Source organism: Mustelus asterias, chromosome 15 (assembly GCF_964213995.1).
Source record: "Mustelus asterias chromosome 15, sMusAst1.hap1.1, whole genome shotgun sequence".
NCBI classification, from domain to species: domain Eukaryota; kingdom Metazoa; phylum Chordata; class Chondrichthyes; order Carcharhiniformes; family Triakidae; genus Mustelus; species Mustelus asterias.
Window position 1 is genome coordinate 63425793 of NC_135815.1, and position 72089 is coordinate 63497881.

Here is a 72089-nt window from a genome sequence, read left to right on the forward strand (position 1 = left end):
TCAAGGATAGGGGAGGGAATCTATGGGTGGAGCCAGAGGAAATGGGCAAGATATTAAATAAGTACTTTGCATCAGTATTCACCAAAGAGAAGGACTTGGTGGATGATGAATCTGGGAAAGGATGTGTAGATAGTTTGAGTCATGTTGAGATCAAAAAGGAGGTATTGGGGTTCTTGAGAAACATTAAGGTGGACAAGCTCCAGGGCCTGATGGGATATACCCCAAAATACTGAGAGAGGCAAGGGAGGAAATTGCTGGGGCCTTAAGAGAAATCTTTGTATCCTCACTTGCTACAGGAGAGGTCCCAGACAATTGGAGAATAGCCAATGTTGTTTCTTTGTTTAAGAAGGGTAGCAAGAATAATCCAGATAATTACAGGCCGGTGAGCCTTACATCAGTAATAGGGAAATTATTGGAGAGGATTCTTCGAGACAGGATTTACTCCCAATTGGAAATAAGTGGATGTATTAGCGAGAGGCAACATGGTTTTGTGAAGGGGCGGTCATGTCCCACTAACGTGATCGAGTTTTTCGAGGAAGTGACAAAGACGATTGATGAGGGTAGGGCAGTGGATGTTGTCTATGTGGACTTCAGTAAGGCCTTTGACAAGATCCCTCATGGCAGACTGGTGCAGAAGGTGAAGAAGTCGCATGGGATCAGAGGTGAGCTGGCAAGGTGGATTAAGAACTGGCTCGGTCATAGAAAATAGAGGGTAGCAGTGGAAGGGTGTGTTTCTGAATGGAGGGCTGTGACAAGTGGCGTTCCTCAGGGATCAGTGCTGGGACCTTTGCTGTTTGTAATATATATAAATGATTTGGAGAAAAATGTAACTGGATTGATTAGTAAGTTTGCAGACACAAAGGTTGGTGGATTTGCGGATAGCGATGAGGATCATCAGAGGATACAGCAGGATATAGATCGGTTGGAGGCTTGGGTGGAGAGATGGCAGATGGAGTTTAATCCAGACAAATGTGAGGTAATGCATTTTAGAAGGTCTAATACAGATAGGAAATATACAGTAAATGGCAGAACTATTCAGAGTATTGATCGGCAGAGGAACACAGGTCACTGAAAGTGGCAACGTAGGGGGAGAAGGTAGTCAAGAAGGCATACGGTATGCTTGCCTTCATTGGCCGGGGCATTGAGTTTAAATATTGGCAAGTCATGTATAGTCATTTATTGAACTTAGTTAGGTCGCGCTTGGAATATAGTGTTCAATTCTGGTCGCCACACTACCATAAAGATGTGGAGGCTTTGGAGAGGGTACAGAAAAGATTTACTAGGATGTTGCCTGGTACCAGGATGGAGGGCATTAGCTATGAGAAGAGGTTGGAGAAACTTGGTTTGTTCTCATTGGAACGATGGAAGTTGAGGGGTGACCTGATAGAAGTCTACAAGATTATGAGGGGCATGGACAGATGGATAGTCAGGAGCTTTTTCCCAGGGTGGAAGAGTCAATTACTAGGGGGCATAGGTTTAAGGTGCGAGGGGCAAGGTTTAAAGGAGATGTACGAGGCAAGTTTTTTACACAGAGGGTGGTGGATGCCTGGAACTCGCTGCTGGGGGAGGTAGTGGAAGCAGATACGATAGTGACTCTTAAGGGGTGTCTGGACAAATACATGAATAGGATGGGAATAACGGGATATGGTCCCCGGAAGGGAGGGGGTTTTAGTTCAGTCGGGCGGCATGGTCGGTGCAGGATTGGAGGGCCGAAGGGCCTGTTCCTGTGCTGTAATTTTCTTTGTTCTTTTATGAGTCCTGCATCTTTTTATATGTTTAAGAAATTTCCAGTAAATGTAGATTATGAGAACAAAGACTTAGGAATCGAAACTGAGGATCCCTGTGAATTACCAACTTATCATAAGACAAGCATACGTTAAATGAGGAAGGAAGTATTGCAACAACGAAAAAGTGAAGGCAATCAACAGAATGCAAGAGAAATTCCAGACAGCAGTACGTTTGTTGAGGGGGATTCCACAATGGGGAATTGTTAGCTAAGATTGTTAATAATTGGTCAGATTATTTCTCAGCAACTAGCTATTGATCATTTTGAGCAAACGCAAAAAAATATTATTTTGTAACAAAAACAGAAAATGCTGGTTAAACCCAGCAGATTTAGCAGCACCTGTGGAGAGAGAAAGAAAGTTAACATTTTGAGTCCATATTGCTCTTCTAAAGAACAGACTGAATTCTTTGTGTAGCAAGCATCAGCAGGCTCAAGCTTGTTTATTATTGCTTACATTCAGTAAGGCCACTACGATTGTTCCAATACAATGACAGTGGTGGAGGGGTAATGCCACTGGACTGATAATCTGGAGGCCCAAGCTAATACTCTGGGGGACATGGATTCAAATCGCATTATGGCAGCTGGTAGAATTTAAATTCAATGAATAAATCTGGAATGTAAAGCTAGTCTCAGTAATGGTGACCATGGAACTATCATCGAATATTGTAAAAACACATCTGGTTGACCAAGGAAATCTGCACCCCTGACCTGGTCTGTCTCCAAACCCACAGCAATGCGGTTCTGAACTGACATCTAAAATTGCCTAGAAGCCACTGAGTTCAAAAGCTATTGAGAATGGGCATCAAATGCTAGCCTGACCAGTGGCACTCACATCCCAAGAAAAAAATAAAGTATCCATTAACCTCAAGATAAATTGTCTGAACTTCTGTCCACATAGCCACCTAATACATTCTCTTTCTAACCCATCTGAGCTTCTCCACATACAAATCACCAACCTGCCCATATAAAGTGCTTGAGTTTTTCTCCAGACAAGTTACCCAAACCTGTGTTGTGCCAATGCAAATCGCTAAGCTGGAACGTGCTTTCCAGGGTGCAGTCCTGGCTAAATAGTATGAAGAACCTGAGTTGCCCAAGCATTGGGAGATGGGGAGAGGTGGGCTTTCCACATTGCTAGTGTTGTCCAAAGAAAATTAAGAAACCAGAGCTGTTTAATACCAGCTCCGCTGCAGGAGTTGCTGGAAACCTGCCTGATAGATGACTCTACTCCACTTCTCTGATAGACTTACTCCCTTTGCCATATTCTCTGCTGAGACTACCAAAAGGCAGTGGGGCTATTTAGCCATAGCTGGCATTGTGGTGGTTCATGAGGAACAGGGCACAACTACATTCTGGAAGGGTGGAGGGGGGGGGGCCGCTGGCAGAGCTGGGGGGAGCGAGCAAGTCTCCTCTGACTCCTACCGACATTTTCCCAGGGTGGAAGAGTCAATTACTAGGGGGCATAGGTTTAAGGTGTGAGGGCGAAGTTTAAAGGAGATGTATGAGACAAGTTTTTTACACAGAGGGTGGCGGGTGCCTGGAAATCGCTGCTGGGGGAGGAGTGGAAGCAGATACAATAGTGACTTTTAAGGTGCGTCTTGACAAATACATGAATAGGATGGGAATAGAGGGATATGGTCCCCGGAAAGGTAGGGGGTTTTAGTTTGGGCAGCATGGTCGGTGCAGGCTTGGAGGGCCGAAGGGCCTGTTCCTGTGTTGTAATTTTCTTTGTTCTTTGTTCTCTACCATTACTAAGTTGAATAAGAATAAAACCTAAAACTGATTAGTTTGGAGGACTTTATGGGCAACATGGTGGCTAGTGGTTAACACTGCTGCCTCACAGCACCATGAACCCAGGTTCAGTCCCAGCCTTGGGTCACTGTCTGTGTGGAGTCTGCATGTTCTCCCCGTCTCTCCGTGGGTTTCCTCCAACAGTCCAAGAATGTGCGAGTTGGGTTGATTGGCCATGCTAAATTGCCCCTTAGAGTCAGGGAGATTAGCAGTGTAAATATGTGGGGTTACAGGGATGTGGCCTGGGTGGGATTGTTGTTGGTGCAGGCTCAATGGGCCGAATGGCTTCCTTCTGCACTATAGGAATTCTATGATTCTATCCTTAGCTCCAATATCAGGCCAATGCTCACCGTTGCAGTGAACCCTGTTTGTAAGTACCTTGACCTTCAGGATCCCCTGTTGCCTCTTGCTGATCAAGCTCTTGCTCCTTCAGGCCTGTGAAGGGCTTTCCTCTCCTCATCTGGATGACAACCATTAATAAGACAGGCTTGCCTGCAGGCTGCATTGTGGATGCCTTTGTGGATCATAGAATCATACAGTACAGAAGGAAGCTATTTGGCTCATTGAGTCTGCACTGACCACAATCCCATCCAGACCCTAACCCCATAACCCCATCTATTTATCCTAGCTAATCCCCCTGACCCTAAGGGCAATTTAGCATGGCCAATCAACATAATTTGACACCTTTGGAGAATGGGAGGAAACCAGAGTATCCGGAGGAAACTCACACAGACATGGGGAGAAAGTGCAAACTCCACACAGACAGTGACCCGAGGCTGGAATTGAAGCTCAGTTCCTGGTGCTGTGAGTCAGCAGTGCTAACCACTGTGCCACCGTGCCATCCATGGATGTGTGAACGAATTAAAGTAATACATTCAGTGAGTATGACTTTTACAGGTTTCCCTCCATCTCAAAGATGAAAGGAAATCAGCAGACCAGTGCTAATCCCCTGGCCTTAGTCTAAACATGGCATTTTCCACTCCTTCCATCAGAAGGACCAGAGGTGGGTATGAAGAATTAAAAAAAGCATATTATCTAAATGGTGAGATTATAAGGCTCTGTCCTTGCGCATGAATAACCAAAAGATTAGTGTGCAGGTACAGCAAGTAATTTGGAAAGCTAATAGAATGTTCTTGTTTATTGCAAGGTGAATGGAATACAAAAGTAGAGAGATAATGCTTCAGTTGTACAGAACCTTGGTGAGATCATTGGTGGAAGTATTGCGTTTAGTATTGGTCTCCTTATTTAAGGAAAGATGTAAATGCTTTGGAAGCAGTTCACAGACGGTTTACTAGATGGCACAATTTTGGCTGCTTCCTTTTTCCTCCCACACTCCAAGGATGTGCAGATTAGGTGGATTGGCCATGCTAAATTGCCCCTTAGTGTCAGGGGGATTTGCAGGGTAAATACGCAGGGTTACGGGGATAGGGCCTGGATGGGATTGTTGCCGGTGCAGGCTCAATGGGCCGAATGGCTTCCTTCAGCACTGTAGGGATTCTATGATTTGCTTCACCATCCAGTATCCACCATGAAGAATCTCATATAATACTTTTTCTATCCTGACATGTCCCTTTAGGTCACCCATCACTATTAGTCTGTCTTCGTAATGTTTGAATTGCACTGTCTGTCTGTTCTTAGAATTTGTCTTTCTTTTTTGCTCTGCTCTGCGGTACATAACAACTGACCATTTTCCACATTTCACCCCTAATTTCTACCTTTACTTTGATGATTCTATTACTGTGGCACAGTGGTTGGCACTGCTGCCTCACAGCACCAGGGACAAAGGTTCGACTTGGTCTTGGGTGAAAATGGCAGATGGAGTTTAACCCTGATAAGTGTGAGGTGATTCATTTTGGTGGGACAAATTTGAATGCGGATTACAGGGTCAAAGGTAGGGTTCTGAGGAATGTAGAGGAACAGAGAGATCTTGGGGTTCATATCCACAGATCTCTGAAGGTTGCCACTCAAGTGGATAGAGCCGTGAAGAAGGCCTATAGTGTGTTAGCGTTTATTAACAAGGGGTTTGAGTTTAAGAGCCGTGGGGTTATGCTGCAACTGTACAGGACCTTGGTGAGACCACATTTGGAATATTGTGTGCAGTTCTGGTCACCTCACTATAAGAAGGATGTGGAAGCGCTGGAAAGAGTGCAAAGGAGATTTACCAGGATTCTGCCTGGTTTGGAGGGTCGGTCTTATGAGGAAAGGTTGAGGGAGCTAGGGCTTTTCTCTTTAGAGCGGAGGAGGTTGAGAGGTGACTTAATAGAGGTTTATAAGATGATGAGGGGGATAGATAGAGTGGACGTTCAGAGACTATTTCCTCAGGTGGATGTAGCTGTTACTAGGGGGCATAACTATAAGGTTCGTGGTGGAAGATATAGGAGGGATGTACGAGGTAGGTTCTTTGCTCAGAGAGTGGTTGGGGTGTGGAATGGACTGCCTGCTATGATAGTGGAGTCGGACACTTTAGGAACTTTCAAGCGGTTATTGCATAGGCACATGGAGCACACTAGAATGATAGGGAGTGGGATAGCTTGATCTTGGTTTCGGAAAAGGTTCGGCACAACATCGTGGGCCGAAGGGCCTGTACTGTGCTGTACCGTTCTATGTTCTATAACTGTCTTTGTGGAATTTGCAGGTTCTTCCCATCTTTGCGTGGGTTTTCTCCAGGTGCTCCAGTTTCCTCCCACAGACCAAAGATGTGCATGTTAGGTGCATTAGCCATGGTAAATGTGGAAAGTTACCGGGACAGGTTGCAGGGGGTGCTGTGCAGGGGGTGGGCCTGAGTATGATTCTTTTTCAGAGAGTCGGTGCAGACATGATGGGCTGAATGGCTTCCTTCTGCGCAGCGGGGATTCTATCAATGGATTCTGTCCACTGCCAGAACATTCCCACATTTAGTACAATTCCAACATCTTCCCACCCTGTCCCTTGTAGTAAAGTTTAATCCATTACCAGTTTATCTTGCTTTGCTGCCCTTCCTCTTGGTTTCCTGGAGACCTAGAATTTATATTCCTTCTCTCACCATCAGGTCAGTTACTTCACTTCATTTCTCTGTCAAACTATCAACACTTAGGGCGGGATTTTCCAGCCGTGCTCACCCCAAAGGTTGGAAAATCCCACCCGAGCTGAACAGACCTTTGCATGGTCCATGTCCCGGCCACTACGATTCCCGTGGCGGGTGGGGTGGGAAAATTCTGCCCCTAGACTTTATTTTGGGTTTGGTCATCTTTTCAGCTCTACTTCATGCTTTCTTATTTAGCTATCCTTGTTCATTGGATGGTGACCCTTGTCCATTCTTCACATGGTTCGGGCAGGATGCTGTACATCCCTTGCGGAGTGAGCCCTAAAATGGGTGTCATCTCCATTCATATAAATCATCATATGGATTTGGTGGATGGTTTACAGCCTGGTGTCCTTCCTGCCATTAACCCTCGCATTTACCTGGGTTGTGACCCAGAACCAATACTTGCTGACTGGATTGATGACATTAGATACAACAGAACTTTAAATGATTTCAGTTTTCACCTGAACTTATACCACAATCTTATCAAGTCTGGTTCTTTGCTTGAAAAATACCAAAGTTAATTCCACTCCCTCCTCCAGCCCTGCACTTTTAAAATTTGTTTTTAGAACATGACAAACACGCAACCATAGTTGCCCTGTGAGTCAGTCACATAATGTGGGCGTAGTTAGATGCAGGCCAGACCAACTGGAGGTGTTAGCTTTCAACTATATAAATTCTAAACTTTGAAATTCCATCTCTAAATCTATCTGCATCTTTTTAGCCTGCTCTTTCATTAAGGTGCTCCTTAAAATCTACTTTTTGCCGCTCCTAACATCTCCTATTGTGGCAGTGTCAATGTTTTTTCATGAATACTCATTTGATGCTCCCTTGGATATTTTATTTTATCAAGAGTGCTGTATAAATGTGCATTGTTGTTATTAAGTTCCTTCCTAAAGGACATGAGACAAGCAGCTTGGTTTTTGCATCAATGTGGAGCTTTAACGATCATTTTTGAGGAATGATCACAATGACCTCAATTCAGCTTGTCTTAGTAAGATTTGAACTCATAACCACTAGGTTACTACACATATGTTATCCTTTGCTTCAAATATTTGGAGCAAATTTCACTAAGGCTTATTTTTGAGAACAAGAGTCATGATTCATGATCTGACCATGTCTGTTTGCTTTGAGACAGGCAGTATGTAAACTTTCTCCTGCCTCCTTGTTTTAATAACTCCAGCAGCTGGATAGTTGATTGCACAACAACAGGTCCTGCAGCCATGCACCTGGTTCTCTAATAGACAACCTGCCCCTCTTAAAGGGGAGCTGCATTCTTTGGAAGAAACTGCTGCTGAGTATCTGAACTAGCACTGATAACAAATAGGTGCTGCAGACATGGAGCACTAGAGGATAGAAGGTGGCCCTAGGCACACGGATACAGCACTGATGGTCTTAATGATGGAGGTCAACAGGAGGAAAGAGGATCTTCCAAAGGAAAGGGGAGCAGAAATCCAGGTAAATCAATGCCAACAATCTAGCCCTGAGGACCTAATAGTAGTGCTGGAAGAAGTTCCGTATGATCATACATGGATTGTTGCATTCATGATCCACTGTTTTCACATATCTCCAGCTATTCAGCTGTGGCAGGCATATCAAACAAACACAATGCAACACAATCAGTGACATTCTGCCCTCTATCTTACACAAGAGGGGCTCAGCAAAGAACAGTCAGGTCTTCAACTCCTAGAACGAGTAGGACTGTTTACCAAGAAGGTGGCAGTAACAGAGCCTGTAGCATCAGAATCTCCAAGAGCATTCAGGGGTCTTCTGCCTGCATTCTGGCATGATGTGCAAGATGCACATGGTATAACTTTTTTCTTTACACCTACCGCCCGAGCCACAAATCGCCACCCCTAACATTCGTTCTGATTTCCAGCTTTTAGATTGGCACCATCATTTGATCTGGCACCCTGAGCCATCCATCTGATTCACTAATGTCCTTTAGGGAAGGAAATCTGCTGTCCTTATCTGGTCTGGCCAAACCCACAGCAATGTGGTTGATTCTTAACTTCCCTCTGAAATAGTCCCACAAGCCATTCATTTGTATTAAACCATAACAGAAAAGTTAAATTATAAAAATGGGCAGATTACCCAACATTAATCTAGGCATTGGTAACAAAAAGGCACAGCCAGCCAGGTAAATCCTGCAAAGTCCTCCAAAATGATATACAGTCATAGAGTCATAGAGGCTGACAGCATGGAAATAGGCCCTTCGGCCCAACTTGTCCATGCCACCCTTTTTTTTAAAATCCCTAAGCTAATCCCAATTGCCCGCATTTGCCCCATATCCCTCGATACCCATCATACCCATGTAACTATCTAAATGCCTCTACTACTGCCTCTGGCAGCTTGTTCCAGACACTCACCACCCTCTGTGTGAAAAAATTGCCCCTCTGGACCGTTTTGTATCTCTCTCCTGTCACCTTAAACCTATTAAGAAGTTTAACAACACCAGGTTAAAGTCCAACAGGTTTATTTGGTAGCAAAAGCCACACAAGCTTTCGGAGCTCTAAGCCCCTTCTTCAGGTGAGTGGGAATTCTGTTCACAAACAGAGCTTATAAAGACACAAACTCAATTTACATGAATAATGGTTGGAATGCGAATACTTACAACTAATCAAGTCTTTAAGAAACAAAACAATGTGAATGGAGAGAGCATCAAGACAGGCTAAAAAGATGTGTATTGTCTATGGAGACTATGCAGACGCTGCGACAACGGATGAATGAACACCGCTCGACAATCACCAGGCAAGACTGTTCTCTTCCTGTTGGGGAGCACTTCAGCGGTCACGGGCATTCGGCCTCTGATATTCGGGTAAGCGTTCTCCAAGGCGGCCTTCGCGACACACGACAGCGCAGAGTCGCTGAGCAGAAACTGATAGCCAAGTTCCGCACACACGAGGACGGCCTCAACCGGGATATTGGGTTCATGTCACACTATTTGTAACTCCCACAGTTGCGTGGACCTGCAGAGTTTCACTGGCTGTCTTGTCTGGAGACAATACACATCTTTTTAGCCTGTCTTGATGCTCTCTCCACTCACGTTGTTTTGTTTCTTAAAGACTTGATTAGTTGTAAGTATTCGCATTCCAACCATTATTCATGTAAATTGAGTCTGTGTCTTTATAAGCTCTGTTTGTGAACAGAATTCCCACTCACCTGAAGAAGGGGCTGAGAGCTCCGAAAGCTTGTGTGGCTTTTGCTACCAAATAAACCTGTTGGACTTTAACCTGGTGTTGTTAAACTTCTTACTGTGTTTACCCCAGTCCAACGCCGGCATCTCCACATCATGACCGTAAACCTATGCCCTCTAGTTTTAGACTCCCCTACCTTTGGGAAAAGATATTGACTATCTAGTTGATCTGTGCCCCTCATTATTTTATAGACCTCTATAAGATCACCCCTCAGCCTCCTACGCTCCAGAGAAAAAAGTCCCAGTCTATCCAGCTTCTCCTTATAGCTCAATCCATCAAGTCCCGGTAGCATCCTAGTAAATCTTTTCTGCACTCTTTCTAGTTTAATAATATCCTTTCTATAATAGGGTGACCAGAATTGCACACAGTATTCCAAGTGTGGCCTTACCAATGTCTTGTACAACTTCAACAAGACATTCCAACTCCTGTATTCAATGTTCTGACCGATGAAACCAAGCATGCCTTCACCGCTCTATCCACCTGTGACTTGTCTCCACATCTCCACACCTGTAACTTCACATTCAAGGAGCTATGAACATGTACCCCTAGATCTCTTTGTTCTGTAACTCTCCCCAACACCCTACCATGAACTGAGTAAGTCTTGCCCTAGTTCAATCTACCAAAATGCATCACCTCGCATTTGTCTAAATTAAACTCCATCTGCCATTCGTCAGCCCACTGACCCAATTGATCAAGATCCCGTTGCAATTAGAGATAACTTTCTTCACTGTCCACTATGCCACCAATCTTAGTGTCATCTCCAAACGTACGAACCATACCTCCTATATTCTCATCCAAATCATTAATATAAATGACAAATAACAGTGAACCCGGCACTGATCCCAGAGGCACACCGCTGGTCACAGGCCTCCAGTTTGAAAAACAACTCTCTACAAACATCCTCTGGCTTCTGTCAAGAAGCCAATTTTGTATCCATTTCTATCCCATATCATTTGTATCCATATCTAATGCTTGTGCCAAAATTGGGAGAGTTGTCTCACAGACTAGTCAAGCAACAACCTGAAATAGTCATACTCACAGAATCATACCTTTCAGCCAATGTCTTAGACACTTCAGCAACATCTCTGGTATGCTGCGTCTCACCGTCACGACAGAGCCACCAGAGGTTGCAGCACAGTGGTATACAGTCAGGAGGGAATTGCTCTGGGAGTTCACAACATTGTCTCCAGACCCCATGAATCCTCGTGACATGAGGTCAAACGTGAACAAGGAAACTTCCTGTTGATTACCACCTTCTGCTGCCCCAACACTGACAAATCAATATTCCTCAATGTTAAACTCAAATTGGAAGAAGCATTGAGAGTGGCAAGGGTTCAAAATGTTCTTGGGGGACAGGATTTCAATGTTTTTCACCAAGAGTGGTTCAGAAGCACCAATAATGATTGAGCTGGTTTAGTCCTGAAGGCAAAACTGGGCCGATGGCAGATAGTGAGAGAATGAAAAAAGGAGGTTACATGACCTTGTTCTCACCAATCAACCTGTCACAGACATATCTATCAATGACTTGATATTGTCCATGACAGGGACCACAACAGAGTATTTGGAAGAGTGGGGATTAATCTGGGCCATGAGGTTCCTAATTATGGTTGAAAACTACTCTGCTGCTGCTGTTGGCCCATAGAGCCTCACAGATGCCCAATTTTGAACTGCTAGATTTTTTTTTGTATCCATCCCATGTAGCACAATGTTGGTGCCACGCAACCTGATAGCCTGTGTCCTCTATCAGGGATCAATTGGGTCAGTGGGCTGACGAATGGCAGATGTAGATTAATTTAGATAAATGCGAGGTGATGCATTTTGGTCGATCGAACCAGAGCAGGACTTACTCAGTTAATGGTAGGGCATTGGGGAGAGTTATAGTACAAAGAGATCTAGGTTCATAGCTCCTTGAAAGTGGAGTCACAGGTGGACAGAGTGATGAAGGAGGCATTCAGCATGCTTGGTTTCATTGGTCAGAACATTGAGTACAGGAGTTGGGATGTTTTGTTGAAGTTGTACAAGACATTGGTGCGGCCTCACTTGGAATACTGTGTACAGTTCTGGTCACCCTATTACAGAAAGAACATGATTAAACTAGAAAGAGTGCAGAAAAGATTTACTAGGATGCTACTTGGGACTTGATGGTTTGAGTTATAAGGAGAGGCTGGATAGACTGGGACTTGGTTTTCTGGAGTGTAGGAGGCTTTGGAATGATCTCATAGAGGTCTATAAAATAATGAGAGGCATAGATCAGCTAGATAATCAATATCTTTTCCCAAAGGTAGGGGATTCTAAACCTAGAGGTCATAGGTTTATGGTGAGAGGGGAGAGATACAAAAGGGTCCAGAGGGGCAATTTTTTCATAGAACAAAGAAAAGTACAGCACAGGAAACAGGCTCTTCGGCCCTCCAAGCCCGCACTGCTCCTTGGTCCAACTAAACCAATCGTTTGTATCCCTCCATTCCCAGGCTGCTCATGTGACTATCCAGGTAAGTCTTTAACGATGTCAGCGTGTCTGCCTCCACCACCCTACTTGGCAGCGCATTCCAGGCCCCCACCACCCTCTGTGTAAAAAACATCCCTCTAATATCTGAGTTGTACTTCGCCCCTCTCACCTTGAGCCCGTGACCCCTCGTGATCTTCACTTCTGATCTGGGAAAAAGCTTCCCACCGTTCACCCTATCTATCCCCTTCATAATCTTGTACACCTCTATTAGATCTCCCCTCATTCTCCGTCTTTCCAGGGAGAACAACCCCAGTTTACCCAATCTCTCCTCATAGCTAAGACCCTCCATACCAGGCAACATCCTGGTAAACCTTCTCTGCACTCTCTCTAACGCCTCCACGTCCTTCTGGTAGTGCGGCGACCAGAACTGGACGCAGTACTCCAAATGTGGCCTAACCAACATTCTATACAGCTGCATCATCAGACTCCAGCTTTTATACTCTATACCCGGTCCTATAAAGGCAAGCATACCATATGCCTTCTTCACCACCTTCTCCACCTGTGTTGCCACCTTCAAGGATTTGTGGACTTGCACACCTAGTTCCCTCTGTGTTTCTATACTCTTGATGGCTCTGCCATTTATTGTATAACTCCTCCCTACATTATTTCTTCCAAAATGCATCACTTCGCATTTATCTGGAATAAATTCCATCTGCCACCTCTCCGCCCAATTTTCCAGCCTATCTATATCCTACTGTATTGCCCGCCAATGCTCATCGCTATCTGCAAGTCCAGCCATCTTCGTGTCATCCGCAAACTTGCTGATAACACCAGTTACACCTTCTTCCAAATCATTTATTTATATCACAAATAGCAGAGGTCCCAGTACAGAGCCCTGCGGAACACCACTGGTCACAGACCTCCAGCCAGAAAAAGACCCTTCGACCGCTACCCTCTGTCTCCTATGGCCAAGCCAGTTCTCCACCCATCTAGCCACTTCTCCTTGTATCCTATGAACCTTAACCTTCTTAACCAACCTGCCATGTGGGCCTTTGTCAAATGCCTTACTGAAATCCATACAGACGACATCCACGGCCCTTCCTTCGTCAACCATTTTTGTCACTTCCTCAAAAATCTCCACCAAATTTGCAAGGCACGACCTCCCTCTTACAAAACCATGCTGTCTGTCACTAATGAGATTGTTCCGTTCTAAATGCACATACATCCTGTCTCTAAGAATCCTCTCCAACAACTTCCCTACCACGGACGTCAAGCTCACCGGCCTATAATTTCCCGGGTTATCCCTGCTACCCTTCTTAAACAACGGGACCACATTCGCTATCCTCCAATCCTCAGGGACCTCACCTGTGTCCAAAGAAGCGACAAAGATTTCCGTCAGAGGCCCAGCAATTTTGTCTCTCGTCTCCCTGAGCAGTCTAGGATAGATGCCATCAGGCCCTGGGGCTTTGTCAGTTTTAATGTTCCCTAAAAAACCTAACACTTCCTCCCTTGTAATGGAGATTTTCTCTAACGGGTCAACACCTCCCTCCGAGACACTCCCGGTTAACACGCCCCTCTCCTTCGTGAATACCAATGCAAAGTATTCATTTAGGATCTCCCCTATTCCCTTGGGTTCTAAGCATAATTTCCCTCCTTTGTCCCTGAGAGGTCCGATTTTCTCCCTGACAACTCTTTTGTTCCTAATGTATGAATAGAATGCCTTAGGATTCTCCTTAATCCTGCCTGCCAAGAACATCTCGTGACCTCTTTTTGCCCTTCTAACTCTCCGTTTGAGTTCTTTCCTACTCTCTCTGTATTCCTCCAGAGCTCCATCTGTTTTCAGTTGCCTGGACTTAACGTACGCCTCCCTTTTCATTTTAATCAGATCCTCAATTTCCCTGGTTATCCACGGCTCTCGAATCCTACCTTTCCTATCTTTCCTTTTTACAGGCACATGCCTATCCTGCAGCCTTATCAATTGTTCCTTAAAAGACTCCCACATGCCAGACGTGGACTTACCCTCGAACATCCTCTCCCAATCAACGTCCACCAATTCCTGCCTAATCCGGCTATAGTTAGCATTCCCCCAATTTAGCATCCTGCCCGTAGGACAGCACTCATCCTTGTCCATTACTATCCTAAAGTTAACAGAGTTGTGGTCACTATTTACCACATGTTCCCCTACCGAAACTTTGACGACCTGACCGGGCTCATTTTCCAGAACTAGGTCCAGTATAGCCCCCTCTCTAGTCGGGCTATCTACATACTGTTCCAAAGAACCTTCCAGTATGCATTTTACAAATTCCTCCCCGTCCGGAAGCCCAGCTCTAAGCACTTTCCAGTCTATACCAGGGACATTAAAGTCCCCCACTACACCAACCCTATGCGGCACGGTAGCACAGTGGTTAGCACTGCTGCTTCACAGCTCCAGGGACCTGGGTTCGATTCCCGGCTTGGGTCACTGTCTGTGTGGAGTTTGCACATTCTCCTCGTGTCTGCGTGGGTTTCCTCCGGGTGCTCCGGTTTCCTCCCACAGTCCAAAGGTGTGCAGGTTAGGTTGATTGGTCATGCTAAAATTGCCCCTTAGTGTCCTGAGATGCGTAGGTTAGAGGGATTAGTGGGTAAATATGTCGGGATATGGGGATAGGGCCTGGGTGGGATTGTGGTCGGTGCAGACTCGATGGGCCAAATGGCCTCTTTCTGCACTGTAGGGTTTCTATGATTTCTAAGATTCTATTTTTTTCTGCACCTATCCAGAATCTCCTGACATATCCTTTCCTCCACTTCCCGTGGGCTGTTGGGTGGTCTGTAGTACACCCCCAGCATAGTGACTGCACCCTTCCTGTTTCTGAGTTCCACCCACAGTGACTCAGTACATGACTCCTCTAAGTTGTCTACCCTCTGCACCGCGGTAATATGCTCCCGAACTAATATCGCTTCTCCCCCACCTTTTTTAGCCCCTCCTCTGTCTCGCCTAAAACACTTATACCCCGGAATATTCAGCTGCCCTTCTTTTAACCAAGTCTCCGTCACCGCAACCACATCCAAATTCCGTGTAAGCATTAATGCCCTAAGTTCATCTGTTTTACCCGTTACGCTCCTCGCATTGAAGCAGATGCACTCCAGACCTCCAGGCTCACTCAGGTCATCCTCCTCCAGAATGCTCCTCTTCTTAGCTAGCCTTGCCCTGGCCCCAAGCTCAACCCCAGCCTCAGTACTTACTGACCTAGTGTTTTGTTCCCCACCCCCCTGCCACACTAGTTTAAATCCTGCTGAAACACTTTAGCAAAACTCCCAGCCAGGATATTTGCTCCCTTCCAGTTAAGGTGTAACCATCCTTTCTGTACAGTTGCTATCCTGACTTGAAGACTTCCCAGTTATCTATGAATTTAAAACCCTCCCTCTTGCACCAGTCCTTTAGCCATGCGTTCAACTGTAGAATCTCCCTGTTCTTAGCCTTACTTGCACTAGCCACTGGGAGCAGTCCAGAGATTGCTACCCTGGAGGCCTTACTTTTTAGCCTAGCACCCATCTCCCTGAATTTCTCTCGTATGACCCCCCTTGCTCTTCCTACCTCCATCATTGTCACCAATGTGTATAATTACGTCCGTTTGACTACCTTCCTTTTTTAATATGCTTCCTACCCTCTCGGAGACATCCAGTACCCCGGCATCAGGGAGACAGAGTACGATCCTGGATTCTCGTTCGCTCCCACAGAACCGCCTGTCCGTGCCTCTAACTATTGCGTCCCCCACCACTATCGCTCTCCTAAACCCCTTCTTTCCCTTCCGGACCCCTGAGCCTGTCTCCGTGCAGGCGATTTGGTCCTCTTGGCTTACCCCTGGAGGGTCATCCCCCTCCACAGAATCCAAAACAATATACCTATTTTGAAGGGGGACAACCACAGGGGATCCCTCCACAGACTGCTCACTCCCTTCCTTTATCCCATCTGTTGCCCAGCCCTTACTATTATGGGAGACTGCCACTGGGGTACTTTCTGGCACATCACCCTTCTGACTATTACCCCTCCTAATTGTGACCCACGTGTCTTCCTTCCGAGACCCTGGTGTCACTACCTGACTATAACTTCTATCTATTAATCTCTCATTTTCCCTGACTAAACTGAGGTCATCGAGCCGCAGCTCCAGCTCCCTTACACGATCCCTCAGGAGTTGCAGTTCCACGCATGTGGCACAGATATGGACTTCCGGGAGACAAGTCGTCTCCAGGAACTCCCACATCTCAGACCGACTGCAGTATACTGGCCTCCCACTCATACCTAGGGTAAGGGGCAGAGCGGGAGGGCAATAGTTATTGGGGACTCGTTAGTTAGAGGGATAGATAGGAGGTTCTGTGGCAGCAAAAGAGACTCATGGATGGTATGTTGCCTACTGGATGCCAAGGTCCGTGACGTCTCAGACCGTGTTTTCCGGATTCTGAAGGGGGAGGAGGAACAGTCACAAGTCGTGGTACACATTGGTACCAATGACATAGGTAAGAGAAGGGACGGGGATTTAAAGCAGGAATTTCTGGAGCTGGGCTGGAAGCTGAGAGCCAAGACAAAACGTGGTCATCTCTGGTACGTTGCCGGTGCCACGTGATAGCGAGTTGAGGAACAGGGAGAGAGTGCAGTTAAACATGTGGTTGCAGGGATGGTGTAGGAGGGAGGGTTTCAGATACGTGGATAATTGGAACACATTCTGGGGAAGGTGGGACCTGTACAAACAGGACGGGGTGCACTTGAACCAAAGGGGCACCAATATCCTAGGAGGGAAATTTGTTACGGCTCTTCAGGGGGGTTTAAACTAATTTGTCAGGGGAGTAGGAAAAGGAGTTGTAGTCCAGAAGTCAGTGAGGGTGGTGAGGTATTGGGGAAGGTATCAGGGTCAAGGGTGGGTACCAGTAGACAGGAAGGTGGGTTGAAGTGTGTCTACTTCAATGCAAGGAGCATCCGGAACAAGGTAGATGAACTTGGGGCATGGATTGGTACTTGGGACTACGATGTTATGGCCATTACGGAGACGTGGGTAGAACAAGGACAGGAATGGTTGTTGGACGTTCCGGGGTATAGATGTTTCAGTAAGTGTAGGGAAGCTGGTAAAAGAGGTGGAGGAGTGGCATTGTTAATCAAGGATAGTTTAACGGCTGCGGAAAGGCACTTCGAGGGGGATCTGCACACTGAGGTAATATGGGCTGAGGTTAGAAATAGGAAAGGAGCGGTCACGTTGTTAGGAGTTTACTATAGGCCCCCAAATAGTAATAGAGATGTGGAGGAAGAAATTGCTAAGCAGATTATGGATATGTGAGGGGGTCACAGGGTAGTTGTCATGGGGGACTTTAACTTTCCAAATATTGATTGGAACCTTTGTAGGTCAAATAGTTTGGATGGGGCAGTTTTTGTGCAGTGTGTGCAGGAGGGTTTCCTGACACAGTATGTGGATAGGCCGACAAGAGGTGAGGCCACATTGGATTTGGTACTGGGAAATGAACCGGGCCAAGTGTTAGATTTGGTTGTGGGAGAGCACTTTGGAGATAGTGACCACAATTCAGTGTCTTTTGTTATTGCAATGGAGAAGGATAGGGCCGTACGGCAGGGCAAGGTTTACAATTGGGGGAGAGGTAATTATGATGTGATTAGGCAAGAATTAGGGGGCATAAGTTGGGAACAGAAACTGTCAGAGAAAGGAACTAATGAAAAGTGGAACTTTTTCAAGGAATAAATACTGGATGTCCTTGATAGGTATGTCCCTGTCAGGCAGGGAGGAAATGGCCGAGTGAGGGAACCATGGTTCACGAAAGAGGTGGAATGTCTTGTGAAAAGGAAGAGGGAAGCTTATGTAGGGATGAGGAAACAAGGTTCAGATGGCTCGATTGAGGATTACAAGTTAGCAAGGAATGAGCTGAAAAAGGGGCTTAGGAGAGCTAGGAGGGGACACGAGAAGTCCTTGGCGGGTCGGATCAAGGAAAACCCCAAGGCTTTTTACTCTTATGTGAGGAATAAAAGAATGACCAGGGTGAGGTTAGGGCCGGTCAAGGACAGTAGTGGGAACTTGTGTATGGAGTCAGTAGAGGTGATGAATGAATACTTTTCTTCAGTGTTCACCAAGGAGAGGGGCCATGTTTTTGAGGAAGAGAAGGTGTTACAGGCTAATAGGCTGGAGGAAATAGATGTTCGGAGGGAGGATGTCCTGGCAGTTTTGAATAAACTGAAGGTCGATAAGTCCCCTGGGCCTGGTGAAATGTATCCTAGGATTCTTTGGGAGGCAAGGGATGAGATTGCAGAGCCTTTGGCTTTGATCTTTGGGTCCTCGCTGTCCACGGGGATGGTACCAGAGGACTGGAGAATGGCGAATGTTGTTCCTCTGTTTAAGAAAGGGAATAGAAATGACCCTGGTAATTATAGACCGGTTAGTCTTACTTCGCTGGTTGGTAAATTGATGGAAAAGGTCCTTAGAGATGGGATTTACGACCATTTAGAAAGATGCGGATTAATCCGGGATAGTCAGCACGGATTCGTGAAGGGCAAGTCGTGCCTCACAAATTTGATAGAATTTTTTGAGGAGGTAACTAAGTGTGTTGATGAAGGTAGGGCAGTTGATGTCATATACATGGATTTTAGTAAGGCGTTTGATAAGGTCCCCCATGGTCGGCTTATGATGAAAGTGAGGAGGTGTGGGATAGAGGGAAAGTTGGCCGATTGGATAGGTAACTGGCTGTCTGATCGAAGACAGAGGATGGTGGTCGATGGAAAATTTTCGGATTGGAGGCAGGTTGCTAGCGGAGTGCCGCAGGGATCAGTGCTTGGTCCTCTGCTCTTTGTGATTTTTATTAATGACTTAGAGGAGGGGGCTGAAGGGTGGATCAGTAAATTTGCTGATGACACCAAGATTGGTGGAGTAGTGGATGAGGTGGAGGGCTGTTGTAGGCTGCAAAGAGACATAGATAGGATGCAAAGCTGGGCTGAAAAATGGCAAATGGAGTTTAACCCTGATAAATGTGAGGTGATTCATTTTGGTAGGACTAATTTAAATGTGGATTACAGGGTCAAAGGTAGGGTTCTGAAGACTGTGGAGGAACAGAGAGATCTTGGGGTTCATATCCACAGATCTCTAAAGGTTGCCACTCAAGTGGATAGAGTTGTGAAGAAGGCCTATAATGTGTTAGCTTTTATTAACAGGGGGTTTGAGTTTAAGAGCCGTGGGGTTATGCTGCAACTGTACAGGACCTTGGTGAGACCACATTTGGAATATTGTGTGCAGTTCTGGTCACCTCACTATAAGAAGGATGTGGAAGCGCTGGAAAGAGTGCAGAGGAGATTTACCAGGATGCTGCCTGGTTTGGAGGGTAGGTCTTATGAGGAAAGGTTGAGGGAGCTAGGGCTGTTCTCTCTGGAACGGAGGAGGCTGAGGGGAGACTTAATAGAGGTTTATAAAATGATGAAGGGGATAGATAGAGTGAACATTCAAAGACTATTTCCTCGGGTGGATGGAGCTATTCCAAGGGGGCATAACTATAGGGTTCGTGGTGGGAGATACAGGAAGGATATCAGAGGTAGGTTCTTTACGCAGAGAGTGGTTGGGGTGTGGAATGGACTTCCTGCAGTGATAGTGGAGTCAGACACTTTAGGAACATTTAAGCGGTTATTGGATGGGCACATGGAGCACACCAGGATGATAGGGAGTGGGATAGCTTGATCTTGGTTTCAGATAAAGCTCGGCACAACATCGTGGGCCGAAGGGCCTGTTCTGTGCTGTACTGTTCTATGTTCTATACCTGCCATTTCCTTTTTAGTTTTTGGAAGATCAAACAAAAAGGGGGGGAACAGAAGAAAAACAAACAACCTTCGTCGCCTCCGCCGAAGCCCTGTGAGCCAAAGCCCTGACAGCTCACACTCTGCTCCCTGCTCACTCCACTGACCGCTAACAATGCTGCCCGCTCAAAAGTGCGGCCTGCTTTTAAACCCTCCAAAAACCTTCCCAGGCTTCTCCTGGGCCTACTTCCGGTTTTGGAAAAAAACCCTCCGATTTTTAACACAAAAATCACTGACAAATAAACAAATCAAACGCAGAAACAAACTCTCTCACCCTCAGCCTGCTCCTGTGGAACAATGAGGCTGAAACCTCCAAGGTAAGCCCTTTTTAAACCCTCCAAAAATCTTCCCAGGCTTCTCCTGGGCCTACTTCCGGTTTTGGAAAAAAAACCCTCCGATTTTTAACACAAAAATCACTGACAAATAAATAAATCAAATGCAGAAACAAACTCCCTTACCCTCAGCCTGCTCCTGTGGAACAATGAGGGTGGTGAATGTCTGGAACAAGCTGTCAGAGGTAGTAGTAGAGGCGGGTACAATTTTGTCTTTTAAAAAGCATTTAGACAGTTACATGGGTAAGATGGGTATAGAGGGATATGGGCCAAATGCAGGCAATTGGGACTAGCTTTGGGGTTAAAAAAAGGGGCAGCATGGACAAGTTGGGGCAAAGGGCCTATTTCCATGCTATAAACCTCTACGACAATATGACTCTATGTAAAGATGGAATTTAGTCTCCACAAGGGCGGTGCTGTGGTTACTTGTACCAGTACAGTTATGAACAGAGGTCTGCAAGGCTGTGAGAAAGTAATGAAGGTGTCTGGGACATTGGTTGTAAGGTATGGTTCTGTGAGGATAACCAGAACAGGCTGCTGTTTGACAGCTCTCCCACTTTTGGCACAGGACCCCAGATGTTAAGGAGGAAGACTTTGCCAGCTTGATTTGGCCAAGTATGCCTTTGTCCTTTCCTGTGCCTTGGTCACTGTTTGATGTCCCATCCATACAGTGATAGTCATACAGTGCAGAAAAGATCCTCCAGCCCATCAATCTGCGCCAACAATACCACTAAAGGTGTGCTAATCCCATTTTCCTGCACTTGTCTCATATCCTTGAATATTATGATATTTCAAGTGCTCATCCAAATATTCTTTAAACGTTGTAAGGTTTCCGGCCTCCACTACCTTCCCAGGCAGTACATTCCAAATTCCCACAACTCTCTGAGTGAAAATGTTTTTTCTCAAATCCCCTCTGAATCTCCTGCCCCTTATTCTAAAACTGTGCCCCGTTGTGATTGACACCTCAACCAAGGGGAACAGCTGCTTCCTATTCACCCTATCCATGCCGCTTAGAATCATAGAATCCCTACAGTGCAGAAGGAGGCCATTCAGCCCATCGAGTCTGCACTGATCACAATCCCACCCAGGCCCTATTCCTGTAACCCCACACATTTACCCTGCTAATCCCGATGATTTAGGGGTCAATTTAGCATGGCCAATCAACCTAACCCGCACATCTTTGGACTGTGGGAGGAAACCGGAGCACCCGGAGGAAACCCACGCAGACACAGGGAGAAAGTGCAAACTTCACACAGACAGTGAGCCGAGGCCGGAGTTGAACTTGGGATCTTGGCGCTGTGAGGTAGCAGTGCTAACCACTGTGTCAACGTGCCGCCCAGGAAGTCCTCCAAACTAATCAGTTTTAGGTTTTATTCTTATTCAACTTTTCTGTAGTGGTTTAATAAAATTGAATGACCTATAGGCCATCTGAGGGTAGTTCAGCGTCAACGACATTCCTGTAAGTCTGGAGTCACATGTAAGTCTGATAGGGGAAGGAAGCCATTAATGAACCAGATGCCTTTTTATGACAGTTCATTAGTTCCATAGTCGTCATGCTGAAACTTTATATTCCTGATTTTATTGATTTAAGTTTTCAGCTGCTGTGATAGGATTTGAACTTACAATGCCAAAACATTAGACTAGACCTCTGAAGTTCTAGCTCTGCAACAGGACCAATATAATAACTACTAACCCTTTATCCTTCTGTCAATAAAGTTGAATTTAAAGAGGTTGGGCACTTTGTTCCAATTATTCTATTTAACTTGGATACATCATTTAAGATTTTTCTTTGAAATATATGAAAAATGATGTCATGTAAAGTAAAATAGTAAATAAATATTTTAAAATAGATTTGATGTCATTAATTTAAATTAATTTGATGTCATTTTCCCATACATAGTGTAGTATTATCTTCCCTTTTTAATTGGAGTTCCTACCAAATGTCCTACAGCACTGCAGGGAGGGCAGCTCCAAGGATATTCTCAATCACTCCCAACCTTGCGAGTATCAGATACTAGAAGCTGTCTGATGTAATTCCTCTGTCTCTGCAGCTAATCTAAGTGTTTTTGTCTTTGTTTGCTAACAACTGTGTCATTCTTAAAGGAATGAAAGAGTACCATTACATCTCACTTTTTCCAGTCGTCACAGGGTGCTTGCCTTATATGGAAGGAGGAAGCTCTTTTTTCAGCTTTGAAACTGTACAGCAAAAAGCCATGATGTAGTTTCCTGTCTACACTATGAGTATTTCCACCTGCCTACAGCCCCTTTATATAGACCATGTGGTACAGTTGCACTGTTTAGTTTGTCCCTGTTTGCATGATGGATTAGTAGCTCTGTGTAATGGCACTTATCTTAAATGCAGTCTGCATGAAGTAAAGGAATGCTGGCTGGCACAATAATTTTCACAGGTAAGCATTATATTTATATTAACTTATTTTACAATTTACAGAATAGTAACTCAACAAGCTGGTAAAATTAAAGCCAGAGTACATGGTACAGGTGGTTGTCTCTGACAGATTTGCCTGCTTTCAGGTTAGGTAGTAACTTTGTAACATATAGGAAGGATGTCTGAGGTAGGTTTTTTACTCAGAGAGTGGTTGGGGTGTGGAATGGACTGCCTGCAGGGATAGTGGAGTCAGAAACTTTGGGAACATTTAAGAAGCTATTGGATAGGCACATGGAGTACTTCGGGATGATAGGGAGGAAATAGCTTGATCTGGGTTTCAGACAAAGCTCGGCACAACATCGTGGGCCGAAGGGCCTGTTCTGTGCTGTACTGTTCTATGTTCTATGTTCTATCCAGCCTTCCAGCCTCCGACACCTCTGTGCGACTGTAGTTCTGGCCTCTTGCACATTCCCTATTTTAATCCTTCCACCATTGGTGACCAGGCTTTCAGCTGTTGGAAAATAACACTGGAATTCCCTCCCTAAACCTCTCAATCTTTCGATCTTTTTCTCAAGTGCCCCTTCAAACCTCCACTTTGATAAGCTTTTAGCCATTTAATGAAGTAGCACCCTGTGTCGCATCCTGAATGATTTAATACATCAAAGGTGATCTGTAAATGTAAATGTAAATTGTTGGTGTTTCTGTTGAAATGATGTGATCCATGTTGAAATATTTAAGAAATACCCACTAGAAGTGTCAATTACAAGGGGGCACAGTTTCAAGGTGAGAGGGAGAAAGTTTAAGGAAGATGTGCCGGGGAAGTTTTTCATGCAGAGAGTGGTGGGTGCCTGGAACACACTGCCAGAGGAGGTGGAAGCAGGCACATTAGCAACATTTTAGAGGCAGCTGGATGGGTGCATGAATAGGTAGGGAATAGAGGGATACGGACCGAGTAAGGGCAAAGGTTTTTTTTTAGTTTAGTTAGAGCATAATTGGCACAGGCTTGGAGGGCCAAAGGGCCTGTACCTGTGCAGTACTTTTCTTGGTTCTTTTCTTTAGAAGCTAAATCATTCTTGAACAGAGTTGTCCTCTTATAATCTCGAAGGGATGTTTAATGATGTACATGCAGAGAGTAGTAGTTTGAATCTTGATAGCACAATACACTGTGTCTCAATATCAACTTTATTCTTATTCTCTGTCAAGTCATTGACCATCCTGACATGGAACTATATTGCTGTTCCTTTAGGGTCAAAATCCTGGAACTCCGTTCCTAACAATGCTGTAGGTGATTCTACAGCGTTGTAATCGTTCGTGAAAAAAATTCACCACCACTTTCTCAAGGACAATTAGGAATGGGTAATAAATGCTGACTTTGCCAGTGATGCTCAGATCCCATGAAAGAATACAGCAAATTTCAATGTGTCATCATTCAGATTGAGAACAGATTGATGTATCAACCTGGCTGGATTGTACATTGACAGATTCTGATTCCTTATCCTTAGATAAAACAAGAAGCACAAAAGAAAGCAGAGACTAACTGTACGTCACTGACAGTACGAATGAAGGTTTTAAGTAATTCTGCTTTGGTAAGTTATTGGGTTATGTATATAATCAGATTGCTGAGTTGACTCAGGTTAAATTCTAACTCTAAATTTACTTAATTACCATGCTATAAGTGTCTTAAGTTCTATTGGTAATAGAAACATAGAAAAACTACAGCACAAACAGGCCCTTCGGCCCACAAGTTGTGCCGAACATATCCCTACCTTTTAGGCCTACCTATAACACTCCATCCTATTAAGTCCCATGTACTCATCCAGGAGTCTCTTAAAAGTCCCTATTGAGTTTGCCTCCACCACCACTGACGGCAGCCGATTCCACTCGCCCACCACCCTCTGTGTGAAAAACTTCCCCCTAACATTTCCCCTGTACCTACCCCCCAGCACCTTAAACCTGTGTCCTCTCGTAGCAGCCATTTCCACCCTGGGAAAAAGCCTCTGAGAGCCCACCCGATCTATGCCTCTCAACATCTTATAGACCTCTATTAGGTCTTCTCTCATCCTACATCTCTCCAAGGAGAAAAGACCAAGCTCCCTCAGCCTATCCTCATAAGGCATGCCACTCAATCCAGGCAACATCCTTGTAAATCTCCTCTGCACTCTTTCAATCGTTTCTACATCCTTCCTGTCATGAGGCGACCAGAACTGAGCACAGTACTCCAAGTGGGGTCTGACGAGGGTCTTATATAGCTGCATCATTATCCCCGGACTCCTAAACTCAATCCCTTGATTGATAAAGGCCAGCACACCATACGCCTTCTTAACCACCTCCTCCACCTGTGGGGCCGATTTTAGAGATTCTTCTGATCCTCTACAGTACTAAGAGTCTTTCCCTTAATATTGTACTCCCTCATCCCATTTGACCTGCCAAAATGGACCACTACGCATTTATCTGGGTTGAAGTCCATCTGCCACTTCTCCGCCCAGTCTTGCATCCTATCTATGTCCCTCTGTAACTTCTGACATCCCTCCAGACTATCCACAACCCCACCAACCTTCGTGTTCAGAATGTTCGGAAGTAATGATCTTGACCCTAAATTTTAAAATACTAGTTAATTTTCTTCTAATGATGGCAAAGATTATGAGTCAACAAAAAGCCTGGAGGATAATATTAATCAAAATGCTTTGACAATAACTGAAGGGTCGGATTCAATCATCAGATAAAAGGAAGCAACAGAAATACAACCTTTTTGGAAGATGTTCAGAAGTAATTACCTTGACCCTAAATTTTAAAATACTAGTTAATTTTCTTCTCATCAGATTATTGGGTATCTGCTGCCTTTCTTGAAGTAAAAGGAAAATGAGAGAAAATGCCTTTGCAAAAAGTAGCACTTAAATACCAAGTGACCTGTATAAAATTGTAAAAACTGCGTTGCTGCAAATGCAATTGGTTAGAGTGTGTGTGTAAGTCTTCAGCTCCATGGACTCTGCTATGCTGATAGTTGGGAATTTAAGAGATGATGTCTGTATGTGTGCGTTTTGGCTGTTACAGGTGTGTTTGTAGTTGTGGGTGTTTAAGTGCTACTTTTGTATTTCTGTTGTGTGTAAATATATGTGTGCATGTGTAGTGATGTGTGAGTCTGTGGGGGTGTAATGGTGTTCCAGTATAGAGGATGTGTAATAGTGTGTATGAGGTCTAGTAGTGTGGATGAATGCCCCTAAAACATATGTTTGTATAGTGAGACAGATGGAGGACAGGAATGAAAGAATACAGAGGAAGATACTACTGTTAGTAAAAGTGTAGAAGTATTTCCACATTTAATCAAGATAAGTTTGTTTCTTATTTATTTTTGACAGTCTAAAACACTAACTAGAAGTGATATGGAACCAGCCAATGAGGTAGTGAAGGGGGAGCTACATGAACCAGCAGAGATTGTGAGTAACCAGCTAAATTAAATACCATTCAGATTCTCGTAGCAGCCTGAATGCTGGAAGTGTGGTTTAATCATATTTTCAGTTTTTTTGTGTAGTGAAAGTAATTTTAATATTATTACTGTTGTTACAATGGATGATTGGAAACATTCTAGATAAATTTAAACTTGTTCTAATTAGAAATTTTTAGATTTCTTTTGATAGAATCATGTTCTTATGTTTATTGTTAAATAATTTAAATTGAGGCAAGATAAGTAAAATAAATATTTGACAAGAAAGGTGGTGGAGTGATGTTGGATGGTGGTCGGGTGGCACTAAATTGTCTCAGTTGTACTGCTGGGTGTTGTAGTGTTACATCATTATCGCAATACAATTTATTTTTATCTTTAGGGAGATGCCCAGAATTACCAATTGGTATTGGCAAACAGTGATGACTTGTCACCTTCTCTGATTGGTGAGTTTGAAAACAAACTTGCACATTTTCCCGCCAGATGTATCAGACTATGGTTTTGCCTGCTGCTTTTGTGCTGCAAAAGCTAAATTATTTCTCAAGTACCAAGTCTCATCAACCTCCTCTTTTTAGTATGTAAAATCATAATGGAAAACATAAACACTTTTGAATCTAATATTAACAGATTAATGGACATATGTTTTCAAATAAGTTTGCTTAAATATATGTTTTATATATTTTAATATATTTTAATGATCATTGTAAACAATTTGAAAGGAGCCTAGAAAGGGCTGGTCAATTTATATTGATTAACAATCTATAACAGTGTGTTCCTGTTTTTGTGTAGTAAATGTAGCTGTTGATAGAATTTTGATTATGAAAAGAGAATTTTGGAAATATCCAAGTTTTCTTTTGTTCTGGTGAAAGTATGTACATTCCCCATGTTACCTTCTCCATAGTACAACTATGTTATTTTACTGTTGCTAAGGTTTTTGCTGAGCTGCTCCTTTTTGAGGGAAAATCAAATATATAAGTTCCCATGTTTTTGTTTTCAAATGGAAGGTGAACCAAATCGAACTTCAAAATGAAGATTTCTTTTTCCATTTTGAATCTTTTTATTAGGATCCAAGTTCAGCTGTTGGTTTAAAGACATTCTGAGCTATAAATGATTCGGAAATTACCAGACTGCAATGTTGGGAAATGTTCCAGTGTTCAAACTGGAATGTGTTAAATGCTATGTAGATCGCACCTCTGATTATTTCAAAATGCAGAGGATGGAGGAAATTCAAAAAGGGAAATAGTACTTTTAAGTTGTGGCAATTATTCTAACCTCACTGTGTGCTCTTGTAGGTGATGGAATGAACCAACTCCACAAACCAGTCAAACAACAAGCAAAGTGTGATATGAGGGCAGTCAACTTGGAGATAAAGCCTTCATCAGAGAAACCTTGGTGTCAGTTCCAACTTAAACACTCCCCCGGTATGTTGGTGCAAAGTGCTTATGAAAACTCTGCTAGAAATAAGAGGGGGTTTTCCTGTCATTCCAAAAATGTGCTGCAAGCTTGAAAAACATTTTTAATGCATTTCAGAATTAATTATGCAGCCTTTACTTTGCAAGTGGATTTCAGACCAACTTCAAACTACCTTTCCAATAAAAGATCATCAGCCTGAAATGTAACACCGTTGCCTGATCTACTAAGTACAGTATTTCTAGTACAGCATTTTAGTTTTGATTCCATGATGCCTCATAGTGGAACAGTGGTTAGCACTGCTTCCTCACAGCACCCGGGACCAGAGTTCAATTCCGGCCTTGGGTGACTGTCTGTGTGGAGTTTGAACATTCTCCCCATGTCTGCGTCAGTTTCCTCTGGGTGTTCCAGTTTGCTCCCGCAGTCCAAGGTGCAGGTTAGGTGAATTGGCCATGCTAAAATGCCTCATGCTAAAGATGTGTAGGTTAGGGAATTAGTGGGTAAATATATGGGATTCTGGGGATAGGGCCAGAAGAGTTGGTGCAGATTTGATGGGCTGAATGGTCTCCTTCACTGTAGGGATTCTAAGATTTTGTTTTTTTGTGTCATACTGTCTTTGCTGTAAACAGCATGTACGAGGGCTATCGGTGTTGATATTGCTTTGTACGGCTGCTCAGTAGCTGAGAAGCATACACATACTTTGCTGGGATCCCTCCAGAATTTATTATTTATTTATTAGTCACAAGTAGGCTTACATTAACATTGCAATGAAGTTACTGTGAAAATCCCTGTTATTTATTTGGCCCCTGAGTACATATACTTTTATCTGCATGCAGGTATTTAGGTACATTTGAACCAGATGCTTCGATCGATAAAATTGTAGCTTTGTCTGTTATTTTCATTTAAATATGAAAAATATTTTTTTCTTTCTTCTTCTCCAGACGAAATGGATACTAGTTTGAAAAAGAAAAACAAAATGAAAATGTTTTGGCCTCTTCGCAAAAACTCATTACAAAGCGAATCCATCTCTTCACACAATGGAGGCCTCTTCAATCGGCATCTTAAAGACATCTGCGACCAAGATGACACACTCGCTGATCCCATCCTTGTAAGTCAACAGTTGGACTTTTTGGTCCGATAGAAAAAGTTGGAGTTTAACACACAGTGAACAGTGAAACAAAACTAAGCTAACACATATTCTAGCCTCATTATTCCAAGCTGGTGTCTATGTATCTGAGCTGCTTTGCTAGTCACATTAAGTGCATAATACTTCATGGTAGTGGTCTGCAGAAGCTCAAATGACTTTCCTTTTGGTGTAGACTTCTGACTTTTACAAAGGGGCGTTACTGAAAGCGTTTGAAAAATATCACTATTTTCCTGCAGAGTTTAGATTCAGTCAGGAATTTACAGATCCAGATGAGAGTGAGAAATTGCAAACAGAAAGCTATTTTTAGAGTACATTATTTCTCAAAATAATGAAGAACTCTGCTTTTGTGTTTTATTTAACTTTAGAGTATCCTGACTGTTCTGTTCAAAAAAGGACCCTCATTTGTTGGAATATTCCGGAAGTCTGCAAATGCCAAGGCTTGTAAGGAATTAATTGGAAAACTAAACGCAAAAAGAGAAGTTACCTTGGAGGAGGAGCCTGTCATCCAGTTAGCTGCAATATTTAAGGTAGAGAGTGCTCTGAGGAGGCCCTGGACTGGGCAGCACCAAATCAACACTTCATTTCAATTATTTTTTCATACGAGAACCACCATGACTAATTTGAAATATGTGGTTGTTGCAGGATTTCCTACGTCATATTCCAGGTAGCTTGTTGATAACAGAACTGTACGACAGCTGGATGGCAGCCATGGAAAAGGAGAATAATATTGAAAGAATTGCAGAGATCAAACAGTAGGTATCACCCTGTAGCAAGAAATCAGCTGAGGGCCTCTGATTTGCTCAAATGCTGTTGTGTGTTTGAGAACAACTTATGTTCTGAAATGTCCTTGTTAGGCTATGATACCAAATTGCTTTTCAAGTTAAGATAAGAATTTATTTAAAATAATGTGTGTAGCATGGACATGTGTAACAGTGATACTTCTGTTACACTTCTGCCATTATATTTTGTCGATTGGTGTAAAATCAATAACAGTAAATCTGACTCAGATTAATATATAGCAAATATAAAAAGCTAAGAAAATGGTTTGAGAAATTAATGGCTTTGATCATATAGAATATACTGCACAACAATTTGTTATAAACCAGCATATCTTTTAACTTACACTAGTAAGTTAAAAGATATACAATAGTCTTAAATATTTAGGCAAAGTGCTTTCTCAAATATATCATCAATCACTGCACTTATTTTTTCAAATAGTCATGAGTGCGATTCTCCAATCTTGTCTATTCTTGCCCGGCTGCCAGCAAGAATGGAGAATTTGACGCTCATTCAAAACTCCATTCACTGCAGCGGTATCGGAAAATCCCAGATGCGGGCGAAGTCAGAGACTTTCGGCATATAAGTAATCAAAAAAGAGAACTGTTCTAGGTATCAGACCGTTGAATAGGTCTCCAAATAAGGGCATCTGCTAATTCTGCGGGCTAGACCCATGTGATATGGGAAGTTCTGCCAACTTTAAAAATTGTGAAGTTGATTCTGTTCAAACTGGTCACAAGACAATGAAACCCGTAGTGGGGGATTTCTCAATGGATGTTTAGAGAAGTGCTGAGTTATTGGGGAAGTATTTGATTGAGTAAGCTAAGTTTCAACTTGCAACAATCTAACTGGAACTTTTTATATTTTCCCTTAGGCTTCTGACAAAACTTCCATGCCACAACTGCCTCTTACTTCGCTATTTGTTTTGTGTGCTGTACTACATCAATAAACATTCTGAAGTGAACAAGATGGATGCCTACAATCTTGCTGTCTGCATCGGCCCAAATATGCTCTGGCTCAACAAACCTGTTTCAATTGAATTACAGAAAGAAGTCCTTGCAAGGGTAAATATACCGTGTGCTTTTGGCCTAGAAGTCCTTTCTAGATATGTAAAACAAAAAATGAGGGAGGGACGATCTTACAAAAAAATTCTAAGCGCCAAACATGCGTGAAAATGGGAGAGAATCGCGCCCATTATTTCGATGAGCTCCCAGACATGATTGTATGGCACTTAGAGAAAGAAGAGCCCAAATGTGATTCTTGGCACAGTGGGAGTGGGTGGAGCCTATTCACGATGGGAAGCTGGTTGCTGAGCTCTGGCGTGGGTGGGGATTGCACAGGTGCATACAGTGTATATACACTGTGCACTGGGAGATCTGTCACTCCCCCCATCTCCCAGGACATCGCTCCCCACCCCGCCAATCGCTGCCCCCCCCCAGTATTCTATGCCATGGTCCCGTCCCAGTCATGCCAGACATGGCTCCGATCAACCAGCGAAAGGAGCCGCTAAGATTGCCCACTAGGTGTTGTTTAATCCTATGATACATTAAGTATTTTGATATTACTGATAATTAGGACCAAAAAGTAGCCATTCTAGTAGACACTTTAACATGAATCCCTTGGGGTACTTTTTTCCCCTCTAACCACAGATGTACACAAGATTTGGAATTCCCCAAATTAGTTTAATGTTAATATCAGTCCGATATTAACTGATATCACAACAAAAATCACAACAATCAAACTTCCAGACACCTCTCTGAACATTTCTAGTCCAACCCTTAAGCTTGTTTATTCATCATTTTCCTTTTGCTCTACAAAGCAGCTTGGAATATTTTCTCTGTCAATAGCCCAACATAAATGCAGAAGATTATTGTTGCTTGTTCATTATGTTTATTTAATGCCATAAATATCAAAGAACAAAGAAAACAAAGACCAGTACAGTACAGGGACAGGCCCTTCAGCACACAAAGCCTGCACTGACATATGACGCCTTTTCAAACTGAAGACCTTTTGCGCCTACGCGGTCTGTATCCCTCTATTTCCTGCCTTTTCTGTCTCAGAGTCAAGATGTCTCTTAAACGTTGATATAGTATCTGCTTCTATCACCTCCTCTGGCAGCGCATTCCAGGCACTTATCAGCCTCTGTGTAAAAACCTTGCCTCGCACATCTCCTTTAAACTTTCCCCCTTTTACCTTAAACCGATGTCCCCTAGTAATTGATATTTCTACCCTAGGAAAAAGACTCTGACTATCCATGCCTCTCATAATTTGTAAACTTCTATCAGGTTGCCCCTCAGCCTCCAATGTTCAAGTGAAAACAAACCAAGTTTGTCCAATCTCTTCTCATAGTTAATACCCTCCACACAGTACCTTCCTTCACAGTAACTTCATTGCAGTGTGAATGTAAGCCTACTTGTGACTAATAAATAAACTTTAAACCAGGCAGCATCATGGTAAACCTTTTCTGTACCCTCTCCAAAACCTCTACATCCTTCTAGTAGTGTCACAGAAATCATAGAAACCCTACAGTACAGAAAGAGGCCATTCGGCCCATCAGGTCTGCACCGACCACAATCCCACCCAGGCCCTACCCCCATATCCCTACATATTTTACTCGCTAATCCTTCTAATCTACGCATCCCAGGACACTAAGGGGCAATTTTAGCATGGCCAATCAACCTAACCCACACATCTTTGGACTGTGGGAGGAAACCGGAGCACCCGGAGGAAACCCACGCAGACACGAGGAGAATGTGCAAACTCCACACAGACAGTGACCCAAGCCAGGAATCGAACCCAGGTCCCTGAAGCTGTGAAACAGCAGTGCTAACCACTGTGCTACCGTGCCGCCTCAGTGTGGTGAAAGAACTGTTTGCGGTGTTCCAAATGAGGCCTGTAAAGTTCTATACAGTTGCAACATGACTTTTATACTCTATGCCCTGACTAATGAAGGCAAGCATGCCATACGCTTTCTTGACCTCCTTATCCAATTGTGTTGCCACTTTCAAGGAACTGTGGACCTGTACGCTTAGATCCCTCGATATGTTAATGTTTCTAAAGGTTCTGCCATTTACTGTATACTTCTTTCCTGCATTAGACATTCCAAAATACATCACCTTGGATTCGTCCAGATTAAATTCCACCTGCCATTTCTCCGGCCAAGTCTCCAGCCTACATAGATCCTGCACTATCCTCAGGCAATCCTCCTCGCCATCTGCAACTCCCCCAATCTTTGTGTCGTCCTCAAACTTACTAATCAGACTACCTACATTCTCCTCCAAAATCATTTATCTATATTACAAACAACAGGAGTCCCAGCACTGATCCCTGAGGAACACCACTGGCCACAGATCTCCAGTCAGAAAAACACTTTTCCACCACTACTGTCTGTTTTCTTTGACCAAGCTAGTTCTGTATCTATCTTACCATCTCACTGCAGATCCCATGTGACTTCACCTTCTGCCTGCCATGAGGACCTTGTCAAAGGCCTTGCTAAAGTCCATGTAGACAACATCCACCTTATCATCAATTTTGTCATTTCCTAAAAAACTCAATCAAGTTTATGAGATGCAACCTCCCATGCACAAAGCCATGCTGCCTATCGCTAATAAATCCATACTTTTTCCAAATGTGAGTAAATCCTGTCCCTAAGAATCCTCTCCAATAATTTCCCTACCACTGATGTAAGGCTCATTATTTCCTGGGTTATCCCTATTGCCCTTCATAAACAAAGTAACAGTTGTTAACATGGGACTTTATAATCTTTTGTACATAATTCACTCTTTATTAGTCACCTTTTTGCCAAGTAGGAATTCCAACAATAAAAGACAGTGGGCCAGATTCTCTGACCTCGGCCGTAGCTGGGATTTTCCAGTCCCGCTGGAGTGAAAGGGGACTTGGCTGAGCGCTAAATTCTCCGTTCTTGCTGACAGTAGTGGCAGGGCATGAATGGCCAGAGATTTCCAGCTAATGGTACCTAAAGCCAATGCAATGTAGTAAAGCTCCTTTTTAAAATAACTTGGCCAAGGAGATGAGACATCTAAGAAAGGTCTAATCTGAGAAGTAAGCAAAGCTTGAAGTGGGGCAAAGCATGTTATCTATTAGTTGCTGATTAAGTTATTCGCATCTGGACTTGGGCATTAACTTCTGATGTTGATGTTGGCCTGCTTTTACATCATCAAATATGACCATCTAGCGCAACTAGGAATGGAAATTGTGCACAGGGTGACGGGGAAGCTAATCAAGCTAGTAATGTAAGGAAGCTCTTTCTAATTTGTTTCAGTACTAAAAGTGTATTTTTGGGCAGGCACTTACTATCAAACATCAAAGAGCAATGAGGAATTGAAAAAGCAAACTTTGTGGCATCCACAGTTCTTTAAGGGAATGGTTTTATAGTGCTTTACTCTTCACCTTTTGTATCCTAACATTTGTTTCAACTTATCTTTTAAAAATTGTTCTTAAAATCAAAAATATTTGCTGAAGAACTTTTCACATTCGGTCAGAATGATAATTCTGGTATGATTATCAAGACTGAGCAAATCTATTTTCATTATAGATTGTGGATCTGATGCAGTTTCTAATCGAGAACTGTTGTCTAATATTTGGTGATGATATAACCACACTCCTGGGTAGACCAGTGCAAGTGCTACCTGAATATACTGATAACTCAGGTAAATAGAGCATGCATTGACTTACACATCACATTAAGAAGGGCTTGATTTATATAGTACAGGACATGCAAAACATTTCAAAATCAATAAATTACATTTCAAGTTTTGTCATTTTCATGTTATAGGCAAACAAAGTAGCCAGTTTGCATCAAGTAAGTTCCCACAAACAGCAGATAGGATGTTGATATTTTGTTTCCCGATGGATCAACTTAGTCTGGACTTTGAGGGACACTTTGACTGGAATTCTCTGACATCGCCTGTGGCTGGATTCTCTGGTCCCGTTGCTGTGAATGGAGATTTGGCCAAGTAGTGGCAGGGTGTACATCAGAGAATTCAGCCTTCATTTTTTTAGGTGAAGGAATACCAAGGCCAAAATGTTTTGCCCCGCCCCACCCCCAGTGGATTCTGACGTGGAAGGGGCGAGTGTGAAGTTACATGGATGGGATTCTCTCTAGGCCCTCACCTGCACTAACCAGGCTGCAATTTTATGCTGGGGCAGACAGTGCCTTGTGCCTCCTCTTAAGGCCTGGTGAGCTCCGGTCCTTCCTTCCACCCCAACCCAACAGCCACTGCAGCACTCTGCCTGGAGGGACGGGAGAGCTGCCAGCCACTCAGATTGGCTGGCAGCTCTCCGAGATGGAACTTCCTCCTGAGGAAGGGGCAGAAGTCTGGTCTTATGCTAATCAAAGTTTGTTAGGCTATAATATGGCATTAGGGTCAGGGGGTGGCGAGCTCCCACCAACCTGGAAGTTAAGTCCCAAGAGGTCATTTACATCCATCCAGGGAAGCAGATTGGTTAACATCTCATCTTAAAGATGGCAACTGTACTCAAATCCTGCAAAAAAACTTGATTCCAATGCCATCTGACACAGAGGCAAGAGTGCTACCAGTTAAACCAAACTGACACATTATGCTTGTATAGCAAATTGACTTCATTCCATTACTGAAGAATTGCTACTACCCATGTGACGGGAGGTGCAAATAGACTGTCATTCTGAAATCATGCAAATAAGATTTCAAAGACTTCACATGTGGCCTTTTGATTCAAAGTTCCCATGACTGGGTTCCCTTCAGGTACTCCAGTTTCTTCCCACAAACCAAAGATGTGCAGGTTATGTGGATTGGCCATGCTAAATTGCCCCTTAGTATCCAAAAATGTGTAGGTTAGAGAGGGATTAGCCACAGTAAATGCATGAGGTTATGGGGATAGGGTGGGAGGGGGGTGGGCCTAGATAAGGTGCTCTGTCGGGGAGTCAGTGCAGACTTGATGGGCCAAATGGTCTCCTTCTGCATTGTCGGGATTCTATGGTACTATGGACTGTTCAATTTTGACAGTCTTGAAAGCAAAAATATTATTGGGTAACCAGAGCAGGCCATAAAATATAACTGAAATGTTTGTCATTTTGATTCCAGACATATCCTCTCAGCAAAATGATTCTGCCTATGATAGTCCTGATCAGGATGATTGGAAAGATGTATGCAATGAAAAAAGACGCCGTGCAAACTCTAGCTGTAATCAGCTATTGAAGAGCAATGAAGGGCTGAGAATGGATCTAAAGATGAATGGTCAAATGGACATTGAGGCTGGAGATTGTGCTACAGCTTCTTGCAGCACTGAATCAATGGATGCTACCAACAGAGCATCTTCGAGTCCTGAGACAACATGCCTGCCAGCATTCATGATTGAACATTATACTATGAGGATGAACCGACGCTGCTCAGAACCAATATTAGGTGTCACCTCCAGTCCTAAAAAGATCAACGAGCAGGAATTATTAGCAAGGAGCCACGATGATTGTTCAATCCCATCTGAGGGCCTGGATTTTGATCATCAACCAATGAAAAAACAGACATCTGAGGAAAGCTTTACAAGATATCGGTTTAGCAGCAGAAGGCCAGCCAACCTTAATGCCAGCTCACATTCTGAACTTTCCACAGCCTCCTCCTCCAAGGCTTCTTCAATTTCTTCTTTGGCTAGTTCATATTCAAACCTGTCAGAGAATTCTGTTTTTACCAGCTCTCCACTTGTTTCCCCGACTTGTACCAGTCAGGAGAATTCCTCCTTTTCAGAGTATCCATCAAAACCTCAAGCAAATTATATTCAAGTTCCTGATAACAATGTGAAACCTATGAAAGAAAAAGCTAAGAAACCGCTAAAGAAGACTCAAAGCTGGGGCCCTACAAGGTCATTTAACTCAAACAAGAAAACCTGCCAGGAAAACATTTTGAAAGAAAACCTCCCTATTAGTGAGACAGTCTCTGAGGACCAAGTCAATGCAAGTGACTCTGCCAGGTACAGACCTCGCTTAATTTCCGTTGATGAGGTTTTTCAGAGAATTGATAGCAAAAGACGTTGTAGCCCACCTTCTTATCGTAAAGCTGTTGAAGAAAATAATCCACCTGTTGTTACAATGAAAAGAATGACAGTGAAAAATATGAGAAGATTGTCTCAGTTGGAAGAAGCCAAGAAATACAATTATCATGTTGCTGCTGGGCAAAAAAATAGGCCTTGTTCTTTAACAGAGGAAGTGCCCAATCCTTCATGTCAAAACAATTTTAAAAATGATGTTTATTCTTGTGATATACAGGCTCAACCTGCCAATCAGTGCAAAGAGTTGCACAACAATTTTGATGATGATTTGGACTGTTTCAAATTTGAAGAAACACAACCGTACAGGGGGAGAGCTATGTCTGAATCTGCAAGCAGGGAAAGATGCTTCAGACAAAACTTTGAGGATTATGAACAGATTCAGCATGCTAAAGAATCTTATGTGTAATATGGACAAAAAAGCTATCTCTAATGTTCTTCTCAAGCTTGTGTTCAGTTAATGCACTAATAGAGTTTAAAAAGCTGTTCGTGATGTTGCAATGTTCTTATGTTATGACTTTCAATAAGTTCAGTGTCACAGCAAAAAATGGCACTGTAATGTATAGAGTCTTTGAAGTTCCATGGGGGTACTTTTAACCTAACCTTCTGAGTGGGAAACTAACAAGATCAGGTAGAAGGCACATGTTACACCCTACCCAAATGGGGGCATTTTAAGCTATTCTGCCAGTTTGAAATCTCAGTAAGAAGTCTCACAACACCAGGTTATAGTCCAACAGGTTTATTTGGTAGCACAAGCTTTTGGAGTGTCGCTCCTTCTTCAAGTGAGTCACCTGACTTTAACTTGGCATTGTGAGACTTCTTACTGTGCTTATCCCAGTCCAACGCTGGCATCTCCACATCACAGTTTGAAATCTGACAGGATTGATTAAAATGTTGATTTACATTCTGTCCAATTTTACTGTCCATTGAAGCCAATGAATAATATTGGTTTTAAAATCAGCATTCCACCTGATCCAATTAGTTTCTCATGCAGCAAATTGGGGTAAAACTGCACTGGCCTCCATTTCAAATCAATAGACAATATGGAGAGGAAAATCTGTACGATAGAGTTACAACATGAAACTGTAGAAAGGAATCAAAGTTGTTTATTTGAGTTATATTTGAAGTGATATCACTGAGGATGTACATATTCATATATTAAAGTGACGTTCCGTGTAAATATTGTATATGCAGAGTATCAGAGATCTTCATGCATGTAATGTATTTTGCAACAAAATTCTACTTCTTCAACCTCTTCACTACATTAAAATCTATGTTCCTATTGGACATTATTCTATTTGCATTATATTTTATTATATTTGATTTTAAATGCCTTGCCCTGTAAGGGTACTGTAGGCCGATTGGTAGTTTGATGTTCTCGTCTTGCAAGAATTCTATAGCCACCACCTGAGATTCAAATCTCAGCGGACAAAGTTAGCATTGCTGCCTCACAGCGCCAGGGACCCGAGTTCAATTCCAGCCTTAGGTGACTATCTGTGTGGAGTTTGCACATTCTTGTTTCCTCCCACTGTCCAATGGTGTGTAGGTTAGGTAGATTGGCCATGCTAAATTATCTCTTAATGTCCCAAGATGTGTAGGTTAGGGGGTTTAGTGGGGTAAATATGTGGGGTTACAGGGATAGGGTCTGGATAAGATGCTCTGCTGGAGAGATGGTGCAGACTCAATTGGACAAATGCCACAAAGAACAAAGAAAATTACAGCACAGGAACAGGCCCTTCGGCCCTTCAAGCCTGCACCGACCATGCTGCCCGACTTAACTAAAACCCCCTACCCTTCCGGAGACCATATTCCTCTATTCTCATCCTATTCATGTATTTGTCAAGACGCCCCTTAAAAGTCACTACCATATCCTTCTGCATTGTAGGAATTCTATGAAATACTTGAAGTCATAGAAGTTTACAGCATGGAAACAGGCTCTTCTGCCCAACTTTTCCATGCTGCCCAGTGTTTACCATTAAGCTAGTCCCAATTGCCCCGCATTTGGCCCATATCCCTCCATACCAATCTTACCCATGTAACTGTTTAAATGCTTCTTAAAAGACAAAATTGTACCCGCCTCTCCTACTACCTCTGACAACTCGTTCCAGACACAAACCACCCTGTTTGTGAAACAATTGCCCCTCTGGACCCTTTTGTATCTTTCCCCATTCACCCTAAACCTATGCCCTCTAGTTTTAGACTCCATTATCTTTGGGAAACGATGTTGACTATTTACCTTATCTATGCCCCTCATTATTTTATTGACATCTATAAGATCAGCCCTAAGCCTCCTACGCTCATGGGAAAAAAGTCCCAGTCTATCCAGCCTCTCCTTATAACTCAAACCATCAAGTCCCGGTAGCATCCTAGTAAATCTTTTCTGCACTCTTTCTAATTTAATAATAACCTTTTGATCATAGGGTGACCAGAACTGTATACACAGTATTTCAAGTGTGGGTCATGGACAAGTTGGGTCAAAGGGCCTGTTTCCATGTTGTAAACCTCAATAACTCTAAAGTCTTGTACAACTTCAACAAGATGTCCCAACTCCTGTATTCAATGTTCCGGCCAATGAAACCAAGTCCAATAAGTTGATGTTATTACACAGTTCTATCATCCATCACTCTGGGGTAAGAATGGTGCTAAACAATGGGACCAAGGACCACATGGTTTTGGATGCAGGTTGGAAGGGTTGACGTGGGTGGTGAATCATAACAAATTCAATCTAATTGGGAAACTGGTGCCAAATTGGCTTCTGTGTAACCCAAATAAGTTAGCCTGCTTGAACACAAACCCATTGAGAGAGTCAGTTGTTTATTAGAATCTGCTTCTTGCTCAATTGGAGGAATATTTCAACATAACTTTCAAATTAATTGTTGGGGACATCTTCATTTTCACTTCTCTGCCGTTTGGCCATTCACACCCTTTATTCTTTCTATGGACAGCTATTAGCTGGTTTCCCTGGTTTCTGTGGCTATGACTCATCTTTCATTCCCTCACCCTGCAGTATAAATGTCTCCCACTTTCTATGCCTTTCAGCTTTGACAAAAGGTCATCTGGACTCGAAACGTCAGCTCTTTTCTCTCCTTACAAATGCTCTGAGATTTTCCAGCATTTTCTCTTTTGGGATTTGTACAAGTTGGATGGGTCTACACCTGAATAAGACTATGTCCAATGTCCTGGCAGGGAGATTTACTAGTGCTGTTGAGGAGAATTACATTAGATTAGCAGGGTAATGGGAACCTGAGGTCAGGTTCAAATAGGACAAATTCAGACCAGGGATTAAGAGGCAGAAAATTAGTGAGTGACTCTGAAAGACAAAAGGAGTAAAGGCTAAAAAGTGTACAGCACAGGAACTTGGCAGTGTTAATAGGTATATATTTAAATATGAGCAGCACGGTGGCACAGGGGTTAGCACTGCTGCCTCACAGCTCCAGGGATCTGGGTTGGATTCCTGGCTCTGTCACTGTCTGTGTGGAGTTTGCACATTCTTTTTGTGTCTGCATGGGTTTCCTCTGGGTGCTCTGGTTTCCTCCCACTGTCCAAAGATATGCAGGTTAGTTGATTGGCCATGCTAAATTGCCCCTTAGTGTCCCAGGATGTGTATGTTAGAGGTATTAGCATGGTAAATATGTGGGGTTTCAGGGATAGGGCCTGGGTGGGACTGTTGTTGATGCAGACTCGATGGGCCAAATGGCCTCCTTCTGCACTGTAGGGTTTCTATGGTTTCCATGGTTTCTAAATACAGGGAGCATAGTAAATAAAATTGATGAGCTGAGGGCATAGATTGACACAATGACAGCATGATGTCATCACTATAACAGAAACTTGCCATAAAAGAGAGACAAAATTGACAGCTCAATATTCCTGGAGCTAATGTTTTCAGACAGGATAGAGGAGGCTAAAAAAGATGGGGGAGTGCAACATTATTGTTTAAGGAATCAATTATGGCTGTGATGAGGGATGATAAGACCATAAAACTATAAGATATAGGAACAGAATTAGGCCATTCGGCCCATCAAGTCTACTTCGCCATTCAATAATGGCTGTTATGATTCTTATCCCCATTCTCCTGCCTTCTCCCCGTAACCCTTGATCCCCTTATTAATCAAGAACCTATCTATCTCTGTCTTAAAGATACTCAATGATCTGGCCTTCACAGCCTTCTGTGGCAATGAGTTCCACAGATTCACTACTCTCTGGCTGAAGAAATTCCTCCTCATAGTTTTAAAGGAGCGTCCCTTCACTCTGGGGTTGTGCCCTCGAGTTCTAGTCTCTCCCACTAGTGGAAACATGCTCTCCACATCCATTCTACCCAGGCCTCTCAGTATTCTGTAAGTTTCAATTATATTCCCCCCTCTCATCCTTCTAAACTCCATCGAGTATAGACCCAGATTTCTTAACCGCTCCTCATATGGCAAACCCTTCATCCCTGGGATCATTCTTATGAACCTCCTATGGCCCCCTCCAAGGCCAGCACATCCTTCCTTAGGTATGGGGCCCAAAACTGCTCACAATACTCTAAATGGGGTCTGACCAGAGCCTTATACAGCCTCAGCAGTAAACAACATAGGGCCCGATTTTACCATTTTAATTCTAAGTGCTGGGCGGACTTGAATCTGGGAGTGTTTCAGATCCGTCTTTGCCTGAAAAAATATCAGCAAATCTGAATCGCACTGCACAAGCCTGTGGGCAGGGCTTATCGCGCCCGAAACCCTGCTGCTTTGATCAGTGCCTCCAACTGCGCATGCTCACAAAAAAATGATAGAATGCTGCTCTCCTATCGCATCACGCCTGGGCCGGATAATGTCTCCCCCGGCCTCACAGACATTGCCCCACCCCCACAGCTTTACTGACCCCCTTATCCCCCCCAGCCACCCATCACCCAGACCGATTGTGGCCCCCACCCCCTTCCTCCCAGCAATCTCAGGCAGAGTGGCAGCAGACCCCTCCTTCCCCCTCACTTATCTCGGGCAGAGTGGCAGCGGACCCCCCCCCTTCCCCCTCACTCATCTCAGGCAGAGAGATCCACCCTCCCCCCTATAGATATCAGGCAAGGCGATCCCCCTCACTCCCACCCCGGACCCTCCCGCTCAAGACCCCCATGTCCTCCGGACTCAGATGGCTGTGTGACACCTTCCTCTCTCTCCCCTGTCCCCAATCATTGAGGCACTCATCCACCACCCGCCCCCCCCTCCCCATCAGCACACCTGCAAGAGCTCACTTGCCTTCCCCTCAATGCTAACATGAGAACTGCATGTAATTTGCTGGAATGCTCTGCCAATCCGCTTGCAGCTGATCTGCCCTAACGAGGGGCAGCTCCATTAAAAACTCAAGAATGGACAGGCAGACATTCCTGCACAAAATGTGCGCATGACCAGCCCCCCGGTTCTCTGAGAGTGACCTGAGGAGGCTGCTGGATGCAGCAGAGGCGAGGCGGGACACTCGCTTCTCCCCAGGAAGACGGAGGTCAAGGGCGGCTGATGGAAATGCAGCCTGGGAGGAAGTCGCCCAGGCCTCCTGTGCCCGTAATTCTTCCTCCATGTCCTCCTCCTCAGCTCCAGCAGCAACCAAAAGGACAGCAAGATCTATTGGTTGCATAGAAAAAGCCATGCTGTCACTCTGAAGGGGAGGGGGGGTGGGCGGGAAGGGGTGGGGTATATGGAAAGGAACACATGCAGAGGTTATGGAATGCTGCTTGCCCCTAGCACATCAACAGTCACTGTCCATACCCCCCAATTCCCCCAGCCACATGCTCCCCACAATCATAGCCCCCCCAATTCTCCCAGCCACATGCTCCCCACAATCACAGCCCCCCCAATTCCCCCAGCCACATGTGCCCCACAATCACAGCCCCCCCAATTCCCCCAGCCACATGCTCCCCACAATCACAGCCCCCCCAATTCCCCCAGCCACATGGTCCCCACAAGCACAGCTTCTTGCCAAATTGAGAGGCTGCAGCAGTGCAATTTGCAAGGACTTTGTGCACATCCTTCAGCTGGAAGTGAGCTGAGTGCACTATGACCCAGCAGCACCGCAAGACCCGAGGTCAGTGCTGCAAGTCAGACATTGGAGACCCTGCAGAGCAACAACCCTACACCCGCCACCCCCCCCCACAGAGGCAGAGCTGCCACCGACCTGAGACAGAAAATGGCCGCAACAACAGGACACCCTTGAGTAGCAGAGAGCCGTCGGACGCTATGCACATACCTCCTCACTAACATTCACTGATGGAGTGCCCGAATCGGACTTCCATTGAGCATGTCTGATTCGTGCCGATTCCCGATTGGCGAACGCAGTGGTAAAGGGGGAAGTGCTGGTTAAGTTGGACGTCCAGTCCATTAATTCAATTTAAAGGCATTTAAATTGCCGTCGTGCCTGCTTCGGGCGCAGTCCCGATCGCGGCCATTTTAGGCGCTTGGTAAAGGGGGAATGGGCACGGAGGCGGTCGCGGATCACGCAACTCGCTCACGCCCGACTTTACCAAGTTTTTGCACCCGAAAACGGGCGCAACTTGATAGAAACATAGAAAAACTACAGCACAAACAGGCCCTTCGGCCCACAAGTTGTGCCGAACATATCCCTACCTTTTAGGCCTACCTATAACCCTCCATCCTATTAAGTCCCATGTACTCATCCAGGAGTCTCTTAAAAGTCCCTATTGAGTTCGCCTCCACTACCACTGACGGCAGCCAATTCCACTCACCCACCACCCTCTGTGTGAAAAACTTACCCCTAACATCTCCCCTGTACCTACCCCCCAGCACCTTAAACCTGTGTCCTCTCGTAGCAGACATTTCCACCCTGGGAAAAAGCCTCAGAGTCCACCCGATCTATGCCTCTCAACATCTTATATACCTCTATTAGGTCTCCTCTCATCCTGCGTCTCTCCAAGGAGAAAAGACTGAGCTCCCTCAGCCTATCCTCATAAGGCATGTCACTCAATCCAGGCAACATCCTTGTAAATCTCCTCTGCACCCTTTCAATCTTTTCCACATCCTTCCTATAGTGAGGCGACCAGAACTGAGCACAGTACTCCAAGTGGGGTCTGACGAGGGTCTTATATAGCTGCATCATTATCCCCGGACTCCTAAACTCAATCTCTCGATTGATAAAGGCCAGCACACCATACGCCTTCTTAACCACCTCCTCCACCTGCGGGGCCGATTTTAGAGTCCTATGGACCCAGACCCCAAGGTCCTTCTGATCCTCTACAGTACTAAGAGTCTTTCCCTTTATATTGTACTCCTTCAGAGAAACATAGAAAATAGGAGCAGGAGGAGGCCATTTGGCCCTTTGAGCCTGCTCCACCATTCATCACGATCGTGGCTGATCATCCAACTCAATAGCCTCATCCTGCTTTCTCCCCCTAACCTTGGATCCCATTCGCCCCAAGTGCTATATCCAGCCGCCTTTTGAATACATTCAATGTTTTGGCATCAACTACTTTCTGTGATAATGAAATCCACAGGCTCACCACTCTTTGGGTTAAGAAATGCCTCCTCATCTCCATCCTAAATCCTCAGACTATGACCCCTGGTTCTGGACACATCCACCATCGGGAACATCCTCCCTGCATCTACTTTGTCTAGTCCGGTTAGAATTTTATAAGTCTCTATGACATCCCTCCTCAGTCATAGAGTCATAGAGGTTTACAGCTTGGAAACAGGCCCTTCTGCCCAACTTGTCCATGCCGCCCCTTATTTTAACCACTAAGCTAGTCCCAATTGCCCGTGTTTGTCCCATATCCTCTCTATACCCATCTTACCCATGTAACTGTTTAAACGCTATTTAAAAGACAAAATTGTACCTGCCTCTACTACTCCCTCTGGCAGCTTGTTCCAGACACTCACCACCCTCTGTGTGAACAAATTATCCCTCTGGACCTTTTTGTATCTTTCCCCTTTCACGCTAAACCTATGCCCTCTAGTTTTAGACTCCCCTGCCTTTGGGGAAAGACATTGACTATCTAGCTGATTTATGCCCCTCATTATTTTATAGACCTCTGTAAGATCACCTCGAAGCCTCCTACGTTCCTAGGAAAAAAAATCCCAGTCTATCCAGCCTCTCCTTAGTATCTCAAACCATCAAGTCCCGGCAGCATCCTAGTAAATCTTTTCTGCATTCTTTCCAGTTTAATAATATCCTCTCTATAATAGGGTTACCAGAACTGCACACAGTATTCCAAGTGTGGCCTTACCAATGTCTTGTACAACTTCAACAAGACATTCCAACTCCTGTATTCAATGTTCTGACCAATGAAATCAAGCATGCCGAATGTCTTCTTCACCACTCTGTCCACCTGTGACTCCACTTTCAAGGAGTTATGAGCCTGTACCCCTAAATCTCTTTGTTCTCTAACTCTCCCCAATGCCCTACCATTAACTGAATAGGTCCTGTCCTGGTTCCATCTACTAAAATGCATCACTTCGCATTTATCTAAATTAGACTCCATCTGCCATTCGTCAGCGCACTGGCCCAATTGATCAAAATTCCATTGCAATCCGAGATAACCTTCATCACTGTCCACTATGCCACCAATCTTGGTGTCATCTGCAAACTTACTAACCATGCCTCCTATATTCTCAGCCAAATCATTAATATAAATGACAAATAACAGTGGACATTCGTCTGAACTCCAGCAAAAACAATCCTAACCTAGTCAATCTCTCCTCACACCAGTCTCGCCATCCCCGGAATCAGCCTGGTAAACCTTTGCTGCACTCCCTCAAGAGCAAGAATATCCTTCTTCGGAAAAGGAGACCAGAACTGCACACAATATTCTAGGTGTGGCCTCACCAAGGCCCTGTATAATTGCAACAACACATTCCTGCTCCTGTACCCCAAATCTCTCGCAATCAAGGCCAACAGACCATTTGCCTTCTTTACCGCCTGCTGCGCCTGCATGCTTACCTTCAGCGTCTGGTGCACAAGGACACGCAGGTCCCGCCGCACACTCCCCTCTCCCAATTTACAGCCACTCAAGTAGTAATCTGCTTTTTTGTTTATGATTCCAAAGTGAATAACCTCACACTTATCCAAATTATACTGCACCTGCCATTGATTTGCCTATCATAGAATCCCTAGTGCAGAAGGAGGCCATTCGGCCCATCGAGTCTGCACCGACCACAATCCCACCCAGGCCCTATCCCCGCTTAGTTACTCTGCTAATTCCTCTAACCTATCACATCCCAGGACACTAAGGGTTAATTTAACATGTCCACCTTTGGACTGTGGGAGGAAACCAGAGCACCCGGAGGAAACCCACGCAAACACGGGGAGAATGTGCAAACTCCACACAGACAGTGACCCAAGTCGGGAATCGAACCCAGGTCCCTGGAGCTGTGAGGCAGCAGTGCCACCGTGCCTACTCATCCAACCCGTCCAGATCATGCTGAAGGATCTCTGCAGCCTCGTCACAGTTCACCCTCCCACCCAACTTGGCATCATCTGCAAACTTTGAGGTGTTACATTTTGTTCTCTCATCCAAATCATTAATATATATTGTGAATAGCTGGGGTCCCAGCATCGATCCCTGTGGCACCCCACAAGTTACTGCCTGCCAATTTGAAAATAATCCATTAATTCTGACTCTTTGTTTCCTCCCTGTCAACCAGTTTTCTATCCATCTCAATACACTTCCCCTAATCCCATGTGCTTTAATCTTGCACGATAATCTCTTATGCGGGACTTTGTCATACGCTTTCTGAAAGTCCAAATATACCACATCGACTGACTCCCCCTTGTCAACTCCACTAGTTACATCTTCAAAGAATTGCAAGAGATTTGTCAAGCATGATTTCCCCTTCATAAATCCATGTTGACTCTGTCTGATCCTGTCACTGCTTTCTAAATGCTCTGCTATAAAGTTCTTGATAATAGATTTTAGAGTTTTCCGCACTATCGATGTTAGGCTTACTGGTCTATAATTCCCTGTTTTCTCTCTACCTCCCTTTTTGAATATTGGAGTGACATCAGTTACCTTCCAATCTGCAGGGACTGTTCCAGAGTCAACAGAATCCTGGAAGATGACCACCAATGCATCCCTCAGTTCTTCCCCCTCACTAAATCTCGCATTCTCCAACATTTCTGGTATCTAATTGGTGTCCTCTTTTGTGAAGGGTCACTCAGCTCCTGACCTCATTACAGCCTTGGTTGCAACATGGACGAAAGAGCTGAATTCAAGAGGTGAGGTGAGAGTGACAGCCCTTGTCATCAAGGCCACATTTAACCGAGTGTGGCATCAAGGAGCCCTCGCAAAACTGGAGTCAATGGGTATCGGGGGCAAACTCTCCGCTGGTTGGAATCATACCTGGTATATAGAAAGATGGCTGTGGTTATGGAGGGTCAGTCATCTCAGCTCCAGGATATCTCTGCAGGAGTCCCTCAGGGCCCAACCTCTGCAGGAGTCCGAGGCCCAACCATCTTTAGCTGCTTCATCAATGACCTTCCCTCCATCATCAGGTCAGAAGTGGGGATGTTCGCCAATGATTGCACAATGTTCAGCACCATTCACAACTCCTCCGATACCGAAGCAGTCCATGTTCAAATGCAACAAGATCTGGACAATATCCAGGCTTGGGCTGACAAGTGACAAGTAACATTCATGCCACACAAATGCCAGGCAACAACCATCACCAATAAGAGACACTGTAACCATGGCCCCTTGACATTCAATGGTGTAACCATCACTGAATACCCGACTGTCAACATCCTGGGGGTACCATTGACCAGAAACTCAACTGGACTCACCACATAAACACAGTGGCTACAAGAACAGGCCAGAGGCTAGGAATATTGCGGCGGGTAACTCACCCCCTGACTCCACAAAGCACAAGTCAGGAGTGTGATGGAATACTCCCCACTTGCCTGGATGGGTGCAGCTCCAACAACACTCAAGAAGCTTGACACCATCCAGGACAAAGCAGCCCGTTTGATTGGCACCACATCTACAAACATCCATTCCCTCCACCACCGACGCTCAGTAGCAGCAGTGCGTACTATCTACAAGATGCACTGCAGCAATTCACCAAAGATCCTTAGATAGCACCTTCCAAACCCATGACCACTTCCATCCAGAAGGACAAGGGCAGCAGATAAATGGGAACACCACCATCCTGCAAGTTCCCCTCCAAGTCACTCACTGTCCTGACTTTGAAATATTTCGCTGTTCTTTCGCAGTCACGGGGTCAAAATCCTGGAATTCCCTCCCTAACTGCATTGTGGGTCAACTCACAGAACATGGACTGCAGCGATTCAAGGCAGCAGCTCACCACCACCTTCTCAAGGGCAACTAGGGATGTACAATAAATGCTGGCCAGCCATCAACACCCATGTCCCACGAACGAATAAAAAAAGACCATCTACATATTATTCTAAAAACCTTCCTGTACACACTTAACAAATTCCTCACCATCCGGACCCCAGCCCTAAGGGATTTCCAGTCAATATGAGGAAAATTAGTCTCCTGCTACAACAATCCTATTATTTCTATATCCGTCCAGAATCTGCTGGATCAGGAATTGGCTAGCTGTAAGAAAACAAAGGGTGGTGGTTGATGGGAAATATTCATCCTGGAGTTCAGTTACTAGTGGTGTACCGCAAGGATTTGTTTTGGGGCCACTGCTGTTTGTCATTTTTATTAATGACTTGGATGAGGGCGTGGAAGGATGGATTAGTAAATTTGCGGATGACACTAAAGTCGGTGGAGTTGTAGACAGTGCGGAGGGAAGTGGCAGGTTACAGAGGGACATAGATAAGCTGCAGAGCTGGGCTGAGAGGTGGCAAATGGAGTTTAATGCGGAAAACTGTGAGGTGATTCACTTTGGAAGGAGTAACAGGAATACAGAGTACTGGGCTAATGGTAAGATACTTGGTAGTGTGGATGAACAGAGGGATGGAGTGGAGTGGACTCGATGGGCCGAATGGCCTTACTTCCGCTCCTATGTCTTATGGATCTGGGTGTCCATGTGCATAGTTCCCTGAAAGTTGGCACCCAGGTTGATAGGGTTGTTAAGAAGGCGTACGGTGTGTTAGCTTTTATTGGTAGAGGGATTGAGTTTCGGAGCCAGGAGGTCATGCTGCAACTGTACAAAACTCTGGTGCGGCCGCATTTGGAGTATTGTGTACAGTTCTGGTCGCCGTATTATATGAAAGATGTGGAAGTGTTGGAAAGGGTGCAGAGGAGATTTACCAGGATGTTGCCTGGTATGGTGGGAAAATCGTATGAGGAAAGGCTGAGGGGCTTGAGGTTGTTTTCGTTAGAGAGAAGAAGGTTAAGAGGTGACTTAATAGAAGCATACAAGATGATCAGAGGATTAGATAGGGTGGATAGTGAGAGCCTTTTTTCTCGGATGGTGTTGGCTAGCACGAGGGGACATAGCTTTAAATTGAGGGGTGAGAGATATAGGATAGATGTTAGAGGTAGGTTCTTTACTCAGAGAGTAGTAAGGGTGTGGAATGCCCTGCCTGCAGCAGTAGTGGACTCGTCAATGTTGAGAGCGTTCAAGTGGTTATTGGATAAACATATGGATGATATTGGAATAGTGTAGATTAGAGGGGCTTTAGATTGGTACCACTGGTCGGCGCAACATCGAGGGCCGAAGGGCCTGTACTGCACTGTAATGTTCTATGTTCTACATATCCATTTTTCAACTTCCCATGGGTTGTTCGGAGGCCTGTAGTACACCCCCATCATTGTGACTGCCCCTTCCTGTTTCTGAGCTCTACCCACAGATTTCCAAGATATCCTCCCTCTGTACAGCTGTAATATGTTCCCTAACCAGTATTACAATGCCCCCATCTTTTTTGCCTTCCCTTCTGTCTCATCTAAAACACATATATCCCGGAACATTTAGCACATGGTTCAGTGCAAGGGAGGGATAAATCTGGGTACATTGCAACTTACTTGAGATGGTCATGAATGAAAGTTTTGTGGCTTGAATTGGGTGATGGGATGCAGCTCAGGAACCCCACCTCTGGTCTTCTCCTGCTCCCGGCAATTATGGGCCATCTTCTGTGGGGACAAAGCGGGGATTCAAAGCCTGATGGCTGGAAGGTTGCGGGGTGTTGGGGATGGGGGCAATCGAGTGATGTCTATCGGGGCCATGCCTCGGCAGGCAGGGGTTGTGACTGTGGTGCCAGAGGGCTACAAGAAGTTGCGAGGGTGTCGGGTGCTGGAAGGTCCTGGGGTGTCAGGGAGTGGATCGATGTGGACATTCAAGGTGCAACAGATGGGTCTGATGCCAGGACAGAATGGACACTCACCCTTGCTGCCCAAAGGAGGTTCTTCAGTTTAAAGTTTATTTATTAATCACAAGTAAGGCTCACATTCACACTGCAATGAAATTACTGTGAAATTCCCCTAGTCGCCACACCACGGTGCCTGTTTGGGGTTAATGCACCTAACCAGCACGCTTTTCAGACTGTGGGAGGAAACTGGAGCACCCAGAGAAAATCCATGCAGACATGGGGAGAACATGCAGACTCCACACAGACAGTGACCCAAGCCAGGAATCGAACCTGGGACCCCGGCGCTGTGAGGCAGCAGTGCTAACCACGATGTCACCCGTTTCTTTCGGCACTGGTGCCAGTCCTCCATCCAGTGCACAGGCACTTACTGCTGCTGCCACCGCTTCCCAGGTCTCATTGCCAGCCAGGCCCCTGGGCTACTGATTTTCTTGGGAGAAGATGGTCCTCCTTTCATCCACAGCGTCCAGCAGCCGTCCCAACTCTCTCTCTCTCTCAGTTAACCATGGAGCTGCTCTGAGGTGCCATCTTCGTAGTGTGATTGAATTTGAGTGCATCAATAGTGTTTAAATGCAGCCCCCCCCCCCCCCCCGCGCTTAACAGCACACAGCTGCGGCCACTTTGGGTGCGTCGGGCACCTGGAGCCTCCATAGTGACGTAATTTGCATGGAGGTTCTTTTATTGCACTAAGTGTTGAAAGATTGCAATGCAGAGCACGCTAAAAAAACTGATATTGCGGATTCCCATTTTCTCAAATTCCGCCCGTCCTCTCTATCTACTTAAGGTCAGCACAATATCTGGACATATTCTCTGCATTTTTAAATCAGCTGATCCTATAACCCATGGAGCAACCTGACTTCTGAGCACCTGTACTTTCATGACCAGACTTTCCTCACCCATACTCCATTCATCAGCACAATGTCACCAGGTGTTTTTACCTGCCATTTTTACCTGAAAGCCTTTTACAAAAAAAATCTAAATAAAAACTATTCAGAGCCATGAGACAAAAGAAAAATAAAGAATAGGTATAAGAATATCTTAAGAGGAAAACATTGTTAATTGGGAATTTAAATAATATGATGCACTTATTTAATATTGTAAAAAAAGTTTAACTTTTCTCTGCCTCTTATAAGAACGACCACAGTTTCTATTAAATATCATATAATCTCAATGTTGTATGTAGGTCACGGAAAAATCCAGTTCCTACATCTCAGGAATAGGAAAACCCATTAGTTTTGCTTTCAGATGTGAATCTTGATTACACCCAAATATTACATTTACCTTTGTCAACTTTATTTTCTGCAAAATCATAACATATTTCTTTCACAACTAGTTTTCCACAAAGATCTTAAGCCTTGTTAATTTGCTACATTGAATTTAAGTGCACTGCTTTAATTGAAAATAGAAAGTCTAACAGATGCTTAATGTATCTAGATTACAGTTAGACCAGATCTTGGATCAATGTTGTTCATTTTTATTTTTCAAAAACCCAATAGACACGGCAACATTGATCACGAAATGTAACCACACAGGAGTTGCAAGTGAGATATTAAAGAGCTTCATGCAGCTCCGGAGCAGCAGGTTGACGATCCCTGTTCTCAGTCATCATCCATGAATGTTGCTTGGATTTCACTTGATGGAGTTGCTGGTAATGTTAGATATACTGCGGGCAGCTGGCTGCTCTTGTACCCCATTGAACGGCTGTCATGAAACATGTAGAATTTTTTTCAATTACTAATTGCACTGTCCAAGAATAGAAATAGCGGTTAACCTGCCCGTGTAGTCACATGACTGAGCTGATTGTGAGCCAGAACTTGCAAGCTTAAATTGTATAACTAACGGGAAGGAGAAATGATGTGCTCATCTTTTGTAAATTTGTTTTGTAAACTGCAAAGTGACCATTGACCACGTTTTGCTCAGTGATATGCAGATAAAACAGAAATAAAACACTGCCAAATTGTTGCTCAGGGGTACAAGGAGTCTAGCCAATCGGAAAAAGGAAACCGGAGGTAAGATGGAACTTATGATTGGGTTTTCTATGAAATTCAACCTGATAAAGCAGTTACCATGGCTTAGCACATGTTTTGAAACACTTCCTGTATCTTTCGCTGGGTTCAATCTTCTCCAGTTTCAATTTGAAAAATACAGCCGCACAGTTGAGAATTGTTGGAATGCTCTTTGCTCTGTTGAAATGCATATCTATTAGTAAGGACTGTGGATGTTAATATGGTAATTTTTCTCAGTCATATACAGCTTTTAGTTAGCATCGCTGGGAGTCAGAAGTCTGTGGGTTCAATTCCCGATGTGGAGATGCCGGTGTTGGACTGGGGTAAACACAGTAAGAAGTTTAACAACACCAGGTTAAAGTCCAACAGGTTTATGTGGTAGCAAAAGCCACACAAGCTTTCGGAGCCCCAAGCCCTTTCTTCAGGTGAGTGGGAATTCTGTTCACAAACAGGGCATGTAAAGACACAAACTCAATTTACATGAATAATGGTTGGAATGCGAATACTTACAGCTAATCAAGTCTTTAAGATACAAACAATGTGAGTGGATAGAGCATCAAGGCAGGCTAAAGAGATGTGTATTGTCTCCAGACAGGACAGCCAGTGAGACTCTGCAGGTCCAGGCAAGCTGTGGGGATTACAAATAGTGTGACATGAACCCAATATCCCGGTTGAGGCCGTCCTCATGTGAGCGGAACTTGGCTACCAGTTTCTGCTCAGTGACTCTGCGCCGTCGTGTGTCATGAAGGCCGCCTTGGAGGACGCTTACCCGAATATCAGAGGCCGAATGCCCGTGACCGCTGAAGTGCTCCCCAACAGGAAGAGAACAGTCTTGCCTGGTGATTGTCGAGCGGTGTTCATTCATCCGTTGTCGCAGTGTCTGCATGGTTTCCCCAATGTACTATGCCTCGGGACATCCTTTCCTGCAGCGAATCAGGTAGACAGCGTTGGCCGAGTTGCAAGAGTATGTACCGTGTACTTGGTGGATGGTGTTCTCACGTGAGATAATGGCATCTGTGTCGATGATCCGGCACGTCTTGCAGAGGTTGCTGTGGCAGGGTTGTGTGGTGTCATGGTCACTGTTCTCCTGAAGGCTGGGTAGTTTGCTGCGGACAATGGTCTGTTTGAGGTTGTGCAGTTGTTTGAAGGCAAGAATTGGGGGCGTGGGGATGGCCTTGGCGAGATGCTCGTCTTCATCAATGACATGTTGAAGGCTCCGGAGGAAACTTGAGAAACTCGGCATCACCACCAGCAGCAACCAAGCCTCCTCCGGTACCACAGTAGAAAACAGTACCACTGCAGGGAAGTCCATTGTCAACTTGTCCGACTACACATTTCAACCAGATGAAATCGAAGTTCTCAGCCGAGGGCTTAATTTTTGCCAAGGCCATTCCCCACACCCCCACTTCTTGCCTTCAAACAACCGCACAACCTCAAACAGACCATTGTCCGCAGCAAACTACCCAGCCTTCAGGAGAACAGTGACCACGACACCACACAACCCTGCCACAGCAACCTCTGCAAGACGCGCTGGATCATCGACACAGATGCCATTATCTCACGTGAGAACACCATCCACCAGGTGCACTCTTGCAACTCTTGTAACTTGGCCAACGCTGTCTACCTGATTCACTGCAAGAAAGGATGTCCCGAGGCATGGTACATTGGGGAACCATGCAGACGCTGCGACAACGGATGAATGAACACCGCTCAACAATCACCAGGCAAGACTGTTCTCTTCCTTTTGAGGAGCACTTCAGCGATCACGGGCATTCGGCCTCTGATATTCAGGTAAGTGTTCTCCAAGGCGGTTTTCACGACACACGACGGTGCAGAGTCGTTGAGCAGAAACTGATAGCCAAGTTCCGCACACATGAGGACAGCCTCAACCGGGATATTGGGTTCATGTCACACTATTTGTAATCCCCACAGCTTGCCTGGACCTGCAGAGTCTCACTGGCTGTCCTGTCTGGAGACAATGCACATCTCTTTAGCCTGTCTTGATGCTCTCTCCACGCACATTGTTTGTATCTTAAAGACTTGATTAGTTGTAAGTATTCACATTCCAACTATTATTCATGTAAATTGAGTTTGTGTCTTTATATGCCCTGTTTGAGAACAGAATTCCCCACTCACCTGAAGAAGGGGCTTAAGGCTCCAAAAGCTTGTGTGGCTTTTGCTACCAAATAAACCTAGACGGAGGGATGTAAGGATAGACGGAGGGATGTAAGGCTGGAAGTATTAGTAGAACACCTGGTCAAGAAAAAGGACATGTGGGGAGGGTTTTCCCATTTTTTGGCTGTGGTGCAGCAGACAGGAAAAACAGGATTAAAGCCATTGATGACTTTCTCACCATAATGTTCAAGTGATAACCGAAAAAAAATCTAAGGGGCAGTTCCCAAAATATAATGCTGGTGGGGCAGGCTGTGATTGAGCTCACCCTGCCAACAACTTAATCTTTTAAAGAGCCCTGTGCAAAAATTAATAGAATCACCTTCCCCCAAACACAATCTCCCACCCCACCACATACAAAACATTGCCCTCCATGGAACACACCCCCACACAACACCCCAGCTCAATCCTCATTTAAACTCAAGCTTAATTATTGACCTCTGCAGTAATTTTTGAAAATAAATGTTATCCAAATGAGTTCATCTCTCCCTACTCCTCAGTTCACACTGGCATCTTTCGCTCCTTTCCTAATACATATTCATACACATCCTCAGTTGATATAAGCACATTTTATCCCTTTTCTCAGATAATTCTAGCACCTTTTACTCTAGACCACTGTTCACAATGGCAACTTTCACTCTTTCCTAAAGTGCACATGAGCGCTTTTCTCTACTTCCTTAAACTCATACCAACACCTTTCACATCATTCAGTGTTAATTCATCTCTTCCCTTCTTTCAGCTTTCACTTCTTCCTTAAATATATATTAGCAACACTAGGGGAGTCTAAAACTAGAGGGCATAGGTTTAAGGTGAGAGGGGAGAGATACAAAAGGGTCCAGAGGGGCAGTTTTCTCACACAAAGGGTGGCGAGTGTCTGGAAAGAACTGCCAGAGGTAGTAGTAGAGGCGGGTACAATTTTGTCTTTTAAAATGTTTAGACAGTTACATGGGTTAAATGGGTATCGAGGGATACGGGCCAAATGTTGGCCATTAGGACTAGCTTAGGGATTTAAAAAAAGGGCGGCATGGACAAGTTGGGCCGAAGGGCCTGTTTCCATGCTGTAAACCTCTATGACTCCATAACACCCCTTCCCTCAGTTCTTGGTCATCATTTTTGATATTGTCAAATCATTGATAAGGACCATTAGAGATAGGATGTATGCGCATTTAGAAAGGAATAAACTCATTAACGATGGTCAGCATGGTTTTGTGAGAGGTCATGCCTCACTAACCTGTTGGAGTTTTTTGAAGAATTGACGAGGGAAGGGCCGTGGATGTCGTCTATATGGACTTTAGTAAAGCGTTTGACAAAGTCCCTCATGGTAGGTTGGTGCAAAAGGTTGGATCTCATGGGATAAAGGGGGAGGTGGCTAGATGGGTGGAGAACTGGCTTGGTCACAGAAGACAGAGGGTGGTAGTGGAAGGGTCTTTTTCCGGCTGGAGGCCTGTGACTAGTGGTGTTCCGCAGGGCTCTGTATTGGGACCTCTGCTGTTTGTGATTTATATAAACGATCTGGAAGAAGGTGTAACTGGGGTGATCAGTAAGTTTGCGGACGACACAAAATTGGCAGGACTTGCAGATAGTGAGGAGCATTGTCAGAGGCTACAGAAGGATATAGATAGGCTGGAAATTTGGGCAAAGAAATGGCAGATGGAGTTCAATCCTGATAAATGCGAAGTGATGCATTTTGGTAGAAATAATGTAGGGAGGAGCTATACGATAAATGGCAGAACCATAAAGGGTATAGATACGCAGAGGGACCTGGGTGTGCAAGTCCACAGATCCTTGAAGGTGACGTCACAGGTGGAGAAGGTGGTGAAGAGGCATATGGCATGCTTGCCTTTATAGGACGGGGCATAGAGTATAAAAGTTGGGGTCTGATGTTGCAGATGTATAGAACGTTGGTTCGGCCGCATTTGGAATACTGCGTCCAGTTCTGGTCGCCACACTACCAGAAGGACGTGGAGGCTTTGGAGAGTACAGAGGAGGATTACCAGGATGTTGCCTGGTATGGAGGGGCTTAGTTATGAGGAGAGATTGGGTAAACTGGGGTTGTTCTCCCTGGAAAGACGGAGGATGAGGGGTGACCTAATAGAGGTGTATAAAATTATGAAAGGCATAGATAGGGTGAACGGTGGGAAGCTTTTCCCCAGGTCGGTGGTGACGTTCACGAGGGGTCATAGGTTCAAGGTGAAGGGGGGGAGGTTTAACACAGATATCAGAAGGACATATTTTACACAGAGGGTGGTGGGGGCCTGGAATGCGCTGCCAGGCAAGGTGGTGGAGGCGGACACACTGGGAACATTTAAGACTTATCTAGATAGCCACATGAACGGAGTGGGAATGGAGGGATACAAAAGAATGGTCTAGTTTGGACCAGGGAGCGGCACGGGCTTGGAGGGCCGAAGGGCCTGTTCCTGTGCTGTATTGTTCTTTGTTCTTTGACCACAGACCACAAGGATCACCATTGGAAACGCAATGCTAAACTGGGATAAGACCACCTAATTCGGCAATGCAGATCATCAGCGAATGGGCTATAATTTGAACTCAACACACGTCCTAATTCTGAAATTGCAAACTTCATACTGCAGAGCCAATGCAGAACTGATATTTGGCAGGCAAGTGTGGACAGACCTCCCCAGCTATCATATGTCAATACTCCTAGGAACCTGTGATGCATTACATGATAAACAGGGGAAGATGAAAGATCCGACTAATGAATTACCCAACCCGAACATTGGACAGAAAGATTGAGTACAGCACTTAATTGATGGCACATGGAATCCAGCAGAAAACATCAGCATATACCCAGAACCAAGATTTCATCAACTACGAATATCAAATGGCACAACAATGTGACAAAACAGATGCCAATTCAGAACTGTACTAAAACCAGAAACATCCTACTACAATTAGAACATGGTCTAAGATGCAACACAGACATCCTAACCAGCGTTCTGAAAGTGTACAGCAGCCTCCAGGAAAGATCACTGTGACTAAAGTTGGATGAATAAGCCCGTCACTGATATGTTTCAGAGATTTGTAATTTTATTCCTCTGTGTTAAAAAACATGCAGACACAATGGCCGGAATTCTCCAGTCTCACACGGCCCATTACTGCTGCCAGCGAGAACAGAGAATTTGGCGCTCAGCTAAGTTTCCATTCACTGCAGCGTGCCCGGAGATTTACAGCTGCAGGCAAGGACAGAGAATTCCAGCCAATATTATTTTCTTTAGTTTTAATGTAAATAATTTGATTCTTAAAGGCGAAACCTTAAGTTAGAAAAAATGGGGGATGTTGTGATGGTATGCATACAATTTAAGGTAGTGTATCTTAAACTGCTATCAATCATTAGCTACCCTGGCAGGATATAATGCAGTTGTCCCATGACATGAAGGTTATCTATGAGCAGTAGTGATAGAAATCAGACGTACTGTACTTAGAAACCAGTGAACATTATCAGCATATAGTTTTATCTTCAAATAAAGAAACCACATTATTGTTTCACCAATCCTTGTGTATGATCAATTAGTTCATTTATACCTAAGAGAAGCAGAATATAACAAATAGAAGAAGTCACATGAAGATGCATTTACTTGCAGATTGCGGATAGCGATGAGCATTGGCGGGCAATACAGCAGGATATAGATCGGCTGGAAAATTGGGCGGAGAGGCGGCAGATGGAATTTAATCCAGATAAATGCGAAGTGATGCATTTTGGAAGAAATAATGTAGGGAGGAGTTATACAATAAATGGCAGAGCCATCAAGAGTATAGAAACCTAGGTGTGCAAGTCCACAAATCCTTGAAGGTGGCAACACAGGTGGTGAAGAAGGCATATAGTATGCTTGCCTTTATAGGATGGGGTATAGAGTATAAAAGCTGGAGTCTGATGATGCAGCTGTATAGAACGCTGGTTAGCCCACATTTGGAGTACTGCGTCCAGTTCTGGTCGCCGCACTACCAGAAGGACGTGGAGGCGTTAGAGAGAGTGCAGAGAAGGTTTACCAGGATGTTGCCTGGTATGGAGGGTCTTAGCTATGAGGAGAGATTGGGTAAACTGGGGTTGTTCTCCCTGGAAAGACGGAGAATGAGGGGAGATCTAATAGAGGTGTACAAGATTATGAAGGGGATAGATAGGGTGAACGGTGGGAAGCTTTTTCCCAGATCAGAAGTGACGATCACGAGGGGTCACAGGCTCAAGGTGAGAGGGGCGAAGTATAACTCAGATATTAGAGGGATGTTTTTTACATAGAGGGTGGTGGGGGCCTGGAATGCGCTGCCAAGTAGGGTGGTGGAGGCAGACACGCTGACATCGTTAAAGACTTACCTGGATAGTCACGTGAGCAGCCTGGGGATGGAGGGATACAAACGATTGGTCTAGTTGGACCAAGGAGCGGCACAGGCTTGGAGGGCCGAAGGGCCTGTTTCCTGTGCTGTACTGTTCTTTGTTCTTTGTACTGATGTTGACCACCTGCCATTTGATTATTGTAGCACTACTGCCAAGTCCTCGGGGCCATTTGGTGCCTGGTGGGATAACTCATTGTACACTGACAAGACACTGGGGAAAGTGGTCTGACAGGCCATACGAAAGGCTACGGAAATTATCCATTAACTGTTTGCTTTTACCATTAATATGTCAAACGCTTCAAAGAACAGATCCATAAGGGACGTAAACAGGTGAACCTAGCCACCCAGACTGCCAACAGACTGATTCGAACAGGAACACACCATTGCTGGGTCATATCAGGGAATAGCCTAACCAATTGGTGGAAAATAATCAGGACAGGGATGACAGGGGTAGTGTTCCCATGGCGCCCTGAATAAAAACGGAGATGTTAAAAGCTGAAATTTACAGCAGAACAGTTTAGGATACCTCCCAACATCTGGACGGCTGGCCCACCTGAAGTATTGGGAACAGTATTCTCAACATCATATTGACCTTTTTGGGTGGTCAGCCAATGGCCAAGGGGGGGACTGAAAGGGTTAACAGTCACACAAGTTTAAAAATCATACAGGTGAATCAAAGATGGCGCTGGTGTGAGAGGAAGCATGATCCACAGGTGTCAAGATCCTTTTTGAAATCCGGCTGTTTGTTGAGGTCTGAAGAGAGGTTAATGTACATCAAGCAAGCTTTAAACATACCTGGACGGCAGTTACAAAGAGAGAACTTCGAAAGTCTAGCTGAAAAGGGTTATTTTTAGATTCCTTCCTGCCGATCGGAATTTACTGTGTGTGCTCAGCGGGGGAGGGGCTGTGGTTGCAGCTCTGTCTGCAAACTCTCTGTTCTTTTTTCACCCCAGAAAGGGTGAATTAAAGCGGGAAGCAGGAGCCACTGAGCTCCTGCTGCAAATTGCAAGCTGCTATTTCTACTTTTGGATTTTTTTTTCGCAGCTCTATGAGGGGCACGTTGGGACTTGCAGTTCAGGCTGGAACCATCTTGTAGTTTTTTCACTCAGTCAAGTGTGAATTGGTTTAGGGTGGGGGGCAGCCCAGGGAACAACTTCTGTGTCATAAAAACTGCAACTGTCAGATCAACCTGGGGACACTGTGCTGTTTCTTTTTTCACCCAACCAAGGGTGAATTAAAGTGAGGGAGAGAGTTGCAACTTGCAGCTCGGCTGGGAATCCTTTGCTGCTTCTGTTCGCCCGGTTTAGGGTGAAGAAAGGTGAAAAGCAATCCATGTGAACTCTGGTAGATTGAACAGCGAGATAGCTTGATACATGAACCAAGAAATAGCACTCCAGGCTGGAGGAAATGGATAAGCCCACAGGCTTACACTACCTGTGGCAAAATGGCAGGAAGCAAACCAATATCGAAGAGCAGGACCACAGGGGCTGGCGGGGAGGGGGGGGGGGGAGAGGGGGGTGGTCCCCACCACGCTCTCCTGGAGGGATCCCTGAACAGAGCACGCTGAGTGAAAGGACAAGGGAAGCTATTTTGGAGGCCATGCAAAGATTGGACAGTAAGTTGGACTGGTGGGCCACTGGCTTGCAGGCCAAGATAGACGAGCTGAGAGAGGAGCTCGGATCATCTAATAAATCTCTCCAAGGTGTCACCGTCGCCCATGAAATCCGCTTGAAGGAGCGCGAGGACTTGGAAGCATTTAGTGGAAACACTATCTACGATCTGAAGAGCCAAGTTACTCATTTGACATCAGAGGTTAATTCCCTAAGGGAGAAATGTTATGAGATGGAAGGTTGCCAAAGATGAAATAACATCCGTCTGATAAGCTTTCCGGAGGGAATCGAGGGCCTAAAAATCACAAACTTTGTCACCTGGCTATTGAAGAGTGTGCTGGAACTTGACGATGAGCCACTTTTGGCACAGAGTGTTATGGGCAAAGCCCAGATCAGGAGAAGCTCCTCGGCCCATTATTGTATGAGTACATTACACCTCAGCACGAGACAGAATCTTGCGTAAGCAGCACAGGCTACCACACTGAGGTACCGAGAAAATAAGCTGTTGATATTTCCAGATTTTACCCCGGTGGTGGCAAGGGGAAGGGTGGCCTTTGCTGATGTCAAATGACCTCTGCGTGACTATCTGGGGTCAGGTTTGGACTTTGCTTTCCAGCCTGCTCGAGGATTACTCTCAACAATGGAACTGAGCACAAGTTCACAGATCCGGCGGCGGCAATAAAATTTGTGGAGCAGACTTTTGAATCTGGTGACCGCACGGTGGATGTAAACTGATATTTGTTTTTTATGAACCTGCATGCCATACCTGGATCGAATTGTCGCCCAGGAAAGGGTAATGGGTTTTGCGACTGTGAGGTTAAGTGTTACATGTTTGGTATTTCTACAGACCTTTTCAGGTTATAGCACCTGTGACCGCGATGGGAATGGAGGTGGAGATCGTGTCCTATGCGGAGTGCCGTGAAGGTGCCACGATAAGGGGGTGTTGGAGGCACAGGCATCCTGTTTGGGAGGGTGCGTGCGGAGGGGGGAGGGGGGGACGCTGTGTTCGTGGGTAGGGTCTGTGTGGATGTTTTTTGTGTCTTTACTATATCTTTTCCGGTCGTTTTTCACGCCACTTGCAAATTTGAATTCACGTCGGTTGATGCTGGGTGAAGATTTCAACTGTTGGTTGAATCCTGCCCTGGAGCACTCCTCCCCCAGGACCGCTGTATCTTCCAAGTCGGCAGAAATTATTAAATCATTTCTCACGCAATACACGGTGTCGGACCCATGGAGGGAATCGAGTGGAGAGTATTGCTGTATGTCGGCAACCCGTCCAACTCGATTCCCAAAGTCTTATCTATACTCGAGAGGTTTAGTCGTATTTCAGGGTACAAGCTTAACTTGAATAAGAGTGAGCTCCTTCCTTCAAATACAGTGGCTCATAGCCTCCTGCTCCTGCCTTTCAAGATTGTCATTAGGCAGTTTACTTACTTGGGAGTGCAAGTGACTAGCAAATTTAGTGGACTCTTTGGAGCTAACTTTGCTCCACTCATGGGGCGGACGGAATAGGACCTCAAACGTTGGTCCATCCTCCCGTTATCGTTAACGGGCCGTATCAATGCGGTGAAGATGAACATACAACTTAAGTTTTTATATCTCTTTCAGTGCATCCCGGTGTTATCCCTAAATCCTTTTTTCACAGACTTGATTGGCTCATTTCAAGCTTTGTCTGGAATAGGAAAAATCCAAGAATGCGGAGGACAGAATTGCAAAGTGCTAAACGGGAGGGGGGGTATGGAATTGCCGCATTTTCTATTTTATTATTGGGCAGCCAATATGAGAGCAGTGGTGTGTTGGGTGCAGAGAGAGAGGCAACAGGAGGTTCCTTGTTGGCTGCAGTTAGAATCTTCCTCCTGTGCTCCATCTTCCCTGACTGCCTTGATATGTTCCCTGGTAAATTTTCCCTCCCCCCAACATATTAGGAGTGTTCTTGTCAAGTCAACTCTTCGAATTTGGACACAATTTAGACGCCACTTTGGGTTTCAGACCTGATCGCTGGCCTCCACAGTATCGGCTAACCATTTTTTCTTCCATCTGTTTTGGATGGTGCCTTCAACATGTGGGTCAAACATGGGATCAGAACATTCCGGGACTTGTATGTGAACAGCATGTTTGCATCATTCCAGCAGGTGGTGGATAAGTTTGCTTGACCTGCAACACACTTTTTCAGATATTTACAAATTCGAGACTTTGTTTGTAGGGCCGACACTCAATTTCTGACGCTCCCATCTCCATTGACATCTTCTTAGTGCCTTCTATTACTTTGTGTGGTATCATTTCTGTTTTTCATTCTCAAATTCTGTCCCAACAAAACTCTCTATCAGTGGTTAAATCTTTATGGGAACAAAATCTGTGGGTGGAGCTCTCGGAGGAGGATTGGGACATTGTACTGCATCAAGTACACTCCTCCTCAATATGTGCCAAGCTGGGTGTGATACAATGTAAACTCCTTCACAGAGCATATCTAACTTGGGTTAGACTCTAAGCCCCATTTGTGAATGGTGCCGGCAAGCTCCCTCCACCCTCTTACATATGTTCTGGGCTTGCCCATCACTGTATAACTACTGGACATTGATATTTGAGGCGATTGCGGCAATGCTAGATCGGGACATAAGTGCATCCCCCCCCCAGGCTGCCCTGTTTGGGGTCGTGCCTTTGAATCCGTCGCTGCCAAAATTCCAAGCGGATTTCGTAGCTTTCATTACCCTCCTGGCAAGACGACTGTTTAGGTGGAAATCAGTGCACCCCCCACGCACTCTCAGTGGGTGAATGAGGTGGTAGATACCATTAAGCTGGAGAAGATGAGGTGCATGGTAGATGGGTCCACTGCTAGGTTCTATAAGACCTGGCAACCTTTATAGCACATGTTGGGAAGCTGCAGTTGGAGCCGGGTGAGTAGATACCCAATGGCTCCAGGACCCCAGGTGCTCCCACAGAACCCCCCCTCCCCCGATTGGTGGACGCACCCTGGTCCTTTACCCAAGTACACCCGCCCACCCTGCCGAGGTGTGGGGACCAACACGAGAACTTTTCTCTTTTCTCTCTTTCTTCTCTCTCCTTCGCTGTCTCTCTTTTCCCCGCTTGCTAGTTTATAGCCTGGGCTGTTTGGGTGCTCAGTTTGTTCTCCAGCGGCGTTCCTCTGTCTTTTTGTTTTTATATTATTACCGTCATTACTGGTGCAATTAGACGGGACTTGGGTGGGGTGGGTGCCAAGGGTAGCGGGGGCTTGTCCCCTGGCCACGGGGAACCCTGTGCCCAGTTGTGTTGGAATGTACACGCAAGCACTGTGTGAATCTGTATCTGTGTTTGTTTGCTATGTGAAATCGAAGAAAATTTTCAATAAATATAAAAAAAAATCATACAGGCTAAAAAACAAAGGTCTTATCAGAATCTTCACAGAGAGACACCAAGGCCATTTGTCTGGCAAAGCACATAAATCAGACATCTGTAACTGGAAAATGTTAGTGATTCACAGATACAGAAACGAGCTGTACTATGAAGTTTTTTCGCTGATTGGATATTATAATGAAGCAAGCGTAAAGTAATTGGTTTATGCTAATTACTTGTAATTGATTTTGAAAACTAATTGCCTTTGTATCTTGGAATACACCACTCTGGATAGCTATAGGGATATGAACTGTAGCTTCCCAGGGTTCTTGCTATAGCTTGTATGTTTAAGAAGACTCTGTTACTTGTCTGGTTACTCGAAGGGTAAAGTTGTGATCAATTTAAAAGGCTGACATCAAAGCCCGCAACACCAGAGCAGCTGGACTGAGCTCCACAAGCCTCAGCGTCACCTGGCTCTGCCAGTCCTGAAGGCCCAGATGCGTCTGCCTCATGTTCTGTGATCCCTCAGCGCTGGCCGCTCTGAGACTGGGCCAAGCTCTGGAGGCCCTCTGCTACAGCATCCTGTGAGCGAGCCAAGTTCTGGAGCCCCTCAGCATTAGCCTTGAGAGACTGGGCCAAGTTGTTGAGGCCCACAGCCAAGGCCTGCTGTGTCTCCAGAAGCCCTGTGAGAGCCCCAACCATGGCCCGCTGTGTCTCCAGGATGGCCTGCACCCTGTCACCCATGAGGTCAAATCCCCATGGGCCAGACTTTCCACTGCGGCGCCACCCTTACAGTGTTGGACTGGTTACCACACTGTGCCGTGACTACCTCCTGCAACAGCACTCTGTTTAACTCCTCTAAACAGGCTTGCAGTCACAGCATGGTTACTGATAGTCCATCCACACTCCCTGGGTTTGCTGATGCATCTCCACCAGCCTCAGGATGACCGATCCCCGAGGCCTGTCACCTGGCTTGGGGCCAGCTGAATCCTTGCTTTTGGCAGACTTCCGCATGTCCCGAGCCCTTGGATATTCCCACCTTCACCCGATGTGCATTAGCGGCTGTGAAGTGCTCACCAGTAAGTGACCCACTGTCGTAATAGTCTCTATGTTGGTGAGTTGTGTTGTTGATGCCTGTGCCGACTCACTGGTGCTGTCCTTGGAGGATTCCTCAGCTACCTCCGAGGTGTATACCGAGGTGTCCTGGGGAGTCTCAGCAGGAGCAGCAGTGGGGGCGGTGACACCAGAAGGGCCCGGAGCATCAGGATCAACTCCTGTAAGAAAGGACACACGTTAGTGGAAGGGAAGGGAAACAGCTGGTGCAGCATGGCACTTATTTCAAAGAAGACCTCAGGAATAGGGTTCAGCTGATGCTCACTTGCATGCCGGATACCAACTGGCTGTCGGTGACCATTTTCTGCTCCGCTTCCCCTGCCAGCTCCCGGGCGTGCTGCTCAAACCCCATGAGCAGGCCCAGTTCGGGTATACCACCACAAGTTTTCTCACTCTCGTGGCAGTTGTGTCCAGTTTTTTCCTGTGGTGATATAGGGGGTTGAAAGCATGATGAATGGGAGGGCACAGGGTGCAATGTATGTTGGGGGTGAGGGTGCTCGGGTGGAGTGTTTTGGGGCAATGCCTCCCCATTGTGGGGTGCTGATTGGGGGGGTGCCAAAGGGGTTGGGAGCAGTGCTGGGAGAGGGGGGTGGTTGGTGGCTGCCCTTGGGGTGTCTGAGGATGGTTTCACATTGTAAGTGCAGCACACGTACTGCTTTCAGAATGGGATGCACACTCACCCTTGCTGCCTGAAGGTCATCCATCTTTTTGCGGCACTGTTCTCCGGGCACTTACAGTTGTGGCCACAGCCTCCCAGATGGCATTTGCCGCGCGACCCTTTGGATGACGGCCTTCAGTGACGTAGAGCAACTTGCGCCTCTCCTACACTGCATCCAGCAGGTAGACCTGCTCAACCACTAAAAACGTGGGGGCACTTCTCCTCTGTGCCATCTTCCTGGTGTGACTGCCTGTGTGTCCATCATTGCAGCTTAAACACAGCTCTGGCTTGGTGCAACTGGGAGTCCAGGTCCAACCAGTTTGGGCCAGTTATGGGCTTGTTAGGTAAATTTCATGGTGAATAATGTACAGGCAACCTGGTTTCAATAGAGGGTGAGCCATCTCCAAAGGTGCTGATTTAGAATCACAGAAAACTACAGTGCGGAAGAGGCCTTTTGGCCCATCGAGTCTGCAGCGACGCATGAAATGCCCTGACCTGCGCACCTAATCCCATTTGCCAGCACTTGGCCCATTGCCTTGAATGTTATGGCATGCCAAGTACTCTTCCACGTACGTTTTAAAGGATGAGGTATCCCACCTCCACCACACTCCCAGGCAGTGCATTCTAGATTGTCACCACCCCCTGAGTAAAAACGATTTTTCCTCAAATCTCCCCTAAACCTCCCACCCCTCACTTTTAACTTGTGTCGCTTCATAACTGACCCGTCAACTAAGGGGAACAGCTGCTCCCTATCCACCCTGTCCATGCTGCTCATAATCTTGAACACCTCAATCAGGTCCCCCCTCAGTCTTCTCTGCTTCAACTGAAAACAACCCAAGCCTATCCAACCTCCTTCATAACTTAAATGTTCCATCACAGGCAGCATCTCCTCTGCACCCCCTCCGGTGCAAAGAACAAAAAAATTACAGCACAGAAACAGGCCCTTCGGCCCTCCAAGCCTGCACCAACCATGCTGCCCGACTTAACTAAAACCCCCTACGCTTCCGGGGACCATATCCCTCTATTCCCATCCTATTCATGTATTTGTCAAGACGCCCCTTAAAAACCACTACCGTATCCGCTTCCACTACCTCCCCCGGCAGTGAGTTCCAGGAACCCACTACTCTCTGTGTAAAAAAACCTGCCTCGTCCATCTCCTTTAAACCTTGGCCCTCGCACCTTAACCTATGCTCCCTGGTAATTGACTCTTCCACCCTGGGAAAAAGCTTCTGACTATCCACTCTGTCCATGCCTCTCAATCTTGTAGACTTCTATCAGGTCGCCCCTCAACTGTTCCAGTGAGAACAAACCAAGTTTCTCCAACCTCTCCTCATACCTAATGCCTTCCATACCAGGCAACATCCTGGTAAATCTTTTCTGTACCCTCTCCAAAGCCTCCACAGCCATCTGGTAGTGTGGCGACCAGAATTGAACACTATATTCCAAGTGCGGCCTAACTAAGGTTCTATAAAGCTGCAACATGACTTGCCAATTTTTAAACTCAATGCCGCGGCCGAAGAGGGTAAGCATGCCGTGTGCCTTCTTGACTATCTTCTCCACCTGCATTGCCACTTTCAGTGACCTGTGTACCTGTACACCCAGATCCCTTTGCCTATCAATACTCTTCAGGGTTCTGCCATTTACTGCATATTTCCTATCTGTATTAGGCCTTCCAAAATGCATTCCCTCACATTTGCCCGGATTAAACTTCATCTGTCATCTCTCTGCCTAAGTCTCCAACCGATCTATATCCTGCTGTATCCTCTGATGGTCCTCATCACTATCTGCAAATCCACCAACCTTTGTGTCATCCGCAAACTTACTAATCAAACCAGTTACATTTTCCTCCAAATCATTTATATATATTACAAAGAGCAAAGGTCCCAGCACTGATTCAAGGAACTCCACTTGTCAAAGCCCTCCATTCAGAAATGCACCCTTCTACTGCTACCCTGTCTTCTTTGACCAAACAAGCAGATTTCCACTCCATCTGACGAAGGAGCAGCGCTCCGAAAGCTAGTGGCGTTTGCTACCAAATAAACCTGTTGGACTTTAACCTGGTGTTGTTAGACTCCTCACTGTGTTTACCCCAGTCCAATGTCGGCATTTCCACATCATGACTTCTTTGACCGAGCCAGTTTTGTATCCACCTTGCCAGCTCAACTCTGATCCCATGTGACTTCACCTTCTACACCAGTCTGCCATGAGGGACCTTGACCATGTAGACAACACACTGCCCTACCCTCATCAATCATCTTCGTCACTTCCTCGAAAAACGTGATCAAGTTCGTGAGACATGATCTCCCCTACACAAAACCATGTTGCCTCTCACTAATACGTCCACTTATTTCCAAGTGGGAATAAATCCTGTCTCGAAGAATCCTCTCCAATAATTTCCCTACCACTGATGTAAGGCTCACCGGCCTGTAGTTACCTGGATTATTCTTGCTACCCTTCTTAAACAAAGGAACAATATTGGCTATTCTCCAATCTTCTGGGACCTCCCCTGTAGTCAGTGAGGATACAAAGATTTCTCTCAAGGCCCCAGTAATTTCCTCCCTTGCTTCTCTCAGTATTCTGGGGTATATCCCATCAGGCCCTGGGGACTTGTCTATCTTAATGCTTCTCAAGAACCCCAATACCTCCTCCTTTTTGATCTCAACATGACTCAAACTATCTACACATCCTTTCCCAGACTCATCATCCACCAATCCTTCTCTTTGATGAATACTGATGCAAAGTACTCATTTAATACCTCGTTCATTTCCTCTGGCTCCACGCATAGATGGAGAAATTTGGTTTGTTCTCACTGCAACAGTTGAGGGGTGACCTGATAGAAGTCTACAAGATTATGAGGGGCATGGACAGAGTGGATAGTCAGAAGCTTTTTCCCAAGGTGAAAGAGTCAATTACGAGGGGGCATAGGTTTAAAGGAGATGGACAAGGCAAGTTTTTTTACACAGAGGGTGGTGGGTGCCTGGAACTCAAAGTGCTCAAAGGTCTCACTCAACAAGGGAGAATCCTTGCAGGCAGGATGTATGCATGGCAGTCCAGCGCTCTCTGTGTGAAAGACAGCAGTGAGACCAGCACTCTGAGTGAACGGGGTCGGGGGGGGGTCAGCGCACTGTGGGTGACCGGGGTCGGGGGGGGATGGGTGGCAATGCGGAGTCCAGGGATGTCCTGGTCAGTGGGGGATGGGGAGTCCAGGGATGTCCTGATCAGTGGGGCACGGGGAGGCCAGCGATGTTCGTGGGGTGTGAGAAACCAGCGATGTCAATGCTGGGAGGATTTGTTTAGCGATCTCCCAGAGAACAAAGAACATTACTGATGCACCACCAATCAAGCAAAGACTAGTTTGTATGCAAGAACAAATAGGCTTTTATTCACAAAAGACTTGGAGCACACCCATGCCGATGAACTGGTCCAGACTGAGGCAGGGGGGTGGGGAGCAGTCGCCTTTGTACCTGGACCGGGGGGGGGGGGGGGGGAGGAGTCCCGGACAGGGCCGGCAGGGGCGTGTCCAGGCATGTCACACACACACAGGCAATAAGCTAACAGTGGTTTACCACATTCACCCTCTGCTTTTAAAAAAAGAGTCCGGTGGGGGTGAGGTGGGTGGAACGATATTTACAGAATTACAAATTTAGTCTCTCTGGAGGCTTGATCTGCCGCTGCGACTGCCGTAGTGCCGGTTGTGGTGTCGATTCAGGTGACTGTGGTGTTGGATCAGGCGCCAGGTCGTAGTCGCTCGAGTCGTCTGTAGTCCCTTCAGATTGTCAGGTGCATGGTGGCGGCTCCTGGGGCTCAGGCGTGCTGTATACGGGGGCTAGGGGAGCGTGCTGTGGCCCCGGTGCTGTATGGACAACGTTGGGGGTGTGGGGTTGTGGGTCGTAGTGGTCCCTGGGGCACCTGCGGGTGCCAGGCCTCGAATAGAGACCATGTCCTCCCGCCAGTCGGGGTACGCCACATAGGCGTATTGGGGGTTGGCGTGGAGGAGTTGGACCCTTTCGACCAGGGGGTCCGACTTATTGGTCCTCACGTGATTCCGGAGCAGGACAGGGCCTGGGGACGTCAGCCACAACGGTAGTGAGGTCCCCGAGGAGGACTTCCTGGGGAAAACAAACATTCTTTCATGAGGGGTAGCATTGGTAGCTGTGCAAAGGAGTGATCTAATCGAGTGTAGTGCATCAAGGAGGAACTCTTGCCAGCGGGTGACTGGAAGACCTTTAGATCTCAGAGCTAGTAAAATGGCCTTCCAGACTGTCGCGTTCTCCCTCTCTACCTGTCCGTTACCCCTGGGGTTGTAGCTGGTGGTCCTACTCGAGGCTATGCCTTTGGAGAGTAGGTACTGTCGTAGCTCATCACTCATAAAGGAGGATCCCCAGTCGCTATGGATATAGCTAGGGAAACCGAACAGGGTGAAGAGGCTGTGCGGGGCCCTGACGACCGTGGCCGAGGTCATATCCGGGCAGGGAATAGCGAAGGGGAAACGTGAATATTCGTCAATGACGTTGAGGAAGTATATGTTGCGGTCAGAAGAGGGGAGAGGGCCTTTGAAGTCAATGCTTAGGCGTTCGAAAGGACGGGTGGCTTTTATGAAGTGTGCTCTGTCTGGCCGATAGAAGTGCGGCTTGCACTCTGCGCAGACCTGGCAGTGTCTGGTTATAGACCTGACTTCCTCAATGGAGTAGGGCAGGTTATGGGCTTTAATGAAGTGAAAAAACCTGGTGACCCATGGGTGGCAGAGGTCGTTGTGGAGAGTCTGCAATTGGTCTACTTGTGCGCTGGCACATATTCCCCGGGACAGGGCGTCTGGGGGCTCATTGAGCTTCCTGGGCTGATATAAGATGCCGTAATTGTAGGTGGAGAGCTTGATTCTCCACCTCAATATTTTATCGTTTTTGATCTTGCCCCCCTGTGTGTTATTAAACATGAATGCAACTGACCGTTGGTCCGTGAGCAGGGTGAATCGTTTACCAGCTAAGTAGTGGCGCCAGTGCCGTACAGCTTCCACTATGGCTTGGGCCTCCTTTTCGACAGAGGAGTGTCGAATTTCAGGGCCTTGGAGAGTTCAAGAGAAGGCGGCCACGGGTCTGCCCGCCTAGTTAAGGGTGGCAGCTAGGGCGAAGTCAGACGCATCGCTCTCCGCCTGGAAGGGGATGGATTTGTTTACAGCGTGCATCGTGGCCTTTGCGATGTCGGATTTGATGCAGTCGAAGGCCAGGAGATCCTCTGCCGTCAGGGGAAAAGAGGTGGATTTGATGAGCGGACGGGTTTTATCCGCATAACTGGAGACCCACTGGGCGTAATACGAGAAGAAGCCCAGGCATCTCCTCAGTGCTTTGAGGCTGGTGGGGAGGGGGAGTTCCAGGAGGGAACGCATGCGGTCGGGATTGAGACCGATGACCCCGTTTTCCACAACACAACCAAGGATGGCGAGGCGGCGTGTGCGGAATACGCACTTCTCCTTATTATAGGTCAGATTTAGGAGTGTGGCGGTGTGGAGGAATTTGTGGAGGTTGGCGTCGTGGTCCTGCTGATCATGGCTGCAGATGGTGACGTTATCCAGGTTCGGGAAGGTGGCCCGCAGCCCGTTCTGGTCTACTATTCGGTCCATCTTACGCTGGAAAACCGAGACCCTGTTGGTGACGCCGAAGGGGACCCTAAGGAAGTGATAGAGGCGGCCATCCGCCTCGAAGGCAGTATATTGGCGGTCCTCCGGGCGGATAGGGAGCTGGTGGTATGCAGATTTTAAGTCGATGGTGGAGAACACCCGATATTGCACAATCTGATTAACCATGTCAGATATGCGGGGAAGGGGGTATGCGTCCAGTTGCGTGTTTCGGTTAATGGTCTGACTGTAGTCAATGACCATGCGATGTTTCTCCCCAGTTTTAACAACTAACACTTGGGCTCTCCAGGGGCTGGTACTGGCCTCAATGATCCCCTCCCCTAGGAGCCGTTGCACTTCGGACCTGATAAAAGCTCTGTCTCCAGCACTGTACCATCTGCTCTTGGTGGCGATGGGCTTGCAATCGGGGGTGAGATTTTCAAACAGTGAGGGGGGGGGGGAAGCGACTTTAAGGGTCGAGAGGCTGCAGGTGGTGCGCGGTGGCGATCTAAGAACTGCTGATTGCAAACGGAGAGCGGGGGAAAAGGCCCATTCTACTCCATGGTGACGCTCTTAAGGTGATTCAGGAAATCTAGCCCCAGAAGTACGGCAGCGCAGAGTTATGGCAGCACGAGGAGCCTGAAATTTTTGTACACTGTGCCCTGTACAGTCAGGGTCGCCACGCAATACCCGAGGACATCCACCGAGTGGGACTTTGAAGCCATGGAGATCATTTGCTTCACTGGCAGTACTGGAAGGGCGTAGCGGCTCACTGTGTTAGGGTGAATAAAGCTCTCTGTACTCTCACAGTCAAATAAACAGTTTGTAATGCGACCGTTTACCTCGATGTCCATCATGGACCTGGCGAGTTGGTGAGGCCTGGATTGGTCCAGCGTAATCGAAGCCACCGTTGGATTTTGCGAGTAGTCGCACGCGGCTGATGGCGTCCAAGATGGTGGCCCCTGCGGGTCGCACACGGCTGATGGCGTCCAAAATGGCGGCCCGCACGGCTCACACGCGGCTACCGGCGCCCAAGATGGTGGCCCCCGCGGGTCGCACGCGGCGCTACTGGGCTTGGAGGTCGATTTTGCTCTGCATACCTTCACGTAATGGCCCTTCTTTCCACACCCAGAGCAGATCGCATCCTTCGCCGGGCAGCGTTGTCGGGGGTGCTTCCCCAGGCTGCAGAAGTAGCACTTCGGGCCTCCGGAGACTGTCGCAGTGGTCGGGTCATTGGTGGGAGGTGGCGTGGAGTAGGCCTGCGGCCCTCCCGAGTACAGAGGTGGCGGCGGCTGCGGTGCCCACGATGTGCCCCCGTGGTCGGGGGAGTAGGCCTCAAGATTAAGGAAGGCCACCTCTAACGAGTCGGCAAGC

General features: G+C 45.7%; 1 protein-coding gene across 1 annotated transcript; it reads left to right on the forward strand.

Annotated features, from left to right (window-relative positions):
- The first annotated feature begins 22688 nt into the window (after positions 1–22688).
- Positions 22689–37908, forward strand: tagapb (T cell activation RhoGTPase activating protein b). The gene is made up of 11 exons (XM_078230582.1): positions 22689–22828; positions 24309–24392; positions 26163–26240; positions 26628–26691; positions 27538–27666; positions 28597–28763; positions 29168–29329; positions 29445–29554; positions 30454–30643; positions 34135–34249; positions 35663–37908. Exons 2-11 carry the CDS (start codon positions 24366–24368, stop codon positions 37024–37026), a joined length of 2406 nt encoding a protein of 801 aa, XP_078086708.1. The 5' UTR covers positions 22689–22828; positions 24309–24365; the 3' UTR covers positions 37027–37908.
- Positions 37909–72089: the final 34181 nt, after the last annotated feature.

Coding starts and splice junctions, on each gene's coding strand:
- tagapb (XM_078230582.1), top strand. CDS start 24,366: ATGAAGGTTTTAAGTAATTCTGCTTTG. Junction 29,555..30,453: donor AGAATTGCAGAGATCAAACA/GTAGGTATCACC, acceptor ATTTTCCCTTAG/GCTTCTGACAAAACTTCCAT. Junction 34,250..35,662: donor TGAATATACTGATAACTCAG/GTAAATAGAGCA, acceptor TTTTGATTCCAG/ACATATCCTCTCAGCAAAAT.